Raw genomic sequence first — 70850 nt, forward strand, 5'->3', positions numbered from 1 at the left:
TCCCATCTCCTCTCTCTTAGGGTCCTGATGGTCCTCCAGGTCCCCAAGGTCTGGCTGGCCAGAGGGGTATCGTTGGTCTACCTGGGCAGCGCGGTGAGAGAGGATTCCCAGGCTTGCCTGGGCCATCAGTGAGTGACGGATGCCCCTTCCTCTGGGGAGTGGGGCCCGGTCCAGCTCCGCACACTGTCCTGCAGAAACACCACCACCCTCTGAGGCTCCCGCCCACTCCACACCCTCCAAGCTCTCCCTCTGTCAGCCCGTTCTTTGGGAAGGCCCAGCGGGTCCTGTGCCTGGATTCTTTCGAGTGCACACTCATTGTCCCTGTCACTGTCCCTCCAGGGTGAGCCTGGTAAGCAGGGAGCTCCTGGTGCATCTGGTGACCGAGGTCCCCCTGGTCCCGTGGGTCCTCCTGGCTTGACCGGTCCCGCTGGTGAACCCGGACGAGAGGTGAGCCTCGGGATGCCCAGTGGGTGGCTGTTCACAGGGAGAGAGGGCCCAGGGACGCAGAACCAGTGCCCGGGGAAGAAGGCAGAAGGAAGCTTGGGGAGCTTCTGAAGCTGCAGCTGAATGGAAGGGCACGAGCCTGGGGCTTCCGTGGGCAGGGTGGGTAAGCAGATGGGGGCCGGGCAGGGGCAGCTCTCATGGCATCTCGTCTCCCTTGCCCAGGGAAGCCCTGGTGCTGACGGCCCCCCTGGCAGAGATGGCGCGGCTGGAGTCAAGGTGAGTGTCTGGGGGTCTCTGTGCAGTGGGAAAGGGAGGTCTAACAGCTCTGCCTGGAGTGGCAGGGTAGGGTTAGAGTCCTCTTGGTTTGGAAGGACATTTTCTCCATGTCTGTTCTGGAATAATCTCTAAGCCTAAGACCTCTCTCCTGACAGGGTGATCGTGGTGAGGCCGGTGCGGTGGGTGCCCCTGGTGCTCCTGGGCCCCCTGGCTCTCCTGGCCCTGCTGGCCCAACTGGAAAGCAAGGAGACCGAGGAGAAGCTGTAAGTATCCCTACTTCAGTAAAAGCTGGAAGTGGAGGGGGGTGGCCAAGTGAGCTGGGAGCTCACCCCCATGTGCCTGATCCCCAGGCCCTGGGTCCGGGAGGTCTCTGGGCCATGGGAGCTGCAACCTCGGTGCCCAGCCACAGGAAGATGCCAGGGAGGACCCTCCCTGTCCCACCCTTGCTCTGACACTGTTTCCACACTCTCCTTCACAGGGTGCACAAGGCCCCATGGGTCCCGCAGGACCGGCTGGAGCCCGGGGAATCCCAGTGAGTATCTGTGTGTCCTCTGTTGGGTTCCCGATGAGGCCAGGTTTGGAGGGCAGTGGAGACCCTGGGGATTCCAGGACTCCTTGGCTCAGGTGAGGCCCACAGCATACTCCTGCCTGGCTGACCTGACCCGACCTGTGTCTGTCTTGTTCCCAGGGCCCTCAAGGTCCCCGAGGTGACAAAGGAGAAGCTGGAGAGGCTGGCGAGAGGGGACTGAAGGGACACCGTGGCTTCACCGGTCTGCAGGGTCTGCCTGGTCCCCCCGTGAGTGTTGTTGTCTATGCGTGGCTCCCCAGTGCCTCCCACTGATCAGAGCCCACTTGAGGGTCCCAGGCTGCTCAGTCAACTTGGGATCGCCCCAGGAAATTTCCAGGACTTGCTCCTCCCTCCAACCCCAAGAAAGTAGAAAGGGAATGGGAGTAGAATATGTCCTGGGTATGTTCAAGATAGCCTCCCACCCTGGTAGACGAGGCCCTGTCTGTGTTGACCTCTGACCTTTGCCTCTTCCTTCTGCATAGGGTCCTTCTGGAGACCAAGGTGCTTCTGGTCCTGCTGGTCCTTCTGGTCCTAGAGTAAGTGAGATGGAGTGAGCCCTTCCTTGGGAGGCTGGGGGGCAGGCACTGGCCAGGCATGCGGGCAAAAGGGAGGCCTCAGGCTCAGAGGGCCTCACTCCACAGTGGAGGTAGGACTGGCTTGGGGTGACCACAGCGAGAAAAGCCCCTGGGTCTACAGGCTGGGTGAATGTGACAACAGCTCCGGCTGTTGGATGGGCCCCCAGGAATGGGATCTGACAACGAGGAGCTTAGGCTGGTAGGAGAGCCGCGAGGCCACCCTGCTATTTCTTGGACGAGTGGAGACCCAGCTGGGCTCTGTGACAGAGAAGCGTGAAGCTGCGGGGCTTCACCGCAGGATGGCCCCCCGAGTGGCACCCCGCCCTCCCACTGTCCCTTCGTTGATTGCTCTTCTCTCCTGCTGTGCAGGGTCCTCCTGGCCCTGTTGGTCCCTCTGGCAAAGATGGTGCTAATGGAATCCCCGGCCCTATCGGGCCCCCTGGCCCCCGTGGACGGTCAGGCGAAACTGGCCCTGCCGTAAGTGTCCTGATCCCTTCCTCGCAGTCTGGGCTGTCCCCAGTGTCCAAGAAGCTTGTGTGCTCTGGGGCCAAGAGTCTCTTTGAGGGCAGCTAATGATGATAGCATCCTTTATGCTGGGTCTTCCTGGGACATTCAAAGGATCCATGCTTGGTACTGGGCCAAGAAGAGAGGGGCTGATGCAGAAGTGGGAAGGTGCTAGGATTTTCTTGGTCCTGGCCTTCCATAGTCCTCCCCCACGCATAGGACTGGAAGAAGACCCTCTAGTATATTCTAGCAGGGGGAGATGTACCCAGGAGGGGCCTGTCCCAACGATCCCCAGCTGACCGTTGTTTCCCGCTGCAGGGTCCTCCTGGAAACCCCGGGCCCCCTGGCCCTCCAGGTCCCCCCGGCCCTGGCATCGACATGTCTGCCTTTGCTGGCCTCGGCCAGAGAGAGAAGGGCCCCGACCCCCTGCAGTACATGCGGGCCGACCAGCCAGCTGGTGACCTGAGACAACACGATGCCGAGGTGGACGCCACGCTCAAGTCCCTCAACAACCAGATTGAGAGCCTGCGCAGCCCCGAGGGCTCACGCAAGAACCCTGCTCGAACCTGCCGGGACCTGAAACTCTGTCACCCTGAATGGAAGAGCGGTGAGCCTGTGAGGCAGGAGCCCTGGCCCCAGAGAGCAGGAAGTCAGCCTGCCGGGTGGGGCCCTTGCAGAACAAGGGAGGAGGCGTCCCTGAGCACAGGGCAGAGCCGGGCCTGGAAGGTTCTGGCAGATGGCTGAGCCTCCATCCCACAGCAGAGAACATGCAGCTCGGGCCCTGTCCTGCCATGGCCACATGGCAAATGGGAAATGGTGGGGGGAGCTCTGTCCGCCAGGCAGGCCTGGTGCACCTGCCCTTTGGCTTACACCCCTGTTTAACACCAGATGTTCCCACCTGGGTCTCCTTGCTCCTGGATCCCTGCATCTGTCCTCCCTTTGGCCACTCGTGGCCCTCGCCACCAGTGCCTCTGTCCCTTGTGTCCCCAGAAGCCTTTCTGTCTCTCCCAGGAAGGCCTGGCCCTCTTGGGAGGGTCTGCCTATCTGAGCCCTGAAAGGATGTCGCCTCCCCCCTCACAGGAGACTACTGGATTGACCCCAACCAGGGCTGCACCTTGGACGCCATGAAGGTTTTCTGCAACATGGAGACTGGCGAGACCTGCGTCTACCCCAACCCAGCGAACGTTCCCAAGAAGAACTGGTGGAGCAGCAAGGGCAAGGACAAGAAACACATCTGGTTTGGAGAAACCATCAATGGCGGCTTCCACGTGAGTACCTGACTTCTCTGGGCCAGAGAGGGCGCCTCCAGACTGTGTTCTTCCTGCATCCGAGTTGTTGGCACCCCACCCACACTCTCACCCATTTCCTCTGGGGCTTAGGAGGAACGGAGGGACAGTAGCTTTAATCGTGATCCCATGGGATGCTGTCCCTGGGTCTCACACCACTCTTCTCTGCCCGAACAGTTCAGCTATGGTGATGACAACCTGGCTCCCAACACTGCCAACGTCCAGATGACGTTCCTACGCCTGCTGTCCACTGAAGGCTCCCAGAACATCACCTACCACTGCAAGAACAGCATCGCTTACCTGGACGAGGCAGCCGGCAACCTCAAGAAGGCCCTGCTCATCCAGGGCTCCAATGACGTGGAGATCCGGGCTGAGGGCAACAGCCGCTTCACGTACACCGTCCTGAAGGATGGCTGCACGGTGAGTCGGGCTGGCTGGAGCCTCCAGGGAGATGGGCCGCCTGAGGCCAAGGGCGGGACACAGCTGGTGCAGGCCTAAAATGATGGGTTCCTCAGAGGTGTGAGCTTGAGGGGTTAGGCAGAGAAGATGGGCAGAGGCACAGGTAAAGGAGGGGTGCTATTCTATCTTCTTCCCTCTCTCGGCTCAGGGAAAAGAAGCCCAACCCAGCATGTCCAGTTACCCCCGTAGGACTGTGGGTCTGTGGGTCAGCCCACAGGTTGAAGCGAAGAGAGGGTCACTATAGGGGAGGAAGCCAGTACAGAAGGGGAGGATGGAGGGGGTCTTGCTGGCAGGGACAGGAGTTGAGGTGGAGAGGGCTCTGGCAAGCCAAAGAGAGGTCAGGAGAGCCTCAGAGCACGTTTTGTGTTTTGTGCTCTATGAGGCTCAAATTTGGGGTCCTGGGCAGCTGGCACTGGACAGTGTCTCCTTTCTTTCTCCTCTAGAAACACACCGGTAAGTGGGGCAAGACTCTGATCGAGTACCGGTCACAGAAGACCTCACGTCTCCCCATCATTGACATTGCGCCCATGGACATAGGAGGGCCCGAGCAGGAATTTGGTGTGGACATAGGGCCTGTCTGCTTCTTGTAAAAACTCGAACCCACAAACACCACAATCCATTGCCAACCCAAAGGACCCAAGTACTTTCCAGTCGCAGTCACTCTAGGGCTCTGCACTGAATGGCTGACCTGACCTGATGACCATTCACCCCACCCGCTCACAGTGTGGACTTTTCTCCCCTCTCTTTCTAAGAGACCTGAACTGGGCAGACTGCAAAATAAAATCTCGGTGTTCTATTTATTTATTGTCTTCCTGTAAGACCTTTGGGTCGAGGCAGAGGCAGGAAACTAACTGGTGTGAGTCTAACGCCCCCCTGAGTGACTGTCCCCAGCCCAGGCAAGAAGACCCCCCTTCAGGTGCCGGGCGCAGGAACTGAGTGTGTCCTACACAATGGTGCTATTCTGTGTCAAACACCTCTGTATTTTTTAAAACATCAATTGATATTAAAAACAAAAAAATTATTGGAAAGTACATTTTGACCTGTGATTTGTTCTTTATTTTCCCTTAGTCTTTGATTCTGTAGACGTGACCAAATGGCCATCCTAAGGCCTTCTTCTGTAGACATTTCAACCAGGAGGGAGGTCACTAGAGTCACATTGCCTGGTTTAGTAACCTCACACAAACACATACTTGCCTCCTTTTGTAACCTTCATACCTTCACACTGCCTGGAACCCAGGAAGGAACTGGGACCAGAGGCCAAGATTTGGGAAGGGGGGGCAGAAAATATAGGCATGACTTGTTCTTGAGTAAACACAAAACACACCTCTAGGGCATGTGGATGGGAAAGTATGCAGGTCACGTCTTGCTGGATAAGGGAGATCAGAGATGCTCCCAAGGGAGGGTTGGGGAAGTTGGGGAAGAGGGGCAGGGAGCAAGTCCACAGGAACCTGTGTACGCAATCAGCCAGTCTTGGTGATCTATTTGTCTGTATCTTCCTCTAAGACTCTAGGTCAAGAAGAGGTGGAAGTGTTACATGATTATCCCTACCATTTATTCCATTTTCATGCTCCCTCCTCTGGCCCTCCTGTCTCTGCTTCCTGGGCCTGCACTTAAAGCTTCCATGGACTTCCTCCCAACACCAGCCTTATGAATGGATAGCCTCCCATTTCTGCCTCCAACGACTCCTGTGTGGCACAACGAGGAAACCGCCGCCTTCCCCACTAGAGGGCGTGGTGGTGGTGATGTGTGCAGTGGGTGGGAGACACGAAACCAATCAAAATCAACAACGGTAGTAATTTATAAAATACATTTCAAAAGATACCTGGCACTGCTGATTAAACCTGAGGACCATCCCCTTCTCTGCCCCTGTCTTCATCCCTGCCTCCCACTGCCTCCAGATGAAGGTAGATGGCTTTCCTATTGAAGAAACAACAAAGTAAAAATACCTAAGACATTTTTGTTGGACTTGTTTGTGTTACTATTCAATGTACAATGTAAAATTTGTTCAGTAAAGTAGCTTAGCAGGGCTAATTCATGACAAACTAAAAGAGTAAGATGAAAACATAAGTTAAAATACCTAACTGGAAAAGCTATCGCCTAATTTAAAAGTAACCCTTCCATCTGCCAAGAGAGCTAATGTGGGCCAGGGGAGAGCGGTGGGGCATATGGCCGCTTTGAGGACTCCACAGACAAAGGTAGAGCTGAACCGGGGAGCTGCACTCTGCCCTGGAACTACCCTCCATGAACTCACACTGAAAGCCTCCCTTGGCTTCCTCTGTGGTCACAGCAAAATGTACATCCTTGGTTGCCAGTGCTGGGCTCCCTACCACTGCTCTCTTGTCCCCATTCAGCCTAGAGGGGAAGGTGAGAACAACCAGCTCTGTCACTAACTCCCGTGATCCCTGATGCCCCAGGAAAGGCAAAAGTTCTCTCTGCTGAGAATAGCCTCTCCTGATCCCAGCAGGGTTCAGTGGACAGACCTGGCTTACTAAAATAAGATCCCTCATATTCATAAAAAATGGTATGGTATTAAAAGGCTTTAACTAGGAGCTGGAGCTCAGACTTCCTCAAGTGACCTGGACCCTGAGTAAATCAAAACTTCTGAAATTGGTTTCCCTTCTAATCGTGTGAAGGGACACAGAATCTTATGAGTCAAGGGAATGAAGAATCTTACTTAAAGTTACTTCGGGAGAAGACTGCAGAGTAAGAGGACCCTAAGCTCACTATCCCACAGATGTATCCCACAGATACATCTAGAAACATCCACATCACAATAAATAACCCAGAAATGACACAAATGGTAGCAGAACAGATTCTCTGTAGCTAAATGTAGAGAAGGCCACATCAGAAATGGTAGAAAGGGCCAAGATATGGTCCAGAACTAAACAGATTTAGAGGACTGTCTGTAGGAAGGAGGGACGCAACGGGTGAGGAGAGGGGAGAGAACAGACCCTTGCATCAGAAATCCCTGGTGTGGGGAACTTGTAAAGGGAAAACAAATTCCTGTAACATTTGGCTTTGAAAACCACGGGGACAAAACTCTATAGTTTTTACAATCAGTGGGGCTTAATACCTGGAACTTTAAAAATCAGGCTCAGCTCCGGGAGGGCAAGGAGGGTAGAGGGAATGGAGTCCCTACCTTTAAAGAGACAGCATACAAACAGCCCTGCTGAGATACAGCATAGAAGCAGTAGTGTGAAAAATGCCTGGGGTATATGGGAGGGAGATTTGTTTGCTAATCTCTGAGTGTATGCTGGCAGAGCAGGGATTTTTGGGAGACTTCTCCAAGAACAAAGAAGGTAGCAGGCAGCATTTCCCTCCCTTGCCTCCCAGCCTAGACACAAGGACACCTGAGGGAACCAGTGTGACATCAACATTCTGCACCTAGCTTGCTAACAACAACCCCACCCCAGTGTTCTCCTGTGGATATGCCCTCTCCAACCTAGCTGGAATTGGCCTGAATTTTGGGCAGCTGCATGTCCTCTTCCACATTGGAAAGGTGCAGAAATTATGCCATGAGCCCTGTCTCCATCATGTCCTATGGACCTGTCCCCTCCAATATGCCCTTGACCAGAGTCTATCCAAAGTGATACCATGAGCCTGGTAGTCATGCAAACAGCCCTCAGAGGGGCCAGCATCCCTCCAAAGGGACTCCTGCCCTGGGGGAAGGGGAAGGTACCCATACACACTAGTCCAGATGTAGCCCCAGCAGTGGGCTGGAGACAGGCAGCTGATGTGATTGCTGACCTCACCCACCAATGAAAGCTTCTCATGGGACAACACAAGGAAAACACCCTGCAGTTTGGTGCTACTACATCTCTGGCAAACATCTGGACTGACTCAAGCCCAAGGTAGCCCCAGACTGGCCCACTAACAACACAGAGACCAAACCCTACCCACAATTGGCAAATAGAGCTATTGCAGACGACCAGACTGAAGGCAAGTGTAGCTCAGCCTCAACAACAGGGCTCATGCAAAACACAGAGGAGTCAGCCCTGAAGCACCAGGTTCTGATGAACAGACGACATTGCACTGCAGGACACTATAGGACTTCTTTAGAAGGCCACTCTCTCTTTCAAGAGAGAGAGATGTAGTTGACCTCCCTAACACAGAGAAACAGACACAGAGAGTTAGACAAAATGAGGAGATGACAGGATATATCCCAAATGAAAGATCAGGACAAAAATCACAGAAAGAGAGCTAAACAAAATGGAGATAAGTAGTACGACTAAGAGGAGATTTTAAGTATTGGTCATAAAGATACTTACTGTACTGAGAAAAGAGTGGAGGATCTCAGTAAAAACCTTAACAAAGAGATAGAAAACATAATAAAAGAACCAATCATTAAAAAGAGATGAAGAACTCAATAACTGAAATAAAAAAATATACTACATGGACTAAATAGTAGACTAGAGGAAGCAGAAGAATGGATCAGTGACCCGAAGGCCAGAGTAATAGAAAGCAGGAGAGCTGAATAGGAGAGGGAGGGAAGGAGAGAGGGGGGTAGAGAAAGAGAGGGAGAAACAGACTTAGGGAACTCAGTGACTCCATCAAGCACAATAACATTCACATTATAAGCATCTCAGAAGAAGAGAGAGAAAAGAGTGCAGAGAATTTGAAGAAATACTAGCTGAAAACATTCTGAATCTGAGGGAAGGAAACAGAAATCTAGATCCAGCAAAGAGAGCTCCCAACAAAATCAACCCAAGAAGGTCCACAGCAAGGGAAATAGTAATTAAACTGGCAAAAGGTAGTAATAATTTTTAAAGCAGCAGAAGAAAAGTTATAGACAAGAGAAGCTGCATAAGGCTATTCAGGGGACATTTCGGCAGAACCTTTGTATGCCAGAAGGGAGCAGCATGATATATTCAAAGTGTTGGAAGAAAAATCCCTGCAATATTCTACCCAGCAAGGCTATCATTCAGAATAGAAAGAGAGATAAAAACTTTCTCAATAAAACAAAAGTTAGGGGCACCTGGGTAGCTTGGTCAGTTGAGTGTCCAACTCTTAGTTTTGGCTCAGGTCACGATCTCAGGGTTGTGAGACTGAGTCCCATCCTGGGCCCTGTGCTCAGCAGTGAGTCTGCTTATGATTCTCTCTCTCCCTCTCCCCCTTATCCACTCTCTTTCTCCAAAACAAAAAACAAACAAACAAAAAACCAAATAAATAAATCTTAAAACAAAACAAAAAACAACAACCAAATATCCAAAAGTTAAAGGAGTTCATGACCACTAAGAGCCCTACAAGAAATATTAAAGGGAACCCTTTGAGTGGAAAAGAAAGACAATAAGTAGGAATAAGAAAAGTAGGAAGCGTAAAAACTGATATATCTGTGAAAATCAGTAAAGTGATTCACAAAATGAAAGGATATAAAATATGACACCAAAGATCTAAAACATGGGGTCAAGGGAGAGGAGTAAAGAATGGGTTCAAACTTAAGCAACCATCAACTTAATATAGACTCCTATATGCCTAATACATTACAGACAAACCTAATGGTAACCACAAATAAAAAACCACTGATAGATAAGCAAGGAATAGAAAGAAAGGAATCCAAGTATATTATTAAAGAATGAAAGCAAACTGTGAAAAAGAGTAAGAGAGGAAAGGAACAGAGAAGAACTACAAAAAACAAATATAAAACAAGTAACAAAATGGCAAAAAGTATTTGCCTATCAATAATTACTTTGATTGTAAATGAATTAAATGCTCCAATCAAAAGACACAGAGTGATGGAATAGATAAAAGAGAAGACCCATTTATTTGCTGCCTACAGGAGAAGAAGTTTGGACATAACAACACATGCAGATTGAAAGTAGAGGGTTAGAAAAGCATTTATCAGCCAAATGGATGTGAAAAGAAGGCCAGAGTAACAATACTTCTATCAGACAAAATAGACATATGAAGAGACTGTAACAAGAGACAAAGAAGGGCACTGCATACTCATAAAGGAACAATTCAACAAGAAGATATAACAATTGTAATTATTTATGCATCCAACATTAGAGCACCCAAATATATAAAGTAGCTACTAATAAATATAAAGGAAATAATAAAGAGTAATACAATAATAGTAGAGGACTTTAACAACTCACTTACATGAATGGACAGACCACTCAAATAGGATATCAACAAAGAAACAGCTCTAAATGACATATTGGATCAGATGGGTCTAACATACCATCCTGAGACAGCAGAATGCATATTCTTTTCAAGTACACATGGAACATTCTCCAGAACAGATCACACATTAGGCCACAAACCCAGCCTCAACATATTCAAGATCAAAGTCATGTCATGCATCTTTTCTGAATACAATGCTATGAAACTAGAAATCGACTACAAGAAAAATATCTGGAAAGAACACAAATATGTGGAGGTTAAATAACATGCTACTAAACAGTGAAGGGTCAACCAAGAACTCAAAAAGGAAATAAAACACAATGGTCCGTCAACCAAGAACTCAAAAAGGAAATAAAACACAATGGTCCAAAATCTTTGGGATGCAGCAAAATCTATTCTTTTACTTATTTATTTTTTAAGATTTTATTGTCAGAGAGAGAGAGAGACAGAGAATAAGCAGGAGGAGTGGCAGGAAGAGCAGGCAGAGGGAGAAGCAGGCTCCTAGTGAATAAGGAACCTGATGTGGGACTCGATCCCAGGACCCTGGGATCATGACCTGAGCCCAAGGCAGACACTTAAACAACTAAGCCACCCAGGAATCCCAGCAAAAGCTGTTTTAAGTGGGAAGTTTATAGCAATACAGGCCTACCTCAAGAAACAAGAAAAATTTAAAATAAACAACCTAACTTTGCACCTAAAGGAGCTAGAAAAAGAAGAAGAAGAAGAAGAAGAACAACAACAACAACAACAAAAACCAGCCAGCAAAAGGGAGGAAATAATAAAGATTAGAACAGAAATAAATGATATAGAAACTAAAAACAAACAAACAAAAACCCAGAACACATCACTGAATTCAGAAGCTGGTTCTTTGAAAAGATCAACAAAATTGATAAACCTTTACTTAGATTCATCAAAAAAAGAGGGAGGGAAGAAAGGAGGGAGGGAAAAAGAGAGAGAGAAGGGAGAGAAGGAAGAAGGGGGGAGAGAGACAGAGAGAGAGAGAGAGAGAGAGAGAGAGAGACAGACAGGCAACCTAAATAAAATCACTAATGAAAGAGGGGAAATAACGACCAACACCACAGAAACACAAACAATTTTAACAATATTATGAAAACTTGTATGCCAAAAATTGAACATTAAGAAATGGATAAATTCCTATATGCAATAACATCCCAAAACTGAAGCAGGAAGAAGTAGAAAATTTGAATAGGCAATTACTAGCAGTGAATTGAATCAGTAATCAAAAAACTCCCAACAAACAAAAATCCAGGACCAGACAACTTCATGGGTGAAGTCTATCAAACATTTAAAAACGAGTTAATACCTATTTTCAAACTATTCCAAAAACTACAAGAGGAAGGAAATCTTCTAAATTCATTCTACGAGGCTAGTATTACCCTGATACTAAACCCAAATACAGACACCAGAAAAAATGAGAAATACAGGCCATTATCTCTCATGAATTTAAATGCAAAAGTTCTCAACAAAATATTAACAAACCAGATTCAACAAGACATTAAAAAAATCATATACCATGATCAAGTGGGATTTATTCCCAGGGTGGGATTTATTCAAATCAATCAAGGTGATACATCACATCAATAAGAGAAAGGATAAAAACCATATGATCATTTCAATAGATGCAGAAAAAGCATATGACAAAGTATAACATTGATTCACGATAAAAATCCTCCACAAAGTAGGGCTACAGGGAACATACCTCAGCATAATAAAGGCCATATATGAAAAAATCCATAGCCAACACCATAATGGGGAAAAACTGAGAACTTTTCCCCTAAGGTCAGGAACAAGACAAGGATATCCACTCTCACCACTTTTACTCAAGATTGTACTGAAAGGGGGTGCCTGGGTGGCTCAGTGGGTTAAAGCCTCTGCCTTTTGCTCAGGTCAAGATTTCAGGGTCCTGGGATTGAGCCCCATATCAGGTTCTCTGCTCAGTAGGGAGCCTGCTTCCCCCTCTCTGCCTGCTTCTCTGCCTACTTGTGATCTCTTTCTGTCAAATAAATAAATAAAAATCTTAAAAAAAAAGAAAAAAGATAGTACTGAAAGTCCTAGCCACAGCAATCAGACAAGAAAAAGAAAAGAAGGAGGAAGCAAGATGGTGGAGGAGTAGGCGACTGAAATATCATTAGGTCCCAGGAGTTCAGCTAGACAGTTATCAAACCACTCCGAACACCTACAAACTCAACAGGAGATAGAAGAGAAGAAGAGCAGCAATTCTAGGAACAGAAAATCGACCACTTTCTGAAAGGTAGGACATGAGGAGAAGTGAATCCAAAGGGATGGAAAGATAGACTGTGGGGGGAGGGGTCAGCTCCCAGCAAGCAGTGGAGCAGCAGAGCACAAAATCAGAACTTTTAGAAGTCTGCTCCACTGAGGGATGTTGCTGCAGAGGCTAAGTGGGGGTGGAGCCCTCATGGGGACAGTGTGGTCTCAGGACCACAGGGTCCCAGAAAGACCAGGGGTATCTGAGCATGGCAGAGCTCCCAGGTGTCTGAGCAGGAAAATGGGCTACAGAGATGGAGCTCACCAGTGGGCTTTCAGCTCAGGGTTAGCTTAAGCCATGATCCAAGGCACAGTCAAGCCACTCCTCTTTAGGAAGGGACCCCACAAGTGGCAGATCCAGGGAGACACCCCCCCCATACTCCTCTGGGAGGAGTGGCGCAGGAGCATGTGGCAGGAATCTGCTGGGTTTAAAGACTCCAAATGGGGCTGTGCACCAGAAATAGAAACACTCAGTCACAGGCTGGGTGAGCACGGAGTGCAGCTGGAAACCAGGGAGATGGGACAGATTGACTGCTTTTCTCTGAGGGCACATTGAGGGGTGGGGCCCTGAGCTCTTGGATCCTCTGGGTCAGAGATTGGGAGGCCACCATTTTCATTCCAGTCCTCCAGAGCTCTATAGAAAACATTCAGGGAACAAAAGCTGAGAGCAAACACAAGCAGATTACTTAGCCTGGCCCCTGGCAAGAGTGGTACAATTCTACCTCGGGCAAAGACATTTGAGAATCACTGCAACAGGGCCCCTCCCCCAGAATATCAGCAAGAACATCCAGCCAAGACCAAGTTCACTGATCAAGGACAACAGCAGAACTCCAGAGCCAGGGGAAAGCAACACATAGAATTCATGGCTTTTGCCCATGGTCCTTTAATCTTAGAAAGTTAAATTATTTGTATTTTATTTTTTTCTAACTTTTCCTCTTTCCTCTTTTAAGGTTTTTTAAAAACTATTTTATCTTATCAATTCCTTTATAAAAAAGTCTTTTTAAATTTTATGGTTATAGCCATATTTTATCCCTTTACTGTATTTAACCTTATTTTTTTTAATATTTTTTGTTGTTGTTCTTAATTTTTTATTTATTTCACAGAGAGAGAGAGAGAGAGACAGTGAGAGAGAGAATATGCACAGGGGTAGTGGAAGAAGGAGAAGCAGGCTTCCTGCGGAGCAGGGAGCCCGAGATGGGGCTTGATCCCAGGACCCTGGGATTATGACCTGAGCCTAAGGTAGAGGCTTAACAACTAAGGCACCCAGGTGCCCCAACTTTATTTTCTGTATACATATAGGGTTTTTTTCTTTAAAATTTTGGATACAGTTTTTTCTAATAGATCAAAATATACCCTAAATCTGATGCATGGCTTTGTTCTAGTCTCCAGCCTGATCACATTTTTTTTTCTTTTTCCAACCAACTTATCAATCCTTTTTTAGAATCTTTAATTTTCATCTTTACAGTCATATTCCATACCTTCATCGTGTTTACCCTTATTTTTGTATTTATATAAGTTTTTCCATCTTTAAAATTTAGGGAGGTAGTTTCTCTTAAGAAACCAGAATACACCCAAAATCAAGTGGGTGGCTCTGTTCTATTCACCAGTCTAATATATATACTTTTTTATTTTTTTATTTTTTCCCTGTTTATTCTCCCCCCAATTTCGGGTCTCTTCTGATTTGGTTAGCATATATTTTTCTGGGGTCTTTGCTACCCTTTTAGTATTTTATTCTCTCATTCAAATATTCTTATCTGGATAAAATGACAAGGTGGAAAAACTCACCACAAAAAAAAAAAAAAAAAAAAGAAAGAAAGAAAGAACAAGAGGCAGTACTGATGGCTAGGGACCTAATCAACATGGACATCAGTAATATGTCAGAACTAGAGCTCAGAATGATGATTATCAAGGTGCTAGATGGGCTCAAAAAAAAGGCATGGGAGATATTATTATTATATTCTCCTTTCTGGAGAAATAAAATCCCTTTTTGGAGAAATAAAAGAATTAAAATCTAACCAAGTTGAAATTAAAAAAGCTATTAATGAGGTAATCAAGAATGGAGGCTCTTGGGGCACCTGGGTGGCTCAGTGGGTTAAAGCCTCTGCCTTCGGCTCAAGTCATGATCCCAGGGTCCTGGGATCGAGCCCCGCATCAGGCTCTCTGCTCAGCGGGGAGCCTGCTTCCTCCTCTCTCTCTGCCTGCCTCTCAGCCTACTTGTAATCTCTGCCTGTCAAATAAATAAATAAAATCTTTAAAAAAAAAAAAAAAAAGAATGGAGGCTCTTACTACTAGGATAAAAGAGGCAGAAGAGAAAAGTAGAGATACAGAAGACCAAATGATAGAGAATAAAGAAGCTGAGCAAAAGAGAGACAAACAACTACTGGATCATGAGAGGAGAATTCAAGAGATAAATGATACCATAAGATGAAACAATATTAGAATGATTGCAATCCCAGAAGAAGAAGAAAGAAAGGGGCAGAAGGTATATTGGAGCAAATTACAGTACAGAATTTCCCTAATATGGCAAAGGGAACAAGCATCAAAATCCAGGAGGCACAGAGACGCCCCCTCAAAAATCAATTAAAAAAAGGTCCACATCCCATCATCTAATAGTAAAACTTACAAGTCTTAGTGATAAAGAGAAAATCCTGAAAGCAGCTCAGGACAAGAAGTCTGTAACATAGAAATATTAGATTGGCAGCAGACTTATCCACAGAGACCTGGCAGCCTAGAAAGGATTGGCATGATATATTCAGAGCACTAAATGAGGAAAAATATGCAGTCAAGAATACTATATCCAGCTAGGCTGTCACTGAAAACAGAAGGACAGATAAAAAGCTTCCAGGACAAACAAAAATTTAAAAAAATTGCAAACACCAAACCAGTCCTATAGGAAATATTGAAAGGGGTCCTCTAAGCAAACAGAGAGCCTAAAAGTAATAGACCAGAAAGGAACAGAGACAATATAGAGTAACAGTCACCTTACAGGTAATACAATGGCACTAAATTCATATCTTTCCATAGTTATTCTGAATGTATATGGGCTAAATGTGCCAATCAAAAGACCCAGGGTATCAGAATGGATAAAAAAAACAAGACTCGGGGCGCCTGGGTGGCTCAGTGGGTTAAGCCGCTGCCTTTGGCTCAGGTCATGATCTCAGGGTCCTGGGATCGAGTCCCACATCGGGCTCTCTGCTCAGCAGGGAGCCTGCTTCCTTCTCTCTCTCTCTCTCTGTCTGCCTCTCAGTGTACTTGTAATTTCTCTCTGTCAAATAAATAAATAAAATCTTTAAAAAAAAAAAAAAAAAAAAACAAGACTCATTGGGGCGCCTGTGTGGCTCAGTGGGTTAAAGCCTCTGCCTTCAGCTCGGGTCATGATCTCGGGGTCCTGGGATTGAGTCCCGCATTGGGCTCTCTGCTCAACAGGGAGCCTGCTTCCCTTTCTCTCTGCCTGCCTGTCTACTTGTGATCTCTCTCTGTCAGATAAATAAATAAAATCTAAAACAAAAAACAAAAAACAAAAAACAAAAAAAACCCAACAAGACCCATTGATATGCTGTCTGCAAGAAACTCATTTTATTTTATTTTTTTCAAAGATTTTATTTATTTATTTGACAGACATAGATCACAAGTAGACAGAGAGGCAGGCAGAGAGAGAGAGAGGAGGAAGCAGGCTCCCCACTGAGCAGACAGCCTGATGCAGGGTTTGATCCCAAGACCCTGGGATCATTACCTGAACCGAAGGCAGAGGCTTTAACACACTGAGCCACCCAGGTGCCCCAAGATCTAACAATTATAAATATCCATGCCCCTTACACGGGAGCAGCCAATTATATAAACCAATTAGTAACAAAATCAAAGAAACACATTAATACAATAATAGTAGAGGACTTTAACACCCCCCTCACTGAAATGGACAGATCATCTAAGCAAAAGATCAACAAGGAAATAAGGGATTTAAATGACACACTGGACCAGATGGACATCAGAGATATATTCAGAACATTCCATCCCAAAGCAAGAGAATACACATTCTTCTCTAGTGCACATGGAACATTCTCCAGAATAGATCATAGCCTGGGTCACAAATCAGGTCTCAACTGGTACCAAAAGATTGGGATCATTCCCTGCATATTTTCAGACCACAATGCTCTGAAGCTAGAACTCAATCACAAGAGGAAAATTGGAAAGAAGTCAAATACATGGAGGCTAAAGAGCATCCTACTAAAGAATGAATGGGTCAACTAGGAAATTTTTTTTTTAAGATTTTATTTATTTATTTGAGAGAGAGACAGTGAGAGAGAGCATGAGCAAGGAGAAGGTCAGAGGGAGAAGCAGACTCCCCATGGAGCTGGGAGCCCGATGCAGGACTCGATCTTGGGACTCCAGGATCATAACCTGAGCTGAAGGCAGTCATCCAACAACTGAGCCACCCAGGTACCCCGGTCAACCAGGAAATTAAAGAAGAAGTGAAAAAATTCATGGAAACAAATGATAATGAAAACACAACTGTTCAAAATCTGTGGGACACAGCAAAGGCAGTTCTAAGAGGAAAATATATAGTGATACAAGCCTTTCTCAAAAAACAAGAAAGGTCTCAAATACGCAACCTAACCCTACACCTAAAGAGCTGGAGAAAGAACAGCAAAGAAAGCCTAAACCCACAGGGAGAAGAGAAATAATAAAGATCAGAGCAGAAATCAATGAAATAGAAACCAAAAAAACAATAGAAAAATCAACAAAACTAGGGGCTGGTTCTTTGAAAGAATTAGTAAGATTGATAAACCCCTGGCCAGGCTTATCAAAAAGAAAATAGAAAGGACCCAAATAAATAAAATCATGAATGAAAGAGGAGAGATCACAAGCAACACCAAAGAAATACAAACAATTATAAGAACATATTATGAGTAACTATATACCAGCAAATCTGACAATCTGGATGAAATTGATGCATTCATATAAACTACCAAAACTAAACCAGGAAGAAATAGAAAACCTGAACAGACCCATAACCAGTAAGGAGATTGAAGCAGCCATCAAAAATCACCCAATAAACAAGAGCCCAGGGCCAGAAGGCTTCCCAGGGGAATTCTACCAAATATTTAAAGAAGAAAGAATACCTATTCTCCTGAAATTGTTCCAAAAAATTGAAATGGAAGGAAAACTTCCAAACTCATTTTATTAGGCCAGCATGACCTTGATCCTAAAACCAGAGAAAGACTCCATCAAAAAGGAAAATTACAGACCAATATCCTTGAACATGGATGCAAAAATTCTCACCAAAATACTAGCCAATAAGATCCAACAGTACATTAAAGGATTATTTGGCACAACTGAGTAGGATTTATTCCTGGGCTGCCAGGTTGGTTCAACATCCACAAATCAATCAATGCGATAGAATACATTAATAAAAGAAAGAATAAGAACCATATGATACTCTCAATAGATGCTGAAAAAGCATTTGACAAAGTACAGCATCCTTTCTTGATCAAATCACTTCAAACTGTAGGGATAGAGGGTTGCACCTCAATATCATCAAAGCCATCTATGAAAAACCCACAGCAAATATCATTCTCAATGGGGAAAAACTGAGAGCTTTTCCCCTAAGGTGTCAGGAACACACCAGGGATGTCCACTATCACCACTGCTATTCAACATAGTCCTAGAAGTCCTAGCCTTGGCAATCAGACAACAAAAAGAAATTAAAGGTATCCGAATCAGCAAAGAAGAAACCATACTCTCACTCTTTGCAGATGATACACTTTATGTGGGAAACTCCAAAACTGCTAGAACTCATAAGGAATTCAGTAAAGTGTCAGGATATCAATACACAGAAATCAGTTGCATTTCTATACACCAACAGCAAGACAGAAGAAAGAGAAATTAAGGAGTTGATCCCATTTACAACTGCACCCAAAACCATAAGACCCCTAGGAATAAACCTAACCAAAGAAAAAAGAATCTGTACTCGAAAAACTAGAAAGTACTCATGAAAGAAATAGAGGAAGACACAAAGAAATGGAAAAATGTTCCAAGCTCATGGATTGTAAGAACAATTTATTGTGAAAATCTCTATGCTACCTAAAGCAATCTACACATTTAATGCAATCCCTATCAAAATACCATCCTTTTCTTTTTTTTAAAGAAATGGAACAAATAATCCTAAAACTTATATGGAACTAGAAAAGACCCCAAATAGCCAGAGAAATGTTGAAAAAGAACCCCCCCCCCCAAAAAAAAAAGAAACCCAAAGTTGGTGGCATCACAATTCCAAACTTCAAGCTCAATTACAAAACTGTCATCATCAAGACAGTATGGTACTGGCACAAAAACAGACACATAGATCAATGGAACAGAATAGAGAGCCCAGAAATAGACCCTCAACTCTATAGTCAACTAATCTGTGACAAAACAGGAAAGAATGTCCAATGGAAAAAAGACAGACTCTTCAACAAATGGTGCTGGAAAAATTGGACAGCCACATGCTGAAAAATGGAACTGTACCATTTCCTTACACCACATACAAAAATAGACTCCAAATGGGTGAAGGACCTCGATGTGAGAAAGGAATCCATCAAAATCCTTGAAGAGAACACAGGCAGCAACGTCTTCGACCTCAGCTGCAGCAACTTCTTCCTAGAAACATTGCCAAAGGCAAGGGAAGCAAGAGCAAAAATGAACCATTGGGACTTCATCAAGATCAAAAGCTTTTGCACAGCAAAGGAAACAGTCAACAAAACCAAGACAACTGACAGAATGGGAGAAGATATTCCCAAATGGCATATCGGATAAAGGGCTAGTCTCCAAAATCTATAAAGAACTTAGCAAACTCAACACCCAAAGAACAAATAATCCAATCAAGAAATGGGCAGAAGACATGAACAGATATTTCTGCAAAGAAGACATCCCAGATGGCCAACAGACACATGAAAAAGTGCTCCACATCACTCGGCATCAGGGAAATATAAATGAAAACCACAGAAAGACACCACCCCACACCAGTCAGAATGGCTAACATTAACAAGTCAGGAAATGACAGATGCTGGTGAGGATGTGGAGAAAGGAAAACCGTCCTACACTGTTGGTGGGAATGCAAGCTGGTGCAGCCACTCTGGAAAACAGTATGGAGGTTCCTCGAAAAGTTGAAAATAGAGCTACCCTACGACCCAGCAATTGCACTACTGTGTATTTACTCCAAAGATACAAATATAGTGATCCGAAGGGGCATGTGCATCCAAATGTTTATAGCAGCAATGTCCACAATAGCCAAACTATGGAAAGAACCTAGATGCATCAACAGAGGAATGGATAAAGAAGTGGTGTATAGGGGTGCCTGGGTGGCTTAGTGGGTTAAGCCTCTGCCTTCAGCTCAGGTCATGATCCCAGGGTCCTGGGATCGAGCCCCGCATCAGGCTCTCTGCTCAGCAGGGCGCCTGCTTCCCTTCCTCTCTCTCTCTCCACCTGCCTCTCTGCCTGCTTGTGATCTCTGTCAAATAAATAAATAAAATCTTAAAACAAAACAAAACAAAACAAAAAGAAGTGGTGTATATATATGTATATACATATATATACATACATACATACACACAATGGAATACTATGCAGCCATCAAAAGAAATGAAATCTTGCCATTTGCAACACCGTGGATGGAACTAGAGGGTATTATGCTGAACGAAATAAGTCAATCAGAGAAAGACAATTATCATATGACCTCCCTGCTATGAGGAAGTTAAGAGGCAAAGTGGGGGGGTATGCAGGGTAGGAAGGAAAAAATGAAACAAGATGGGATTGGGAGGGTGACAAACCATAAGAGATTCTTAATCTCACAAAACAAACTGAGGGTTGCTGGGGGGTGGCAGAGTAGGGATAGGGTGGTTGTGTTATGGATATTAGGGAGGGTATGTGCTATGGTGAATGCTGTGAAATGTGTAAGCCTGATGATTCACAGACCTGTACCTCTAGGGCAATAATACATTCTATGTTAGAAAAATAATTAAAAAGAAATGAGGCATCCATATTGGTAAGGAAGAAATTCAACTGTCACTATTTGCAGTTGACATGCATAAAACTAAACACCCCACCAAAAAATTACTAGAACTGATAAATGAATTCAGGTAAATCACAGGATACAAAATCAATGTATAGACATCCATTACTTTTTATTTTTTAAGATTTTATTTATTTATTTGAGGGAGAGAGTGAGCGAGTGAGAGAGCATACGCTGGGAGGGAGGCAGAGGTACAGGGAAGTGCAGACTCCCCACTGAGCAGGAAGCCTGAAGTGGGACTTGATCCCAGGACCTTGGGATCATGATCTGAGCTGAAGGCAGATACTAAATCGACTGAGCCTCACAGGCACCCTGCCATTGCATTTCTATACACTAATAATGAAGGAACAGAAAGTGAAATTAAGAAAACAATCCCATTTAAAATCACACCGAAAAAAAAAAAAATATCTAGCAATAAACTTAACCAAAGAGGTAAAAGAGCTATACTCTGAAAACTATAAAGCACTGAAAAAAGAAATTAAAGAGAACACAAAGAAATGGAAAGATATGCCATGCATAGATTGGAAGCACAGATATTGTTACAATGTCTGTACTACCCAAAGCAATCTACAGATTTAATGCAATCTCCATTAAAATACCAACAGCATTTTTCAAAGAACAAACAATCCTAAAATTTATATGGAACCACAAAAGATCCTAAATAACCAAAGTAATTCTGACAAAGCCAAGCCAAGCTGGAGGTATCACAATTCTAGACTTCAACTTATAAAACTTGTAGTAATCAAATCAGTATAGTACCGGCACAATATCAGACAAAAAGATCAATGGAACAGAATAGAAAACCCAGAAATAAACCCACAAACATATGTTCAATTAATCTTTGACAAAAGGGGAAGGAATATCTAATGGGAAAAAGTCAGTCTCTTCAACAAACAGTGTTGGTAAAGCTGGTCAGCTACGTGCAAAAGAATGAAACTGGGCCATTTTCTTACACCGTACACAAAAATAAACTCAAAGTGGATTAAAGACCTAAATGTGAGACCTGAAACCATAATCATCCTGGAAGAGAGCATAAGCAGTAATTTCTCTGACACCGGCCATAGCAACATTTCTCTAGATAGGTCTCCTAAGGCAAGACAAACAGAAGCAAAAGAAAACTATAGGGACTATATTAAAATAAAAAGCTTCTGCACAGTGAAGGAAACAATCAACAAAACTAAAAGGCAACCTACAGAATGGGAGAAGATATTTGTAAATAACGTCTCTGATAAAGGGTTAATATCCAAAATATATAAAGAACTGATACAACTCAACATCCAGAAAACAAATAATCCAATTTAAAAATGGGCAGAAGACATGAAAAGACATTTCCCCAAAGGAGACGTCCCGATGGCCAACAGACACATGAGATGCTCAACATCACACGTCATCAGGGAAATGCAATTCCAAACTACAATGAGGTATCACCTCACACCTGTCAGCATGGCTAACATCAAAAACCTAAGAAACAACATGTGTTGGCAAGGATATGGAGAAAAAGGAACCCTCTTGCACTGTTGATGGGAATGCAAACTGTGGCAGCCATGATGAAAGACAGTATGAGGGTTCCTCAAAAATTAAAAATGGAACTACCATATGATCCAGTAATCACGTGAATGGGTACTTACCCCAAAGTACAAAAATACTAATTCAAACAGATACTTGCACCCCTACATTGATTGTAGCATTATTTACAAAAGCCAAATTATGGAGGCAGCCCAAGTGTCCACTGACTGATGAATGGATAAAGAACATGTGGTCTATATACACAATGGAATACTATTCAGCCACAGAAAAGAATGAAATCCTACCATTTGCAATAACGTGGATGGAGCTAGAATAATGCAAAGTGAAGTAAGTCACAGAAAGAGAAATACCATGTGACCTCCCTCATCTGTGGATTTGAAGAAATAAAACAAATAAGCAAAGGAGAAGTGAGAAAGCAAGAAACAGAGACCTGTAGAGAACAAACTGTTGGTCGCCAGAGGAGAGATGGGTGCGGGGTGGGCAAAACAGGTGAAGCAAGTGAGGAGTATACTCCGTGTAAGCACTCAGCGAGGTACAGAAGGGTAAAGTCACTACTAATGCACACCTACAACGAATAGAACACCGTATGTTCACTATGCTGAAATTAAAACACAGAATCTTACTGATAAAGGCAAAGAATAAGAACTACTTTGCCGAGAGGAAGTATTTGGGACCCTTTAGATTCATGTAGAGCTTTTGTAAACAGGCTCTGTCTTTTATTTTCATTATTATTTTCTTAAAGTAGGCTCTACACCCCATGTGGGACTTGAATTCATGACTCTGAGATCAAGAGTCGCATGCTCTACCGACTGAGCCAGCCAGGGTCCCACCGAATGGACAGAGCTTTTAAAATAATTTGGTTCACACCCGAGGCTAGAGTTCCTAGAAGAGCTGATCCAGGGATCTCGGGGATTCTACTCTGGGTAAACTGGGGTTGCAGGATAGACAGGTAAGGTAAACTGTGACCTATACGGGGCCTGGTAAATATCAAAAGCTTGTGATAGTTAAACTTCTAGCTATGATTCTTGATAAATTGCATCAGACAAAACACCATCCTTGGCACACAGCAGGAGCTCAATAAACAGTTTTCTGGCTTAAGTGAACAAATGGAGATTTCCACCGGTGTCACAGAAGTCATTTAGAACAAGAAAGATTAGAATACAGGCCAAGCCAGAAACTACAGAGATTGCTAGTAAAGTCTTACCTCCTAAGAAACATACTCTCTCCAAATCTCAGTACACCAGAGAAACAACAGAGACAGCAATGACACCCAAGCCAACCACTCGCCCTTCCATTTTGGTGCTGCTGACAGCAAATTATATGCATTTACTCAGTAATTGACAGATAGCATAATAAAATTGGGCAGAACATCCCAAAGTGTCATTTGGGATGCCAGGGATATAAATAGGCACGAGAATTCATATAGCATTATGCAGTCAGATGTGTTTAAAAATTCTAAGTGCTCTCATTTGAATATCATAGCTGAATTCCAAACCACTATTTAGTAGACATGTTACTGAGGCACACAGCCATAAAATGTTACTCAGAACGAAGTAACCTTTTCAAAATTACACGAAAAATGGGCAGGCGGCCATCTGGGAAATGGGAAAACGAAAGAGAAGACATCTAACTGTGAACATCTTTATGCGTTCCAGGCACGCTCCGTCTGGGACAGTGCTCTCAGGACCGGCGACGCACTCCTGTTCTGCTGCACCCGACAGACATCACTATCCCGTCCAAACACACTGCTGAAGGATCCGCGAGAGTGCTGAAGCTTCACTTTCAACCCTCAGTTTTAGGTTACTCAGTTACGGTCAACATCAGCCAAAGAGTCATGAACTTTAAGCATCGTCAGAAGATTCAGAGTGCAAAAATCATGAGGCAAATATTGAGTAACAGGAATGGGAACAAAAACTAACACAGACTCCCTGCCTTCATCTGTTGCTTGTTAAGGAGCCCAGCTCAGCGAGTTCTGAAACCTAACTGCTCAAGCTACTCAACGGGATTAGCTGCCGTCATAGGGCTGCAGCCCACTTTCTGGGTGCCAAAAGGGTGGCCACCCATCAGGGAGCTTTCAGCCTCAGACCATTGGTGGGGGAAGTTATTCCTCCACAGGAAAGCAAGCTTCACCCGGCAGGCGTCTGCCCTACCTACAGAGTGAAGCATTCTGTCCTGGAAGAGCAGGGGGGCAGCCTGTCACCATGGGGGCCAGGTGGAGAGAGAAGCAAGGCTGCTGTGGCCGAGGGGAACTCACAGGGACAGGGCAGTCAGGCTCCTTTGCCTCCCTCCCATCCTGTGCTGACCCACTTAACAGGCAACTATTCTAGTCCCCCGAAGGTGGCTCCTAAGACATTCAGGTAATCAGAGGAGACGCAGATGAATCAAAAGCCAGGTTTATTTTTCTACCAAATCCTTAATCCATGTTCCAGCCAATGGATGAAGGGTAATCAAGCCTCACATAGACTCTTGGTAAAAACAATTGTAGCTTTCTACAGGAAAAAGTTGTGGGTTTTGTTTTGAAGTTCCTAGGCATTTGTGAACAGGTGCAAAAATTTCCCCTATTAAACGGTCTGTGCTTTCTTAGGTATTCAAATGTTCTCACCCTGCTGCCTCTTCTGGGCAGACGAGTGAGACCATTCTGCGGCTGCCGGAACAGTCCAACCTTCACGTCACTCCATGGTCTGCTAACCTAGAACCACCGTAGGGTTTCAGTGCGTAATGCCCCAAGAACAGCTGAAAAGACTAGAATTCAATTCTTCAAACTTGCTCTGAGTGCCTACTATTTGCTGGGCACAGGCTAGGCACTGGGCAGTGATTCTGCTGGTTCTGAGAAACACAGGTGGCGCCACAGAGAGTTCTCCCTGCAAGTGGCAGGAGCTTGTCTGCTGGGGATTAAGAGAAACAACTTCTCCTCTACTTCTACCACCTGGGGTAGGTATGAAACTCAGGCCCTGGGAACAGATGTTGTCTCTTCTGGCAGGTGCTGCCATGGAAGAACCAAGAGCAGTTTCTAAACAGCCGTGGAATTTGCTCCACAATCCACATAGTGATGTGTCTCCAAGGAGCTCTGGGTCATGTGGCCAATATATGAAATCTTCACTGAAGTTCTGGGGGGAAAAAAAAAACCAAGAAGAATAAATTCGATTTTTGAGACAAAGTAAGAAAAATTGCCTAAATAACTTCTTGCAAGCTCAGGCAACAAAATCCATGGGCCCCAGATGCATTATCTTCATGGTTATGTAACCAGGAGACCAGAATTTTGTACATTCACAGAAAGGCTATGTCACGAGGTGACTTTCTCAAGAAGCGATTCTAAACTCAGGACAATTTTACCCCACAGGAAACTTCTGGCATTGTCTGGGGTGTTACAACTGAGGGCAAGGGAAAGTGGTGACTGTTCCTGGCACTTAGCAAGCAGAGGCCCGGGATGCTATAAAATGTCTTGTTGTGCAAAGGACAGTTCCTGACAACAAAGGACTGTGAATCCTTTGCTGAGGCTGAGAAACCCTGCTCCAGACCCTCACACTTCACATGCCCACAGCAGGTGCTTCTCATCAGTAGATTCCGTGGTCAAGATTCTAGGCCAGACCTGCAGACCCATGCATGACACAGGGTAATTTGTGTGGACAAAAAGCAACCTGGCCAAATGCTCAGTCCTTACACCTTGAGAACCTTTTCAATTCTTTACTAGTCTCATTAGGATTCTAAAGGGATCACAAAACTAGACCCAACTTCATGGAGAAAACTCTCTAGCTGCCAACTACGAATTTGGTGATTTGTATCTAGGGGTATCTAGGGGATACCCAAGGGTCTACTCTATCTGTGCCTGTAAGGCACTGGGTATCCCCTCTTTGGTTAGGTGCCTCTGCCTTGTGTTTCACACAGCACCTCCTGAGCAGAGGTGGTGAGGTCACACAGCCTGATGGTCTGGACGCAAACACAAAAGGCCAAGGGAACAGGGAGAAGAGCCACGTACCGCAGGAAGATCACTATATTGTGCACCAGGATATCGGGCAATGTGCAGAAGAAGCTACCGAATACCGAACAGCAAACAGGGAGACAGTTTGGTTTTAAAAAAAAAAAAAAAAAAAAAAAAAAAAGGAAAAGAGAAAAAAGAAAAGAAAAAGTATCATCAGAAGAGTACTGAGTTACATGGTCAGCCCTACCTGGGGCCCCTGCCCTCCCCTTCCCTTCTGACCTAAGTGCTGCCAAGGCTCACTAGCTCGGAGTCCCCACAGTGTCCATGCACCCTTCCACATAATACTTTTTGTTTTTTTTCAGACCCACTAAGAAATGCTAGAGCTTGGAGATGTTTCTGGTGGCTTACTGTTCTCTTAGAAATTCCAGCACCTCAGTCGTTTATCCAACAACACATCCTCCAAATAAACCTCAAGATGGCCAAAGCTTAGGGAACCCACAGGCCAAAGCCTGGGACTTAAGGGAGGACTGGCCCCAATCAACGAGTACACTCTGAATCCCCTTCATCCAGCAGAGAACACACATACAGAGAACAAACACTGTCCTTACTATACATAAGAAAATGGTCCTCCCATCTCAGCTTTCGCAGTAAAATTCACCTGAAAATAAGACACCAGCATCAGTCTGTGGCCAGGCAGGCCTGCCTGACACAGAACAGTACTATTATCAGCAATCCACAGACCTGGGAGCATTCTCCTGTCACATATAAAATACTTCCCCAAGATGGTCCTTGATACAGACTGTGTCCCTCTAACAATGTCTGCAACCCCTTCCCTTCTGAGGGGCCAACAGACCTCAGACTATAATACCTCCTCTTCTTGATTCGTAGTGAATTGTTTGCTCTTACAAATTCTTTTGTTCCCCTAACACTTAAATGCTGATTTTTCTCCTACTTTCTCATAATTACAGGGCATGTCAGATCTTCCTCACCAAACAGTTCCTAACAATGCAAATGAAATGGAGAGCAAAGTCATGAGGCTACAGCATCCCAGAGTCCCCTACTCCTCCTCTCTGAAGCCCATGGAGCAAGGACCCTAAGAGAAGAGCATACCAGTTGCTCGCTCCGAGGTGGAATGAAGGAGACGTTAGTGGTCACATATGTGCCAACCACTGTGTTCATGTACTGAACCTGGCTGGACAGGCTGGTCACTGCCACTGAGTAGAAGTTGGAGTTCCTGATTTTCAGGGTGGCCTGCATCAGGGCAAATGAGAAAACAAGGATGAGTGTTCCGAGTCCAAAACTTGCAGGTGCATGATCTGGGAAGCAAGGCCCTCCATCTTACCGTGATGGCAAGGATGACAAGGGAGTCCTGCTTATTAAATGTGACTTTCACCACTTTGATGCCGTCATCATCCACAAGGACCGAATGTGGAAACAGGAAGAAAACCACCAAACCAGATGCCAGGAGACAGAGCAGGACAGATAGGAGGACGTACTGCTTGCTGGAATGACACAGCACATAACCAGATGGGTAGTCAGATATCAAGGTCCAGTTAGTGAAGATAAAACGCAAAACCAGGAATGAGGGGAAGGGGAAAGTACAAAGAACGAGGAACCACAAACCAGGGAGGAATGAGTGGAGTGGGGAGAAGCCTTTGAAAACCCATTTGAATGCTATCTGTCATCTGGGGAGAGAAGCTGAAGAGAGGAGCTCTGGGGACAGAAACATTTCTTCACCTCCCATAGTACCCCTCTTCTCCAAAACCTTCCAAGTTAACTCTTTCACTTGGCCCTTGGAATGTTTCTAGTAGTTTCCATAATCCCAGACTGTGATGGGACAGAGATCTCTTGCTTGAGCACAGAGTATTAAAGGAAATTGAGAATTTACAAGAACAGATAATAAAAGTTTTCAAAAAGTTAGCTGGTGCTCATAAATATATGGACTAGGGAAAAAAGGACAGAAGTTAAGTATTGATAGGTGAGAGGCATGAAACTCACGTTCTCTGAGGGCGCAGTCTCTGATCACTGTGTGGGATCAAAGCTACCAACTCGTTTACTTGTTCTAGGAAAGAACCGAACAATTATTTTGGTATAAAAATAAATCCCACGCGCTAACGCCACTCTCCTTTATGTCGCACATCAACCTGCCGCCACACATGCTTGCCTGGGATTAGACATTTCTGTGATACAGGCTTCACATTTTGGGCCTAAGGAACAAGAAACAAATCTAGAGAGTGTGCCATAAATTGCAAAACATTAATCCTACCAGGACAATGACACGGAGGTTGAGCAATCTAGGTTCCTGTTCTCGTATTACCCCATGGCCCGGAGCTGCCGAATGGCCTTGGGGAAGTAGTCGTTCCCTCCCTAGGCCACTGTCTCCTCACGTGTCACAGGGAGGCATGTCCTATAAAGTGGATAGTTTCTAGGGTTCTTACCAGCTGCAAACACCTGTGACTCTCCATCTAAAGTGTTAAGGCTTTCTGAGGTCCAACTTAGTGACAGATGATCTTATCCTTAGTGGAGGCGCCACTCCTGAGCATCTGTTTTTCTCTCCCCGCTTGAAATATTTCCAGACCTTAGGCTGTTAATGATTTACTACCTGCTTCCTTGAAAAGAAGCTTCCAAGATGGTTCCCCTACAAAGCTGTGCCAGGCCTTATGAGTGAGAGCAATAAAGAGATGGGTCTGTCAACAGATCCCACAGCATAAAGCAAACTGGATGTTCCAAAGCAAGGAAACAAAGAACAAAAGAATGGAAGTGAAGAAGGGCTTTCAGATAAAGGAGGCCAACAGAAGCTGTGGAACCTACCCAAATTTATCAAGTCAGCTCAATTGGCTCCTGTTCAGGGCACTGTCTCCGACTATGACTATGACAGTACTGCCTAGAAGCAAAGCTCTGCCTGGGAGATGGAAGAAGCCCTGTGCGTACCTTGGGAATCCTTCCCATGATTACCAAAGCCTCTCACCTGTCGGAATGTAGCCTGTCCCCTGGCACGTGAGACAGGTGATGCTATCTCGACCGGTGAACTCCACATATGGGAACTGAGCAATGGCTTCTTCCTGCTCCCTGTCGGCCAGCAGATCCTCCCTGTTCTCTTTCTTTCGCTTGCAGTAAGAGGGGCGAGCAGAGGTGGAATGCTGGGACCCCATAGCCGGGATGTGCCACTTGTGTCATGTCCTAGGGCATAGAGAGGCAAGCGAATGCAGGTTAGTGGCCCCACCGCGCCAGAAGAGAGCAAACTGCTTCTCTGTCTGAGAAAAGTGAAAACACAAAAATGACCAAACTGCCGTTCGTGATTTCAAACACCTGCGCGTTTTCTACCAGGATCTTCATTTTGTAGCAATGCTCCCCACCTCCCTCCCACCTGCTACATATATCCAGGGGAACAGCAGCCCCTCCGCCAACCTGCCCAGCTCCTCACAGCCCGGGGACTCGGCGCACCCCAGCTCCCACCAGGTCCCAGCCTCGCCCCTTCCCGTCCACTATTTGCAAACTCTGTGCTCTCTCCTCGAGAAAACCTTCCGGGACAAACAAGCCCCAAATCAACAACAGGCCTTGGAGCTCCCCATCCCCATCCACTCCCAGTCCCGGGAGGCGGGCTCAGGTCACGCCCCCTGACAGAGTGACGCTCCGGGCCCACCAGAGTCGCCAAGGCGTGAGCGAACGCCGACGTCCCCAGACCTGCAGGGCGCCGACTCCTGGCAGCTCCTCTCCGGGCCGCACCCGCAGCTACCTGCCAGCTCCGGCAGGTTTACTTGCCTCTTCAGTCCTCGCAGCAGCCCGCACTCGCTGCGCACGCGCCGGAAGACTTGCGGCGCCGGGAAGGAGGTGAAGGGGGGGCGGGGTCGGGGAAACGCCGGCTTACGCTCGCGCATGCGCTCTTCGGAATCCAGCGGGCAGAGGGCGGTGGAGAGCGGCTCCGGGAGCAGACTAGGGGAGAGAGAGCGGGCGGGGAGAGAAGGCGACGCTCCGCTTCCTCAGAAAGGCTGAAAGGTGCCTGAGTCAAGTGTCCCGAGGCGCGTTGCCTCTGCCTGGGAACGAGGAAGGAGCCTGCAGCTGCCAAAGCCGTTCTCAACTGCTGTTTGAGCACAGGGGCAGTGTGGACGCTGAGGGTGTAAAGATGCTTAGAAGACATGGAAACTGCCCTTCTGCGGCTTTTAGGCGTCGCCGTCGCTAATCGTCCACACACACGAAGGCATGCACGGAAGGGGTTAGAGAACACTTTTAAAAGGGTGGGTCCCCCCCCCCCCGCTTGTGCTCTCTTTCTCAAATAAATAAAATCTTTTAAAAAATAAAAGAGTGGGTTTCTTTGTACAGACTACCAGGTTACGCTTAACCTGCAGCAGAGGGCAGACATTAAGCAGGTGACATTGCTTAAGATGATGCTGGAGAAAGGAGAGATTCTCAATTGAGCGGCAATGGGGAGTGAAGCTGGCGACCTCCGAGGTCCGCCACCTCTGTATCTCTTTCCTCATTATGTGGGGAAGGCGGTGTGCTCCTGTTGTCTAGCCCCCTGCCCAACTGCTGGTCACAGTCGGTCCACTGAGCCTTTCAAGTAAGAAGAGCTGAAAAAGACATAGTGAATGACCCTTGTGAAAGACCATAAGGCGGACTTTACTAAAGGGGGCGATGGCAATGGGTATAAGGACAGACGCAGTTCGGACTTGCTGTGGGGGGAAGGTATCGGGCACAGCTCTGAGTACAGCATCAGCAAGTGGGAATTCAGAGCCAAGGAGCAGAGTGGGGATCAGTGCATGGAAAATTACTAAGAGGGAACTTCAAAGGTAAAAAGAATTCTGGCTAAACTGACCTGAGAGGATTCTTGCTGAAGACAGGCCAGAGTGATCAGACATCACCTTGGGGGGGCGGGGGGGGGGGCGGTGGTGGTGGAATGATCAAGTATCCAGAGTTGGGAGTTCTTGCTAAAACTGGATTCTGCAGTAAGCACACAGATGGGCCTATGAGAAGTTTTAGGAACCTGACTAAAGTTTGGTCAAGGAAAGAATGTTTATCAAAAGCAACAAGGAGCCATTGTTCCTCTTTTTCTACCTCCCAGCCTGTACCTTCTCTTTCCTGAAATCTGGTCTCCACCTCTCTCTTTGCAAGCTCTATACTAACTTATATTCTTTATTTATACAAATCTTACTGTGTTTGGGACAACGATATTCTCAGTTAAAAATACATCTCTCTGCCTTTCTTGCCATGTGACTCAGTTTGAGCCAATGAGATATAAGCAGAGGTTGTGTGGCACTCCCTGGAAAGCTCCTTAAAAGGGGCAGAGACTCAACTGGTCCTTCAACCATCCTCTTCCTGTCTGTAATTTGGACTTAATGTTGGAGAGAGGGCAGCCGTCTTGTGACCACAAGGAAAAAAAATGCATGTAGCAGGAGGCTGGGTAGGAGCATACAAGGAGCCTCGGTCCCTGTGGCATTTGGAGCCACATTCAGGCCCCTGACTACCTATCTTATGACTTCTTATTACATGAGAAAGATAACCATTCCTCACCAAAATTGTGTTTTGTGGCGTGTCTCTCACTGTGGGATTTAATCTTAAAAGATAAAGACACAGGGGCGCCTGGGTAGCTCAGTGGGTTAAAGCCTCTGCCTTCGGCTCAGGTCATGATCCTGGGGTCCTGGGATCGAGCCCCGCATCGGGCTCTTTGCCTGGCGGGGAGCCTGCTTCCTCCTCTCTGTCTGCTTCTCTGCCTACTTGTGATCTCTCTCTGTCAAATAAATAAATAAAGTATTGAAAAAAAAAAAAAAAGATACAGACACAGACCTAGCTAAGGGTAAAGCCTGTTATGGCTTTAATCACACACTACAGAGGCCATGCTTAGGTTTCTATCCTCTTCTAACATCTGCCCTTAGTAAGAGGGAAGCCTCTTTCCTGTGTAAGGCCTTTCTTCCAAGTTCAGCTTTCTTGTCTGAGGACCCACTTCTGTTAGGGAATTTACCAGGGGAATCTGGGGAATGAACCCACCCTCTTGTCACCCGGTGTTGCCTCACCTTGAGGCCTCTGTTGGAACCCTGCCAAGGACTGATGTCCACACTACAGATGGACATTACAGAAGGTCCCAACTGTCCCAGTTGCAGGGACACTGAAGAGGCAGCAGCCTGATTTACACCAGCTTAAGAGGAGAGGGAGACCAAAGGAAGATGGAGGGCTGTGGATGCTTCAAAAACAGAAGGGAATGGGCCAAGCACTTGGGCCTGTGGTGAGAGTAGAAAGGACTTTGGGTGGGTAGGGGCTGTAAAGGGGCCCTGGGGACTTAATCAGCAGAACCCCTGATACTTTCTCACAGTCAGCTTCCAAAGTGGGTCTGGTACAGATAGACTATGTTCTCCCTTGTGGCTCTCGTATCTCCTTGTCTCCCAGGCACCCAGCTCAACACCTGCACAGTAGGCCGTCAGTAAATGGTTTGCGGAATGGTTCAGCCTGAAGGCTGACCGGCACAGCCTGAGGGAGTAATCCCAGCATCAGCCCGTGCCATCCGGGAGGCGGTTTTAATTGGGCAGCACATTCCTGAGGAGACACCCATCACTTCTCACCTTTGCCTGCCTTCCAGCTTTGTCTCACCATCCTGGTTATGAGCCATGAGGTTACTGTAGACATGAGCTCACTGGGGCGCTCCGGGTGGGCCAGGGCAGAGCAGGGCCAGCTGGGGATCCCCTCATGCCCAGCCTCTTCCTTGTCTCCATGTGCTCTAGGTAGCCCTAGCTACCCATGCCGAGAGCAGGAAAGGCCCCAAGAGAGAGGTGGAGGCAGGGGACTGGCTCTGCTCTGCTCCGAACCCACCACCCCCCCGACACCCTGGGCCCGGACCGTGCAGGGGAGCGTTTGGGACTCTGGCAGCGTCCCTCTGCACTGACACAGAGGCTGAGGGTGTAGAGCTGGGAGCGCTTCATTCTTCTCCCTTTTGGTGGGTCTTCATTCTGCTCCCTTTATTCCACATAGAAGTGAGCTTGCTTGAAGTTACGTGAAAGAGCCGGCACTTGCTTCTTTGAGCCCAGGAAGCAGGCCACCACCATGTCACGCTCTCTCATCCTCGTACAGTGTGCCACAGGCCTCTGGTTTGGGGGATGTGACTGCTTTCCTGGGGCCAGGGTGTCTTTGCCTGGGCTGGCAGAGCTGGTGCCCAGGGACCAGCAGGCCTGAGGCATAGTGCAGCCATTCCCTACAGCAATGCCAGGGCCTGGGTCTCAAATCCTCACAGACTCTCCAGCAGGATCCCTTTCCCACATATCTCCCCATGGTTCCCCCTCTCCTCAGTGGCACTTCAAGAACACCCGGTGTCATCTCTCCAGTGAGCTGAGCCCTTGAATAAAGACAGTAGAGGGCATTTGTTTAAAGCAATCCTTTAAGAACGATTTCCACCCCCACAGACATCAAAGAAACCCAAAGGACCGTTATCTCTTTGGAAGGCAGGACTGTCATATAGGGAAAACCAAAATACAAGCTAAGGTCTTTTTTTTTTTTTTTTTTAAGATTTTATTTATTTATTTATAGACAGAGATCACAAGTAGGCAGAGAGGCAGGCAGAGAGAGAGGAGGGAAGCAGGCTTCCCGCTGAGCAGAAAGCCTAATGTGGGGCTTGATCCCAGGATCCTGAGATCACAACCTGAGCTGAAGGCAGAGGCTCAAAGCACTGAGCCACCCAGGCGCCCCACAAGCTAACATCTTAACACAAACACCAGAACCCGATTCTCTTGTAGGGGGACTTGCAGACTGAGGAGACAAATTCCTGGCCCCTGAACACTGGTAACAACTGTTCCCAGGGCCCACATGATGGCTGTGGGGGCCTTGGGCCTTAGTGAATGCCAAGAGCCCCTCCGCCGCTGACAACCTCTGAGAAACACGCATGGTGAGTCAAACCTGTGTGTCCGCTATACACATGTGATATACCCTGTGCGGCTTCCACCGCTACGGGACTTGTCGCCCCTGGGCACCCCCTCCTGGAAGTTCTGGACCTCCTGAATGGGAACTGTGTGGGGAGCTGACACCCGCAGGCCATGTGTGGGAGGAAGTTGCCTAGGCTGGGGAACTGGGGAAGCCAAGGGTGGGCGTGTTGGGTTTGAACTCCTCAGTGAGTGTTGGAGGGAACCTGAGCAAGAGTCAGCCAGTCTTCCTCGTTAACCTCCCCCAGCACTGCCTCTCTCCCCACCTGTGCCAGCCTCAGGGACAAACCTCATGGCCAAACAGATCCACACCTGGCTGTTGTCAGAAACTGCAGTTAAACTCTTATCTGCGTGTGCAGCTGTGCTGGGCATTGTGCCTCCGCCCCCACCCAGTAGCCTCTGTCTGAGACCCACCACACGCATGGAAGAGGGACAAGCTGTGAATGAGGGGATACCCCGTGCAAAGCAGGCAGTGAAAGCTGTGGGTGAGGAGTAAGGGAGCCACAGGGCAGAGCCTGAGGACAGACGGTAGAGGTGAGCTTCAAGAGGATTTGAGAAAAACAAAATCCACACTCGACCCCATCCCGAAAGTCAACTGTCCAAAAGAGCTTTCGGTGTCTTCTCCTCTCCATCTACAGTCGGGCCTTGTCCCATCTTTTGCCAAGGCAATACAACAGCCTTCTTAGTAGGTTTCCCGGCTTAAAAAAAAGTAATAGTTCCCTGAGTATCTGTTACGTATCAGGCACTGTAGTAGGCACTAGCTTCACGTTCAGTTCTCTCAACAACACTGCAGACTAGGTATCAACACCCCCATTTATTATTTTTTTTGTCTTTTATTTATTTATTTATTTATTTTATATTTAATTTTTTATTTTTTATAAACATATACTTTTATCCCCAGGGGTACAGGTCTGTGAATCACCAGGTTTACACACTTCACAGCACTCACCAAAGCACATACCCTCCCCAATGTCCATAATCCCACCCCCTTCTCCCAAACCCCCTCCCCCCAGCAACCCTCAGTTTGTTTTGTGAGATTAAGAGTCACTTATGGTTTGTCTCCCTCCCAATCCCATCTTGTTTCATTGATTCTTCTCCTACCCACTTAAGCCCCCATGTTGCATCACCACTTCCTCATATCAGGGAGCTCATATGATAGTTGCCTTTCTCTGCTTGACTTATTTCGCTAAGCATGATACGCTCTAGTTCCATCCATGTTGTCGCAAATGGCAAGATTTCATTTCTTTTGATGGCCGCATAGTATTCCATTGTGTATATATACCACATCTTCTTGATCCATTCATCTGTTGATGGACATCTAGGTTCTTTCCATAGTTTGGCTATTGTGGACATTGCTGCTATAAACATTCGGGTGCACGTGCCCCTTTGGATCACTACGTTTGTATCTTTAGGGTAAATACCCAATAGTGCAATTGCTGGGTCATAGGGCAGTTCTATTTTCAACATTTTGAGGAACCTCCATGCTGTTTTCCAGAGTGGCTGAACCAGCTTGCATTCCCACCAACAGTGTAGGAGGGTTCCCCTTTCTCCGCATCCTCGCCAGCATCTGTCATTTCCTGACTTGTTTATTTTAGCCATTCTGACTGGTCAACACCCCCATTTAATGGATGGGTTCCTCCGTGGCTCAGAGAGGTGAAGCATCCTGCCCAATGTCCCACAGCTGGAATACGAACACCACTCCATCTACGGCCACCTGCCCTTCGGGCTCTTCCTCCATGCTCCATTGAGGGAGTGGTCTAGTCTTGTGGTCTTTTAATAAAATGCAAATGGAAATCCTATCACTCTGCTTCTTAAAACCTTCAGAGGCTCCTCATAGGCTTCAGGAAAAGACCCAAACCCCTTCCAAAGCTTGCAAGTCCCTTTCCACTCTCGTGCTGCTTTCTTCCCACTCACCACACACTCCAACCACAGAAGACTATTTGCAACTCCCTAAACACGCTGACTGTGTATGTGCTTGCTCGTTCTGTCCTCTCTGTGTAGGACATTCTTTTCTCCCTGCCCCACCCCACTCCACGCCCCATTTCCTGCACCCAGAGAGATCCTACACAGCCATGCAAGCCTCGCCCAGATGTCACTCAGCAGTCTTCCTGCACACTGATCTCCTGCCATCCCCATCCCAGTACACAAGCACCCTCAGCATCAGTGCAGCACCGTCCCACCAGTCAGCTGTACTCGTCTCCAGCCCCTGGGCTCTCCCCACTATATGGTAACTGCCTTCTGAACCAGGGTGGATGTCCTGATAGACTGCAAACTCCCCAAGGGCAGGGATGGTGTCCCTGGAGCCTAGAAGAAAGCCTGGCAGAGAGTAGGAGCTCCCTAAATATTTTGTTGAGTGAGTTGGATGAATGAGTGGGGTGGGGAGCACCTTAGGGCAGGGACAGTGTCATAGTCACAGGACACATTCTGTGTCCCCATCTCTTGGCATGTGCTTGGTACCCAGTGGCCGTGCAGTCATGGTGAATGACTAGAGGCAGGAGGAGAGAGGACAGAGGGCAGCAGAGGCGAGGGAAGGCTGGACTTAAGTGGCAGTACAGGCTCGTGCACAGCTCTGTTCCTTCCACCAGAGGGCGGGGGAGGCCCAGCACCCAAGGCCTCCACGTGGGGAAGTTCTCTTCCCTTTGAGGCTCAGCCTTAAAACCTGCAGAGGTTTGGGGTTGTTCCCCTCCACAGAAGGATCCAGGAGGCGGTCAGCTTCTAAAGGAAGGAGCCCACACAAAGCTGGGTTACTGCAGCAGCAGGCCTGGGGACTGGCTGGCCAGCCCTTGCCTGGTGGGACAGGAAGCAGCCCGCTCCTGGGATCTGGAGGCGCCCGAGGGCAGCCCATCCTGGGACAGTTAGGGACCTGCCTCTGGTGGCTATGATCAGGGCCTAACTGGTTCAGACCTGGGAATGGGCTCAGAGGCCCTCACATCATGGGCGTGGAGGCAGCTAGTCTGCACAAATTCCTGAACACTAGCAACTTGTTAGAACTCACAGCTCTGTCTCCTGGTTCTACCCCATACCAGTCAAGGCCATCCCAATCTTTCAGGGAGTCCAGGCCCGGGAGACAGTGACAAAGAGGACATAGTCCCTGCCCTCCAAGTGCTCCCCTGTCCTCTGTGGAAGCCCTGCACCTGCCTCCTTCCAGTGGCTTCTGGAGCCAGATGGCTGCATGGGAATCCTGACTCAGCCTCTCCCTGCTTGTGACCTTGGGCACTGACCTTAACCCCTCTGTACCTCAGGCTCCTTATGAGTAACATTGTTAAAATGATGGAATAAGTTATTCCCTGACAGCCTCTTAGGAGAGTGCCTGTCAGGTAGTAAGTGTTCAATAAATCAGAGCCATCATCAAGATTATGATGCCCTACCCACTGGCCCTCAGAAGCTTACAGTTGAAGGCATACTGGAGAATAGCTAGATGGGTGTCCTGGCAGTATTGTCACCATCTTTGCCTTAGCTTTGAGCATCCCCCGAGCTGGTCATTCCAAGTCCATAGGTGTGGAGAAGAGAACCCAGTAGGACTCAGAGGACTCTCAGCTCATGGGACTTTTGAATCCGAAAGGGAGCACACCAGACAGATCCAGGGAGAGAACTGAGGCCCAGAGAAGCCAAGCGACCTGGTAAAAGTCGCAGAGACAAGTAGAGGCAGGGCAGGGAGTGAAAGACCCCTCTCCTAGATAGACCCCTCCCCTAGTAGATAGATAGGATAACTAACTGCTTGTTTGCTTTTCTGTAAACCGCTGGCTTTTAGGTATGAAATTAGGTTATCAATTGTGTGAATTGCTCTCTTACCTTTCTCTAGCCGCGTGGCTTATAGAAATAATAGAGACGCCATGATGGCACTCCTCCCTTCCCCCTTCTTGTACCCCTTCCCCACCTCTCCTTTCGCGCGCACGGGCCCTCATAACCAATCAGCTTATTCCCCCCTCCCCCCCGCCGCTCTCTTCGCGCGCGCGGGTCCCTGGAGCCAACCCGCAAACTCCAAGTATGCCTTTTTCAAAAGTTCAAACTGTCCACCAATCAGTTGCGCCCCACCCAAAACTTGTTTGTACCTTCCTATAAAAGACCCCGCTTCACTCTGGTCGGGGTGCTCGGTTAGCCGGAGCTGCCGACCACCCGCCGGTACCTGCGTGACAATAAACCTCTTGCTGTTTGCATCCAGTGGCAGTGTTGGATTCTTGGGTAAGGGGATCCGCGGGTCTTTCAGGAGTAGCATCTGGTCCAATGACCCACCTTCCTATCTCTTGGGGTCTTTGGGCCACACGGCTGTGTGGTCATTCTAGTGAGCCATCCATCCCGACCAAGATAGCTTAGTGATTTTTGTCTAAATTAAATCGCCCCAAACATTTGTATAAAAAAGAGTTTTTGAGTATTCTTGTTTTGTCTTTCAGCCCTCCTTACAGACAAGAGGACAGTACAAAGAGTGAGAGTGAGAGAACTGGGCGGGTAAGGGAGGTGTCGAGGGGAGAGGCAGGCCAGGGTGCTGGAGGGATAGACCATGAATCCGGATCACTGTCCACAATGGTGGCCTGGCATCCCTCTCCTCTCAGTACTGGGCTGCTGTGAGGACAGCCCCTTGCGTGATGGGCGCCACACTTTGGGAGCTGGGCCTCTTGGGTCCTGTCTCTGTGTCTGATCCTGCCTCTGCTTTCTCTGCTCTTAGGGTTGTGGCCCTGCCACTGAGCTTAGTCCCTCAATCCCCGTTCTCCTTCCAGAAGGAACATATGTTACTTCCTCCATGAAGCACTTCTGTCCTAACCCCCTGTCAGGGACCATCTCATGTTAATTTGTTTATACTTCTCTCCCCTTGTGTAATCCTGGAAAGGCAGCCTAGCCCTCAGTGACTGGGAGCTTGGATTCTGGAACCCCCTGGGCATAGAGCCCAACTGCTATACCAGCTGTATGGTGATGTGTGAGTTCCTTAACTTCCGCGTGCCTCTGTCTGCTCCTCCATGAAATGGAGAGAACAATAGTACCTTCCTCACAGGATTGATAAGGCTTTGAGTGAGTGGATGCGTGTGAAGTGCTTAGACCAGCACCTTCTGCATAGGAAATCCTGTCTCAGTGGAGGCTGTTGTCATTGATATGCTCCTGTCGGTGCCCTACCTTCTCCTTAAGCCTACAGCTCCTTGAGGGGAGGGTCCCCCGCTTTTACTTAAGCCAATTTGTGTCATGGGTCCTTGCAGACTGTTTGTGGAGCAACGATGGGACCCAAATGCCCTCTCCGTGGTCTGCCACCGGGTCCCCTGCAGAGGAAGGTTGTCTCCGTGGCTGGGGCCCTTCCTCTCACAGCCCCGCCCCAACTCCGGCAGCTCCCACATTCCCCACTAACTTTAGGGTTGGTTTCCAGCTGTGGTTGGATTTTTCTGTTTGAAAAAATATTTTAAGCAGCTGGTGGGGAAGGGGTGGAGAGGCGGGAAAAGAATAATAAATAAACTAGTGAAAGGAAGATTGTCTAAGTGACTTGAAGCTGCCACTGCCCACAGCTCAGTCTCCAGGTCATGCCAAAGGCTGGGGAGCTATCAGGTGACTGGGGGTAGGAGGAGACACCCTGGTGGCTCCCCAGGCTGAGGAGAGAACCTCACTGCCACTCACAAGCATCTCTTGCGTTGGCTTTCGCTTTATGGCTTACATGGACTCTGAAGATGCAAGAAGTAAACAGACAGAAAGAGTTGCTCTGCAGCAGGCAGGATTGAGGTTAGACACTGGAAAGAACTTATTATCAGCACCTATCCCTGAAACCTGCCTTTATTTCACCCAAAACCTGTTTTTCTCCAGAGCTCGACTTCCTTCTCAGCCTTGATGACACAATATCTCAGAGAGCCCCCCGTTCCCTCAGGGGCTTCTCATTCCCCCAACAACACCGTGCTCCACAACTTGCAACTCCGAGAGAAGTGCCATCGTCCTGCAACTCCAGCTTCATCAGTGGCCTCTTCCCTCTTCATTCTCCTCTGCCTTTGAGGCCTGCAGGCTCTTTTCCAAAACCTTCACCTTAGTCACCTCCCCACTGGGCGGGGGGTGGGAGGGGGCGCTCAGCCAGAGACCACCTTCCCAGCTGGCAGAGGCCCAGGCCAAGGGCCAGGAGCAGGGGCCATGGGCTGCCCCCCACACGGATGGAAGTTTCGCGCTGCCCCTGTGCTAGCTGGGGAGGATTGCTGAAACAGAGACCCACAGAAACTCAGGGATTCAGGCAGAGAGAGTAAATCATATAGTCGAACAGAAGCCAAGTCAGAAAGAGACAGGGAGCAAGTCAGATGTGGGGGTAGGGAATTGACGGCCACTAGGCAGTGGCCCTGGCCAGACCCACATGGAAATTCCTGTGGCCTCTGATGGCAGGTTGGGCTCAGCCCTGAGGGATGCCTGGTGCCATTGGGTGTGTGTATGGGGGCGGAGCATGGGGTCTCAGGCCTGGGTGGGCAGAGAGGTCCTGCCCTCCACGCCAGGTCCTCCTGAGGGCTCCCTCCACTGGAGTCACAGCCCGTAAGGACAGTGATGCCCCTGTACAGACTGGGCTCTGGAGCCTTGAGGAGCTGTTGCAGGAGGAGCAGAGTGCCTTACAGTCTTGGGAGCAAGGAGCAGGAGTAGGAGAGGCTGGGAATTGGGAGTGGGGGAGCTGACTTTTCAGGCAAGAGCAGGAAATGGCTGGGCCTGAGGACCAAGGAAGTGATTGGGCTGTTGAGGAGTAAGGGGTGGTAGGTGGGGGTGGAGAGTAGGCGGTCTGGGTTTCAAGGCGCTTTGCTCTTTGCAGAGTGAGGATTACTCTGGCCAGGAAGTCTGGGTGGGAGGATGTGCCTGCATTGCTCAGCAGTCTGCAGGGGCAAGGTCCCATGGGGAAGAGCTGGCTCAGGACTGTGAGTGGAGTGACAGCTGTCTTCGAGGCGACTCCCCTAATCATGCACACCCTAGAGGCACGTCTGCCCTCAGGTCTCCCCTGGTGAGGAAGACAACACAGGTCTAAACTTATAACTGAAATAGCTACTTATTAGGTGATCCTTACCTCTGGCTAACTTAGACCACAGTAAAATTTCAAGTCCCAGAGGCTGCTCAGGGAGAACAAATGGGAATTTGTACTTCCTAATACAATTGTACGTTTATGCAGAACACGAAACCTTGCAAAGCATTTTTTTCTTAGTAAAAAAAGTAAGATTTCTATTAAACATATATGTAGAGTTTAATAAATAATTTAAATCATACACTCATGTTTCCATGGGCCAGGTAGAGAAATAGAGAACCATCAGCACCCCGGAAGTCCTGTGTGCCTCCCTCATCAGCCCCACCCCTCCGCCCCAGAGGGAACTGTCTCCTGACTTTTGTGATCATCATTTCCTTGTTATCTTCCAAAGCATTCTCTTAGATAGTATCATCTTTGAGTTTCACAGTAACCTTATTATTCCCACTTTACAGATGAGAATACTGAGGTTCAGAAAGGTTAGATAACAAGTCAAGGGCCACCCAACCAGTAAGTGGAAAACCAGGAGGATATTTGGATTGGCTGATGCCTGGGGCAGTTTCTTAGTCAAATCAGAATCCCTGGGACAACCCTGGTGTTGGAATGTTGGAGAGCAGCTCCCCAGTGCCCAGAGAAGCCGGGGGGCCCTCTTCACAGCCAAGCCAGGTGCTTCCCTCCTGGATTTGTTGTCTTTCCTGACTCCCTAGGGCCTGGCTGTTTGGGAACCTGGCAAGAAAGGATGGAGGCCCAGGGGAGAGTAGCTGAAAGGTAGGGAAGCTACTCTCTAGCTAGAAGGAGCTAGAAGACCATCTGGGAGGGAATAGATGCCTAGAAAGGGCCCTGCTTGACACATGCCAAGGCAGCCTGGGACCAGGAGGATATGCCTGAGCCAGGTGTGTGCCCAAGTCTTTGCCAGACTTACCAGCGGGGTCCTCCTTGGTGGGCCAGATGTGGTTCGTGTGAGCATAGTTCTGTGAGTGTGTGTGTACCTGGCATGTCCGTGCGCCCGGCTCTATCTGCACACTTGGACTGCTTGCAACCATCCCCCACGTCTTTTTTTTTTTTTTTGATTATTCATTGTTGTTACAGAAATTTCTAATACAAAAGTCTCTCCTTTTTTTCTAATTCTAATCCAAATGATCCCAAACATAATTTCTTTTAACAATTCAGCATGTATCCTTTCATACTTCTTTCTAAGCACAAATAGTTATTTAGATATACATATCTAAAGACAACAGTTGCTAATTAATAGTTGTTCATTAGGGCGCCTGGGTGGCTCAGTGGGTTAAGCCGCTGCCTTCGGCTCAGGTCATGATCTCAGGGTCCTGGGAGCGAGTCCCACGTCATGCTCTCTGCTCAGCAGGGAGCCTGCTTCCCTCTCTCTCTCTCTGCCTGCCTCTCTGCCTTCTTGTGATCTCTCTGTCAAATAAATAAATAAAATCTAAAAAAAAGTTGTTTATTAATAGTTGCTCATTAAAAATAATTATTTCTAAGAAAATAGTATCAGAATCTACATACTGTTTTTCAACTTTTTTTCACTGACTATACCTTGGTCATCTTCCCTGTCAGTCTATATAGATTTCTTTCACTTTTCTTTTTAACAGCTAAAGAGTACTCCACCAAAAAGATGCACCATCATGTGTCTGGGGTTCCCTCCTCTGTAACCCAGCTCCCCCAGTCTTCCTGAGGTGGGCGGCATGGTGCAGCAGGACACAGAGATGGGCCTGACCCTGGGAGGCAGCGAGGTTCCAGCTGCCTTTTGACTTCTAGCTACCCTACAATCCCATCCACCCCAAAGTCCACACTCCCTTCTCCTATGTACTGTCTCTGTCTCCTTCCCATTCTCCCTCCTGAGTCTTGACCTCTGCCTAGTGCTGTGGGCTCAGTGGCTGCTGGCTGAGCTCCTGGCCTCTGAGGCTATCTGGTCTGAGAGAGCTGGGAGGAATTGGGGCTGGGAAGGCCCAGAGTTCAGGACATGCAGTGCAGACAGCCATGCAGGGCAGTCAGCTTGCCTCCTGGCACGGCCGCTCCAGGAGAGGGCACCGCGACTGGTGAGGCAGGCACTGCCCCGTGCCCCCATGGCAGCTTCCTGCTTCCCAGAGGGCCTGGGCCAACGCAACTGTGCCCAATAGGCCCGGTGCTCCCGCCCCTGTGCAAGTGTCATGGAAAATCCGAAGCCTTGATCTTTGTTCTTGATGGCCCCTCCCCAGTTTTTACAACTGGAAACTTGCGGTCGCTTTGTTCCCATCAGCTTGGAAGAGAGGTGTCGTGGGGTGGGGGTGGGGGGAATGGCTGAGTCAGCAGCAGATACAGATCTCGGGGCTCCCAAGGACCCCCCAGGACCCCTTCCCTCTCACTCACGTTCACAGTGTGCCCATAAACAGACCACACTTCCATGCCGGGAGGCAGAGGGGGCGGGGATAGGCACAGCCTTTGTGTCCTACCCGGGCAAGCTGCCTCCCCCTCACCTAGAATCAGCACCCCCAGTGGTCCAGGCCCATGATTCCTGCTTTCTCCAAACACTTCTACCTGTTCCGATGTCCTGGTGGCAAGAGTGCCCAGGCCTTCTCATTCCTCCCGGCGGGTCCAGGGTGTCTGTTTACCATGGGATCTAATTAGAAGTTTATGGTAAGGAAAGCACTTTGTGAGCTTGCTTCCCTCCCCCTGCACTTAGCCCTGCTCCGGCTGCCCTCTCCCTCCCTTCTCCCCCATAGCCACAGTTCATGGAAACTTCCCAGGTCAGTGATTCTCACCTTCTTTTCCTCCTCAGCAGAAAGGGCCCCAACCCCCTTCTCTGGAGCCTGGCACCTTCTTTTGCTCAAACCCCTGCTTTCCTGGGACAAGGTCTGCTGTGGAGGAGGAGACATACCTGGGAGCTGAACCCAGAGCAGAAATTCCTCATCTGGCCTCCCTCATCTGGACTGTTGGCCCATGAAATGTGATCTTAGAGGTGAACCTGGGCAGCCTTCGCCCCAAGGTGAGAGAGGACAGAGGTGCCGAAACAAAAGGGAGAAGGCCCGGATCCCATCAGCAGCCGCTGCACTCACAGACCAGCCCACCACTCACTCAGTCCACTCACAGATGCTGTGAGGCAGCTGGAGGAAGTTGGAATCTAGCCAGGGGCGGGGCAGGGAGGTATAGGGCACAGGCTGGGGACCGAGAAGACAGAGGCCTGTCTCCTGGGGGGGGTGGATGGTGAGTTGGGACTTGAGCAGCTGGGATGATTGGAGAGGGAGCGGTTGGTGGGGTTGAGGGATGGGCAGAACCAGAACCCTGAGCTCAGGCTCCTCTGCCTGGCAGGAGCTCAGGGAGGATCTGGCCAGTCCCTCTGTCTGGGTAGTATGCTTGCTGAGGGTCTGAAGCAGGCAGTGGCTCTGAGGTGGAGGGAACTGAGCTGGCTGGCCCTGGCACTGAGTGCATGCCCCTGGCTTGATGGTGCTCTGCCTACAGAGCTCCATCACTCCCCTGGGGGTAGGGGACTGGGTAGAGGAAGACTGAGAACAGGGCTTGTGCCTGGGTCCCCAAGGGGGATGCTTCGCCCTGCATCAGCTCCACCTCACCGCCCAAGCGGGACGGATTATTTCTGCTCCTCCGGCGTCTGCCAGTGCCTTTGCCCCCTTCCCAGAAGTTACTCAGTTACCAGTGTCGGTTTTCTACTTCCACGGCAAGACAGGCCCTCCCCTCCCAGTTTCCTGTACCCCAAGGCCTTGGGCCCTGGCCCTCCATCCAGCTCTGGGGAGGGACCAGGTGCCTGGGTCTGGGTCCAGGGGCAAGGTCACTCTCATCTCTGCTGGGGAAGCCAGGGGAATGTGAGGATGGGTTAACCCCTCTCTCCTTTGCATCTTTCCTCTCCAGCTTCCTGCCAGCACATTCCCATCAGCATGCGAACATGAACACGCTGTACCTCATCTTTAAAGAAATCCTCTCCAAGACCCTTGCCCTTCCAGCCACAGCTGCACAGCCTTGCTGCTGTCACAGTCACACTCCTCCCAAGAGTGGGCGACCCTGGCTGCTCCTACCTCATCCCCTGCCCTTCCCTCTTCACCCTCCCCCATGTCTGGCATCTGCCGCCACCCCACCTACTTGTAAGAAAATCGCCAAACTCAGCCTCTTGGCCTCCTTTCTCCTCTGTCTGAAGCTTGAACTCAGCCGGCCCTGGCCCGATGTGCTTGCCTCTCTGGGTTTCCTCACACAGTGCTCTCCTGGTTTTCTTCCTGCAGGTTCCTCTCCATAGTGGCTCTAATGCCCGTGACCCTGGACTCGGTCCCGAGCTCCTCTTCCCCTGGGTCCATTGTTGTGGGCCGTGTGGTGGCAAGTCCTTGATGCTGACTGGCCTGCTCCTCCTTTTTGAGCTCTGACTCCTAGAAACAGACTCGGCATTTCTACTTGAGGTCTCCCAGATGTTTCCAATGGAACCTGCCGCAAGGAGAACTCTTGGTTCTCACCCCATTACACCCCAGTCTTGCCGGCATCACCTCCTCCTTTCTGATTGTTGAAGAATGTGGTCCTTGAGTCCTCCTTACCTTTCACATGGAGTTTCCCATCAGGTCCAGCAAACCTTTCCTCCAAAGGGGGTTCCTCCACTTCTAATTCCAACAGGTCTCCCAACTGCCATCCTCTCTTTCCTGGGCTCTAGAGTGGTCTGCTGGCTTCCAACTAAGGCTCCTCTGTTTCAGTCTCAATGAAGCATTAAGAATCATTCAGGGAAAAAAAAAAAAAAAGAATCATCATTCAGACCATAAACCCTTTCCCCACAAGCCTTTCAATGTGCGTGTGTGTGTGCGTGCGTGTGTGTGTGCGTGTGTGTGCACGCGCGTGTGTGTGTGCGTGTGTGTGTGTGTGTGTGTGTGTGTGTGTTCAGAACATCCAGAGCCTATAAGGCCCTTAAGCATTGTTTTGTTTTGTTTTTCTCATTTCCCAGCTTTGTCTTGTGTCCTCCCCATGGCCCGGCACCAGGGGGTTCTTTTTTAGTCCCTGATGGCCAAAGTTCTTTTCCTGCCTCAGGGCCTAGAATCTCCCCCCACCACACACACAGCTAGCCCCATTAGCAGCCTTCGGATTAGCCTGGGTGTCCCCCCAAGAGAGATTTTCCCGTCCTGTTGCCCCATCCAGACCAGCCCTCTTCTTTTCAATGTTCTTCGCAGTTTATTTTCTGAATCCCTGGCTTACTACGCTTGTGATCATTCTAGAATATGAGCTCCATGGGGAGCAGGGACTGTGATGTTGTCACCATTGTGCCTCCAGTGCCTCACAGAGGAATGGGGGCTTGGTGGACAGACACTAACATCTGCTGAATGAGAGACTGTAGTGCCTGACTGGGGCTTCTCCCTGCTGCAGACAGTGAGGCTCGGGGTGGGGGGCAGGAAGAAAGGCACGGAGGACGGGAACCCTGTGGTCGGTAGAACGATACTCCCTACCTAGTGTTGCTAGATTAGCAAATAAAAATACGGAACACCTGGTTAAATTTAAATTTCAGTTAAATACCAAGTCCTTGGTCAATGTAAGTATGTCTGAAATTGAAGGAGCTAGGTCCTGGCTGTGGCCTGGGGACTTGGGTCCTTGACCTTTTAAGGTCACAGGCAGATCCTGTCAGACCCTTCCTTTTCCATGACCTTCTGACTTGTCCTCAATTTTTGTTCATTTCAATACACGCTTATCGAATACCCTGGGCGTGGGGCCAGGTACTGAAGGCATCAAGATGAGTAAGACTTGTCCCTGAGGACTGGACGACATGATCTGGCTCTGGGAGGAAAGCCATCACCACTACCCACAGTCTCCAGACACAGGGCTGAGTGCCTTCCCTGCTCTATCTCATTTAATCCTCCAGACTCCCCCCACCCCCAAGTTAAAGCGGTTATTGCTGCCATTTTATAAACAAGGACAAACATGTTCAGGTAATTTTGTAACTTAGTGAAGGTCACAGAGGTAATAAGTGATGGGCCTGGATGCAGACTGGGTCTTCTAGTCCCCAGGAGAAGGATTCCTCCCTCTTGGAGCATCTCAGCTGTCAGAACCAGCTCAGAGGCTAGTGGGGCAGGAGGAGGCGATCAGAGGGAGGACTCACCCAGAGAGTGCTCCCCCAGCAAACTTCCTAACAGCTTCTTTACACCAAGGCCCAGGGGAGCTGTCTGGACACACCATAAGGCCATCAGCACACAACCACTGGCATCCGGGTCTCACCAACCTCTCCCAGTGAAATTAAACATACTGTCTAGTAACCTCAGTCCTCCAGAGGTCACTCAGCCCTGAGGGGGAAGCAGTATGGGAGAAGGGGCTCGTAAAATGCTGACCCCATTCTGACTACCTTCCACTCTGAGAGTCCTGTCCCTTCTAACTTGGGCCACAGCTGAGTTCACATTCCATTCCCTGAAACCCATGTGTCATAGACTCTGGGCTCAGGTTGGGTTCCAAGAGAGTATTCTTGCCTTCCTTCTCCCTCTCAGAAGGCCAGGCCCTCCCCCAACTTTGACAAGGAGGCTCTGGGGGCATCAGAGATTCCTGGGAAGGAGAGGTGGCACAGCCCATATTGCTCACTTTCCCCGGGGCCTGCTATGCCCAAGGACTAAAAACTTCTACCTAGCTTTTTACCTCCAGTGACCTTTGAGGCAGGTTGCTGAAGCCCAGGTCTCTGAGAAGCAAGATGACCTCGGAAGCTGCTGTGCCTCTATTCTTTTTGTCTTTCCCATTTCCCATGGTTCTACCTCTTTACTTTCCTTTGTGTCTACGTCGTCCCAAGGAAACATAGCTTGGATGTGGGGAATCCCCTCCTCGAGCCCTTTATGGGACTGACGCATGGGAATTCCCAGCATTAGTTCCAACACCTAATGAATGGATCTAGATGCACTTGACACATTTTCCTAATTGCATTTGGTCTAATTCCCAGGACTGCTCCCTACCTGCGCGTTCACACACAATCACACAGGTGCACACACATCCTCTCACCCACCCTTGCATGTACATTCACACACACACACACCAGCACTTGGACTCTGTCCATCTATCTATTCTATAACAGAAGGCATTGACATGTCCAGGGAGAGTCCACAGTCACTGACAGTGGGCGGGGAGAATTCATCCCAGGTCTTCTGCTGAGCAAACATCACGAAAGGCCATCTGGGTGGTGGAGGCAGTCGTGCAATGGGATGGCTTGCACTGACTGAGATGAAGAGAGATTCAAATAAAGATTTGTGGGGGAGCATAGTTTAGCTTGGATGGATCTTGGTTGAAGAAGGAACCATAACACAGTAGGAGTCTTGAGCCCAAGTCAAAGATAATTCCTTGTGGTGGGAATGTGGAGAAAGAACATGGCTGCAAGACTTGTAGGGACAGGGGCGCCTGGGTGGCTCAGTGGGTTAAGCCGCTGCCTTCGGCTCAGGTCATGATCTCAGGGTCCTGGGATCAAGTCCTGCATCGGGCTCTCTGCTCCGCAGGGAGCCTGCTTCCCTCTCTCTCTCTGCCTGCCTCTCCATCTACTTGTGATTTCTCTCTGTCAAATAAATAAAATAAAATCTTTAAAAAAAAAAAAAAAAAGACTTGTAGGGACAAAGATTCTAGTAATCAGCATTATGAGCTAGTCTTCTGTGCAGCAAAGAACTGCCCCCTCAGTCACTTCCACGTCTATAGGGAAAGTCTATTGCATCCACTGATCTTGGTGAGTGATGTTTTGGAGAAATTGTGGAAAGTGGATTAAATTGGATGTTTGATTCAATGCAAGTAGGGAGTGGAAATGGGCAGAGGAGACAACACATAAGAGGGAAAGAAACTTTTACAGAAGCAGGAAGCGGGAGCCAGAAAGGACTGGGTGGGTAGGGCAACATAAGGCCAACCTCAGTGCTGTCCCAAACATTCCTGGCAATATGGAGAGGGACCCTGGTTTTCCTACCACCTTTGGGATGAATGTTGGTATCGATATTACTTCCTCTCAAAGAGCAGAATGACCCGAGTGGAATCACGTGTCAGTGTACATATTAAAACCAGTGTGCGTTCACACTCACATGAACATTTCTTTCCCCTCGCTGGGGCTTGTACTCAGTGATTTGGCAAGTATCAGGTTAATGTTATAAATGGAGAGAGCCAAACCAGAATATTTAGGTTTAAAAAAATCGACCACTGGCCTGAATTATCTGGTTTGGCCATCTAGACTTAGCAAATTAACCAGAAAATTGCCAGAGTCCTGCACTTGTGTTGGACAGACACAGGGTTTAGGGTGGCTGGTGTCTTGCTGATAACATAGATAACTCTTCACACATTATTATTAAGTGTTATCTCTCCACATGTTATTACATCTAATGTATATTTGTAATGCCCCAGGGATTGCCCCAGCTTCCCCAGGACCAATCCTTCATCCAAGGCTGGTTTTGTACAGCTGCCTAGCATGTGACTGAACCCTGGGGATCAAAACACTGAAAAAGTGGCACATGCCAAGCAAAGAAAACACCATCATTGCTTCGGTTCCTCTTCTTGTCTCCATTTGCTAACAGCAAGGGCTCAGGAAATGCAATGAAGTTTACCATCCGCCTAAATTGCACGTAATTGGCAAAAAAAAAAAGCCTGTCTTCGAAACAGAACCCCAAATGAAAAACACCAACTATGAACATTTTTTAAAAAGTAATAAAGAAATAGGAAGAGAGCAGGTGTCATGGAAGCCTTCGAGCCCAAAGAGAGGAGCCTTGAGTTTGTCACCTCCGTTTGCTGGGAACTTGCCTCTGCAAATCTGTCCGTGTCATCAGTTTTACCACCATGGAAGGTAGATGCAGGTGCTTTTGACAAGCTCCTTCCGGCTCAAACCTACTGAGACTGCCCAAGAGTGTGTAAATCCTGGAGATCACCCAGTGTATATGAGGAATGGTCTGCTGGGGGGAAATAGCATTGCTCACGTTTTCATGTGCATATTAAATGTGACTGTCCTGGGAAGATACCGATTCTGACTCACTACGTCTAGGTTTGAGACTCCTTGTTTCTCGCAGGCTCTGGGCTAGGCTCATGCTGCTGGTCCGTGGATCACACTCTGAGAAGCAAAGGCGCGACCGATGCGGGGCTGAGTGCAAAACCCCAGCTCCGCCCTAGTGTTTTATCTTCCGCTGAGACTCAGTTTCCTCTTTTGCAAAATAAAAACAACCTTAAATACATACTCCCAGAGGTTGTTGAGAGGCTAGAACAGATGACACATTGGAAAGCCCAGTCTCTGTTATCAAGTGCCGTACAGACAGATGGGTGTTATTACTGTTTGGGGTGGCCGGGCTTTGCCTTCACAGGCTGCTGACCCGGCAGGTAGATGAGGGAGAGATAGCTGCCTGCTGCCGCGCACTCACATGAAGCCTCTTCCCCGGAAGCTGTGATTGGCAGAGCCTGAGGTTCTGGGCAGGTCTCCATCTGCCCTCTGATGGCTGGTTTGCTTATGCTCCCGGCCCTTGACCCAGAGAAGCCACAGGGCTTCCAGCAGCACAGGGATGCGGGCATACGGAAGGCCTCTGGCTCCCAGCCTGCAGGGGCTCTCCCTTTAGCTCACCACAAGCCCAGGACTGGCCCTGGGCAGAGCTCAGAGCTAGGTGGTTTTGACGCCCTCTTTTTCCCTGAGGCAGCCTGTGTCCACATGCGCTCCTCCCCTCCTGCCCTCAGCTCGCTCCACCCAACCCGCCCCCATCAAACCTCAAGTCAGGAAAGCATCCCATCCACGAATTCAGAGTTCGCAATGGCCGATAAGGCTTCGGGTTGACCTCTCTTTAGCGGACAAGCCAAGTTGGGACTTAGAACCACAAAGGAGTGGTTCAGGCCTCAGTGCCTGAAAAGGGTGGTGTTTTGGGAAGGGGCTAGGAGGCCTCTCCACTACCTCTGAATTCCTAGACTTCCGTGTCCTGCACCCTTGCCATTTTCCATTTCTAGTCAGAAATATTCCATCCTTGCCCCGCACATTCTCCATCTTGCTCCCGTGACCCACTTTGGGTGTTTGTGTGAGCTGAGACCAACTCTTTGATTTCATAGATGGATGTGAAAATCTGGCAGATCTAGGTTTCTTGGCATAAGAGCTTGGGTACAGCCATCATTAGCAACCAGGGGTTGTCAACCTCCTTGTCCCCTTGACAGCTTGGCAGACATGTGGGACACAGTCTCCCTTGCATGAACAATGAACACCACTCCCTCCCCAACCCCAGACCCAGCCAGAGGGGACCCATCTCTCCCTCATTCGGGTCGGTCTTACCCAAGTAAGGGAGAAGACTATTACAATAAGGATGACTTTGATTTGATTTGATTATTATTGTTATTTTTAAAGTATTGCTAAACTTGGGTGCTTTATTTAACATTAGGGACAACCAGTGACCTGTGATCCTCTGTTAAGAATTCTGTCCACAGGGGTGCCTGGGTGGCTCAGTGGGTTAAAGCCTCTGCCTTCAGCTCAGGTCGTGATCCCAGGGTCCTGGGATCGAGCCCCACATCGGGCTCTCTGCTCAGAAGGGATCCTGCTTCCTCCTCTCTCTCTCTGCCTGCCTCTGCCTACTTGGGATCTGTCTGTCAAATAAATAAATAAATAAATCTTAAAAAAAAAAAAAAGAATTCTGTCCACAGACCCTTCTCCAACACCGGGGCCAGGGACTGTCTGCTCAAAAATGGGATTTGATTTTAGGCCACAGACCCACTGCATAGCTGTTATGTGCTAGGCAAGCACCTGTGAACATACAAAGAGAATTAAGACATGGAGAACACGTGGCCAGCTGGAAAGTGGGAAAGTGGGAGGGAGATGTGCTTCCCCCGTGACCACGAGAGGTCCCACAGTCTTTGTCATGACTATTCCACTGCTGATCGACCAGAAGGTCTGTTTGTGCCACCTCCTTCTTTTTTAATCCCTGGATGAATCTTGCTATTTTATTTTTCTTTTCCAGTTTGTCAGATTTAATAATCTCAGAAACCCACTTTTGCGTGTGTCTCCTGATTCCTTTGTTTTAGCTTTTATATTTCTGTTTCTACTCTCTGAATGTCCTCTTGGGTCTTTTACTGAATATGTAGTCCATTAACATTCAATCTTAAGTGATTATCAATGTATTTTAAGCTGCTTATTTTCCAATAAAGGCTATTTCACTGCATCTAAGAATTAAAAAAAAAAAAACATTTTATTTATTTATTTGACACAGAGAGAGAGATCACAAGTAGGCAGAAAAGCAGGCAGAGAGAGAGAGGGGAAGCAGGCTCCCTGCTGAGCAGAGAGCCCGATGTGGGGCTCGATCCCAGGACCCTGGGATCACGACCTGAGCTGAAGGCAGAGGCTTTAACCCACTGAGCCACCCAGGCACCCCCCCCTTTTTTTAAAAATATTTTATTTATTTAACATCCAAAAATTTTGATGTGTATTGTTTTCATTATTATTTGGTTATAACTTTCATGACTGTAATTATTTTTTTGACTTATAAATTATTTAGGAGAGTACTTGAAGTTTTCCAGATAAGATTTTATTTATCCTCTTGAGTTTGGATTTGAATTTTACTTCATGGTGGTCACAGAACATATAAAAAAATTTCCTGGTCTTTTTTGAGACTGACTTTATGGCCCATTTTTGTAAATACTTCATCATGTGTTCTTGAAAAGGATGTGGGCTCTTCAGTTTAGGGATGCAAAGATTTTATATAGATCAAGATTTAAATTCTATTTTTGTGATTTATGATTTGTGTTCTTTTTCAATTTTTAACTTCTTTCTCTTTTAAGATTTTTATTTATTTATTTATTTTGAGAGAGGGAGAGAGAGAGCATGCCTGCAAGCAGGGGGAGGAGCAGAGGAAGAGGGACAAGCAGACTCCACGCAGAGTATGGAGCCCAACCTGGGGCTCAGTCTCATGACCCTGAGATCACAACCTGAGCCAAAGCCAAGAGTCAAATGCTCAACTGACTGAGCCACCCAGGGCTCCCATCAATTTTTGACTTCTTAAGCTCTGAGTTTCTGGAAAAGATGAATGGAAATCTTCCACTCTCTCTTTGGATATTTTAATTTCCTTTCATGATTCAGTTCATCTTTACTTCATGTATCTCCAGACTATACTGCTAACTGCATGCAGGTTTAGTTATTACGTAACTTCCTGGTACAGTTTCTTTAAGTAGTGATCCTCGTGGTCCCTGTGATGCTTCTATTTTTTTCTTGCTTTAAAATCCATTGGATACTAATTTTTAATTAACAATATTATTATTGTTGATACTAATATTGCTATCCCAACTTTCTTTTTGTATAGTTTCACTTTTGACATTTTTCTTTTATTATGAATTATGTACAAAATGTAGATTGACTTTTAATGACCTGAGTCTCTGTCCTTTAGCAGATACACGGTGTCTGTTAACATTGTCCACATTTACTTTCCTAGGGTGGCCGGCTTGTAAGGCCAAGGTGTCCAGAGGAACTGGGAATGACATGGCCACTCCCAGGAAAGCCAATGTGAATGACTCTCTCACAAATTTCCTGAGCCCTGGCCCTGGAATTTACCTTATCCTCACCTTTATCTTCCGTGTAAGACGTAGTTATCCTCACTGCCAGTGGCATCTCTTGACCCTGGATCTGTCCTGTGTCCCTCTGTCCCTCACTGCTTGGCTCACACAATCGACAGGAAGGCTTTGCACTTGGGGTGTCCATTTTCTTCAGCACAAATGTGTGGACTTGTTTCCACACCTTCAAGTCTAAACCAAACCCTCTGTTCTCCCAGGGTTTGTCCACCTCCACCTGGCTCTTCCTCTGTCCTCTTGTCCTTGTGTCACTGTGGTTTCTCCTATCTGATATTTCCCTCCACAAATCCCCCATCTTGCACGCACAGGTGTCCCTCCACACACACACACAAGTTCCTATGCTGGCTCCAGCATAAACTGGTTGGGAGGAGTTTTGCTATGATGTTTTAAGAGTGGGGATAGGGAAAGGGCAGGTAGCAACACTGATCCGTTGTCCAGATGGTATCAGTGCAGGAGAGTCATGAAGCCATGCTTACTTCGTTGCAAGTCTGTGTTTCCTGCCGATAGCAGCTTTGGGCTTGAAGTGTCCAGGCCCTCTCCCCATCCAACTTGAGGTTAGACTTCAAAAGGCTGAACTGAATGAGTGGGGAGGTGGCATCATTTCTGAAAGTCCCACCCTCGTGGCTTAAGGTTTGGAAACTGGAGGCTGTGTCTGTGGTCTGGGGAAAGCCCTGACAGGTAGGAGGCAGGGGCCCCTGCTGTGCCCACACCAGATGGGGACCCTACAGACAATGCCATGTGGGCCAGTCAGAGGCCCCAGGAGACCTTGTGAGCAAAACAGCAGCTCCCCTTTCCACAGTGCCACACTACCCTCTGGCTCAACAAAGGGGAACTCTTGTAGGGTCTGATCACAGGCAAAGTAAGGTACAGAGACCCACAGAGATGGGGTGGCAGAGTCTGGGAGTGGGAGCGATAAAGGGGATATTGTGGGTATCATCAGGGCCACGGCCACCATCCAATCTGCACTGAACTTGAAAGATTAAAGACCAGCTCATCGGAGGCCCCACTGGGGTTGGGGTGGCTGCCATTGCGTGAAAAAGCCTTTCTGCTGGCCTGGGAGAAACAATCAAAGAGGTCAGGTTTTCTTGGTAAGAAAAGGGTTCTCAGAAAGTACAATCTATGCTCAGGAACCAAACAACCCCATTAAAAAATCTATGTTCACACAAATCAGTGACCTTTGGGTACATTGAAACAATTTCTAAACAATGACTTACGGCCAATAAACCAATTTTTCAGTACTCGAGTGTGGGACAAAAAGCAGTAACTGTGTGGGTGGACCCATCCATACAAGACCTTGCACTAATTAAGCCAAGAGATCAAAGCTTCCACAAGTACTAATCCCAAGTGCGCTTTTTGGCTCTCGTCTACGGTAGGAGTGGGAACATATTCTCACCTGGCAACTTCCTCCTCTACTTCTGTTCATATCCAAGCACATGCAGCTTAATCAAGCTAGTGAGCATCAATTGGTCCAGACAGACCTGGATGGACCCAGCTAGATAAGGAGAGCGTTCTTGGCCCTGGGAGCAGGGTAACAAGAACCCTAGGCTAGGTGCAGCAGCCCACAGCACAGGGTGGTATATGTCCTGGGCAGCTCAGCACAAACCCCAGTCTTTTGGTGGCCTCCATACAGAACATCACCCCTGTGTTGTCCATGGACTTGGCTGAGATTCAAGGTTTGTCTGTAGAGTCTTGGAGACAGGAAAGTGCTCTCCACCTCCCTGGACTTGCCTTGAGCCCTAACTCCTTCGGTGGGGTGTGGAGGGAAGTCCTTGGGAAAAGAGGGCACACTGAGTTCCCCAAAAGCACCCAGGTGTCAGTCCCATTTGGAGGAGGGAAAAAATCTCTGGAAGAAACTATCTCAGCAGCGAGTGTGTGGGCTGGTCCCTTCCTCCCAACCCTGGCAGTTAGAGTAATTGCCTGATTACAGGTGAGGTGTGTAAAAAGGTGGGGGGGGGGTCTGTGTGGTGGGGTGACCTGAACTTAACAAAGTGGGGTTAGGAAACTGAAAGCTGGTTTGTTGGCCAGTAGAACACCCCAACACCTGGTGCCTCCAGGAGAAAAATATTTGCTCCTTGGGAAACTTAAGGGCTGGTGTTGGGGGTTAGGGCAAGGATGGAGGTACCAAGGGTCCCCAGAGACCTCTGACTTTGTTCCCAGGGGTTTCTCCTGCTTAGAGTAAAGCTAATACATTCTAAGCCACGTCTGATCTTTAGTTTATCTTTGGACATGAAACCAGGGAAGATCTAACAATGGCAGCCATCCCTGGTCAGCCTCTGTCCCCCCACCCAGCATTTACTGAATATGGTGTCTGGCGGAGGGCTTCCTGCCAAGCCCACGGGCTCCAGAAGTCCCTGGGGAGCCATAGAGGGCCAGATGGCAGGGAAGATGACGCCTCTGTCTGTGTCTCGCCTGAGGCCTCAGGCAGGCTGCAGATACCACAAGGCTGCGTGGTCTTGGGTTCAGCTACCGCCCTCACCACTGGCCACGTTGACCCGGGCCTCCCACCCCCATCTTGGCCTGGTCTCCCTGTGTCTGGGGACCCGGGGAAGAGGGCCTGATTGTGTAAGTTTGGGGCCAGACCTCTGCTGTCAGGGCTTTCTTTGGGCTCAGGAGGGAATTGGGGCCATGGGGGTAGAGTAAACAGGCTGTGTTCCTGGGAAGAACTGCCTGGGCCAGCTGCTTGAGGTTGAGGAACAGGGCCCTGTGTCCAGACCCAGAGTCGGTGGGCCAGGCCACACAGAACCATCTGGAAGGAAGAGAGACTGTACTTAGCCAAAGGGTGAGTCCTCTCCCATGCCTAACGCCTTCCCTGACCCTTCATCTGGGGTTTTGGTCTGCTTTATCTTCACCCACAGTTGCCCACCTGGCCCTTAAAATCCCATGGGGCTAGAGAAGTTTGCCTCAGTGAGCCACGGGGGGCTGGACCAGCCATGGGGTTAGGCCAGAGGTGAGAGGTAACACTTAACCTTTCTGAGTCAAATGTTTCAAGGGAAAGGAGGTTGTCCAAAGAGGACAAGGAAGACTGGTGAAAGTATGGGTGGTAGGATTTGGGTTGCTCCAAGGCTTCCTCTGTCCTAATGGCACTGACTGTGGCTCTTCACCAGAATTAGTTTTAAAGTCTCTGGTTGGTCAGAAACTTTCCTAGCATCATTCGAAGCCCAAGGAGAATATTTTGGGAAGAGAAAGTCCTCATTTAAAGCTGAAAAAAAAATGTGATTCTTGCTGTTCTAGTAAATTTATCAATTCCCTATAATTTTCTTGACCCAAAAGATAACAAGCTGGGCCCCAAAAGAAGTACTTAACCACATCCTTCCCCTATGTGATCTCTTTGCTGCCCCTCTCCCTCGAAAACAGCCTTACAGCCCTGGCAGAAACGGTCAGTGCAGCCCGCAGCTCTATGCATGGTTTCCCACCACTCTGAGTATGTAGACCCTAAATAGTTCAGGCTGGGATCTCTGGGAAGCCCCCGATGTCCTTGGGCCCCAAGCTCCCACAGTGACATATGATACCCCTCTGTTTATTCCCGCAAACCTTCTCTTGTTGTGGGAGGTGACTGCACTCTCAGAGGGGCCCTGAACTAGATGGCCAAGAAGTGAACTTTGCTGTCATGGGATCTTTCCTCCTTTCAGAGTCTCCCAGATTCTCCCTCCTCTGGGCCCCACCAGCAAGAGGGTAGCCGTTGAGAGGATCCCGGGGTTCAAAGTGGTAATGACTGAGACGGTACATGGCCCAGGCCATGGCAAAGTCAACGTCACGACAAGACCAATGAGGTTCTTGGTCCCTGTTAGGTCCCCTCAAAAATAGGTCCCTCAATAATGGGTCCGTGATTAAAGGAGGGAGACTGATACAAAGCGAAGGTCAAGCAAAGCTTTATTTCGCGCCAAGCATCAAGAATCAGACCCACCATCAAACAGACTGGTCGGGCCGCTCCTTACAGAGGACTACAGCTCCCTGCTTTTCAGACTAACTTTTACAGAGCAAAAGCCACGTAGATGGGCCTGGCCACACACAGGTGGCTAAGTGAATTACAATTCACCCCAGAGTAGCCATGGAAACTAGCCCATCACCTTGGTAGTTAGGAGCCCCCACTGATGGGATGTCTCCACCTGGCCTGACCCACCCTTGTATTTGAGCTTTGTTACCTGAGGCTGGTTTTTCGGGACTTGTTTTTAAGTCCCCTGGGGGAAGGGGAGCAGGGACTGTTTAAGGGTTAAACAACAAAGTTATTGTTTAACCTCAATGGAAGCCTCTGGCTAACATAAAAATATAAAATAGGTCCTAACAGTCCCCTTAACAGCATTCTCTGTTCCTCACTCCTACCTGTCCCCCAGATCCATTCTCCATCTTTCTTTGTTGTGTTCTATGCCCAGGAGGCTGACTACCCCCCAACCCCCCACCCCCAACCCTCCTCACCTAATTCCCCTGGGCTCTCTTGCCTACTGGCTTCTGATTGGGTCTAGCTGGAGAGGCACTTTAAAAGGATCAGAGGGAGAAGAAAGAGGCTGGGTATTTCTCCCTGCTCCTTTCTACTTCAAAGTACTTCCATGGCTTTGTGGCTTTCAGCTCCCACCAGGTGGTCCTCATGGTACGAGCTCTCACTGGGCTCTGCTTACTATTTCTTCCCTTATGCCTTGGGCCATGGAAGTCACAGTGGTGATGACTTCCTGCCATTGCCACACTCCATTTTTGTTCCCTTCACCTTGCCCACACATCTGCCAACTGACCTTTCTTCATCATCTCTTCATTTGACCCCGTGGGGTGAATTACATTTCCTGTTAGGGCTCTGACTAATGCATCTCACCTTCCTGATTTTCTGAACAGATAGCATTTCTCTGGCTAATAGGGGGATTGAGTCAGTGCTCAGAGCCTTGCTGCCCATACCTCTTCTTTTACTGTCTAAATGAGACCCCCAGGTTCTGGTCCATGCCTTCCTTCTGTTTAGGGAAGCTGATTTAACTGCTTCTCACCAACATCCAGCCCGCTTCTTAAGGGCCTGGTGGACATTGGTGGAGTTGGGGAGGTCATCGTTGAATCTATGGTCGCATAGTTATGTCTTCTTCCTACCACAGCATCCGGCAGGAATCCCAGGCATCCTCCTACCTGAAGAGGAATAGTACTAGGAGCGACGAGCAAGTGGATATTAAGCAGAAAAGAAAGAGAGAAGCATGAAAAACTGTATGGACATCCCAAATAAGAGGAGTGTTTCCATGCTGGGCAGGAGAGGACAGAGCTGCTGCGGGGGAAGGAGAGGAAGGAAGTGGTGCTCGAGAATAAAGCCCAAACTCCTTGACATGCATGAAGTTCCATGACTTTCCTGATCTGGCTCAGACTCAACTTTGTGGACTGCCCGTGCCCTCCTGTGCACTCCTGCACCCTGAGTTTCTGACCTCTTGCTCCATCCTGCTCCTGCTCTTCCTTCCAAGTAGAAGACTCTCCTCTTCTTGATTTCTGTTGCTGGATAATAAGTATCACGTGTGGAACCACTTAAAACAACACCCACTTATCTTCTCCTTGCATGTCAGGTCACAAGTCCAGGCGGCTCTTCTGAGTTTCGATTTAGTACCTCACAAGGCCAAAGTCACCCTGACCCTGTTGGCTAGGGTGGGCTCTTACCTGGAGGTTTCAGGCAAGTATCTGCCTCCTGGCTCCTTTGAGCTTTTGGCAGAATTCATGTCCTGTGGCTACAGGACTGAGGTCCCCATTTGCTTGCTGGATGTCAGCTGGAGGTCTCGGAGCTCCACATTCTCTCACGTGGGCCCCCATCTTCAAAGCAGCAATGGTATGTCAAGTCCTGCTCAAGCTTAAGACCGTCTGGGCTTATTCTTCTGCCTCCAGCTAAATAAAAGCCTCTGCTTGGAAAGGACTTAGCGTGATTAGATGAGGTATGCATGGCTATTTTCTCTTTTTTCCATATAATCATGGGAGTAGTAACACCGGGGAATAAAGGCCATGGGGATCATCTTAAAATTCTGCTCACTGAGCCTTTCTTCTCTCCTGAGTTCAAATGTTCTTGTAGCTGTAAAGCCTTCCTGCTCTCTTCATGCAGAGCTACTTGACCAGCACTTGACCAGCATTCCACTGGACTTCTAATCACGTCGCCTTAATGAGCAATTTGAGAATAGGAACCTGTCTTAGTCGTCTTTGTATTTTCTGTTGCACCAATGCCCACCACTTAGAAGGTGCTCAATAAACATTTGTAGAAAGAAAGGAAGGGAGCTAGTGTGGGTGGAAAGTTGGATTAGGTAGAGGATGTAAGGACATAATGACAAAGACCTGAAAGGTCACCTAGTTTGAAGGATACACATTTATAAAGAGATCAAGGATACAAGAGCCGGTTCATTTTCTTTTTTTCCAAGTTTCTTCTGCTTCTTCTTCCCCCTTCTCCTCCTTTTCTTCCTCCTCCTTCTTCCTCTTCAAACTTGATTTGCAAAGTTTTCACATTCAACACTTGTTTACTACCCCAGGGGCAAGAACTAATGTTTCTATGCCTTTGTTTTCTAGCAGAATGCATGGTCCATGCATCAAAAGAACCCATTCAAGAAGCTGATCCTGAACTGTATGCCCAGTGGTCCTTCTCCCCCTTTGAGGGCAGGGACCAAGAGGACTGGCCACTAAACGCAGTCTGGGAGCTGGGAGGAATTTTTCCAGTTCAGACAGATATGAACCAGGCAAGGTCTCTGAATTTAGCACCAGGGGTCTGAGGGAAATGAGAAAAATCCTTTTCTATTCAGAGAATCATACTTCTCAACAATAGGATATAAGATTTCCTGCTTGTATTCCACTGATCAAGGAGCAGGGAAGCAATGATCCCATTAATACAGTCCTTCTCTTTTTTTAGTAATAAGGTATGGCTTGCCACACGCCTCAGATAACACCAATGGTACCCAAAACCTGGTTGGCTTAGCTCGGCCCCAAGTCCCACAGCAATTCCAAGATAGCCCTTTCTGGTTCTTTCTACGTGTTCCAGTTTCCTCTTCTTCTTACCCCAGACCTATATACCAAAATAGAGAGAGTGCACCCAATTAAGAAAATTCATCCTTCTTATGCATTGATATTAAAAAATAGTAATAAATGCAATACATGGTATGGTAAAAACCCAAGCGGAACAAAAAAGCCAGAAATTAAAAATTACCCTCCCCACATCCCTCACCCACACCAAGTTCCTCTTTCCAAAAGCTGTCACCATTGACAGTTTTTTATAATCCCGTTCAGAAACAGCGGGATACCTGCCTGGATTTTAAGTTCCATGGTAATACTTCTGCAGCTAGAACATGGTTTAATTGGGGCTGGATCTCCATAACAATCATCTTCTCTCCTCTGAACTGTTAAGCCAATTGAGAAGTGTTTATCAAAAGCCATTTTCAAGCCAATTAAAATATTGAACCTGTTTACAGTTTATTCAAGATGAAGTGAGGTGTTATTTTCAGAAAGACATTTCTTTCTTTCTTTTTTTCCCCAAGATTTTAATTATTTCTTTGACTGAGAGAGATATAGCAAGAGAGGGAACACAAGCATGGGGAGTGGGAGAGGGAGAAGCAGACTCCCCGCTGAGCAGGGAGCCTGATATGGAGCTCGATCCCAGGACCCTGGGATCATGACCTGAGCTGAAGGCAGGTGCTTAACAACTGAGCCACTGAGGCGCTTCCAGAAAGACATTTTCTTTTTTTTTTTTTTTTTTTTATTATTATATTCTTTTTTTAAAGATTTTATTTATTTATTTGATAGACAGAGATCACAAGTAGACAGAGAAACAGGCAGAGAGAGAGGGGGAAGCAGGCTCCCCGCTGAGCAGAGAGCCCGATGTGGGGCTCGATCCCAGGACCCTGAGATCATGACCCAAGCCGAAGGCAGAGGCTTAAACCACTGAGCCACCCAGGCGCCCCAGAAAGACATTTTCAAGGACATTTCAATATTGTGTCTCCAGAAAATAGAAAGTGATAAAACTATCTCCCTGGCATTTTCCCAGTTGGCCCTGATTTCAACCCTTGGTGCATGCAGCAAGAAGGTCTTGTTGGATCTTGTTGGACCTTCAGTTAAGGGACAGCCATAACTGTTGGAGAGGCAGGAATCTTTGCTAGTTAGAAAATAACATCCTTGCTAGTTACATTCTAATTCATCTGTCAGGATGTAATTTGGAGCATTTATTAAAGTTCTGTATGTTAGGTGTGTGTGACTCTGTTTTTACTGAGGGTGGTAACCTTCCTGTTTATAAACAAAGCTTCAGCAGAAGGAAGTTGAGTCCAACACTAGGTATGACTGGGCTGAGCAAGACCTTAATTCAAAGACATATCTTAAGAGAGATCTAATGATCTAGATATTGGGGTCAACCTGGGGCAAAGGTCTCTATCTACTACTTCTGGGCTCTCTTCCACCTCCACTGTCATTATCTAGACTCCTTCACTCTGTTGACAGCCTCATGAATGATGTGGACTCTTCAATCCTCTAAACTAGTGAACAGACAGAATCTAAAATCCCTTTAGGTATAAAGTCATTTATAAATGAGGCAGTGTCTCCAAAACCACAAATAATGAAAACGTTTTCTGCTAGATGCTCCAGGGAACACTCAGGTTTGGAAAACCCTACATACTATACCTTCTCTGTGAAGAGTTCCAACATGGATTCCCACATGAAAGGCCCTGAGAAGTCCTGTGTTGAAGAAATCTATCTGATATTGGTTCATTCATTCACTCATTCATTCAAATATGTGCTGAGTTTCTACAGATGTTATTTTAGGCACCAGAGTTCTGGCAATAAATAGAATACATACGTTTTCTGTTTTAATTGGGGGCAGCAGATAACATACAATGAAACTGTTAAAATTGCAGTGAAGAGTGATTAAGTGGTAGTGTGGGGAGGGATCTACTTGAAACGGCATGGTCAGGAAAGACTCTCTTTGGGGATGGGACAATTTGAACTGAGACCTGAGTGACCAGAAGAAGGCAGCTGTGTGAAGATCTGGGGAAAGCATTCCTGGCAGAGGGGTTTGGCAAATGCCAAGATGTGCTCAGGCTGGAGTGAGCCTTTGCATGTTGGGGGTCTGAAAGATGGAGGCAGGTGCACCTGCACTGGGGAGAGCCAGAAGTCCTACAAGGTAAGATCTGAGGAAGAGAGGGGCCAGATTAGTCAGGACCTCGTCATCTACAACGAGGTCCATTTACCTAGCACTTCCTATACCATATTTGATCATAGAATATTTTTTCCACTGTAAAAATAGCTATTAACTTCCCATAGGACTAGCATGCTGGGGATCATAGTTTAAAAACCCAGCCCAAAGCATTATCCCTCTGAGAATATTTGCATCGTCGTGGAGGTATTTGTGTTCTAATAGGGATTTATTCTAACAGAACACAGCTCAAAAGGAGAGCTGCAGACTTCTGCTAGCACATGGGAGAGGACATTCTTTTCTTTTCTCTTTTGATGCTTATTTTAATGATCAAACATGCCCTGGTTGCCAGAGGTTATTTTAAAAGTTTATAAAAGGTTATTTATGTAACATTTGTAATGTTACTGACATAGTGTATTTATGTATGTTATTCTAATTTTTTTAAGTTTTAAATATTTTAATGCCAAATCCTCTTGGCTTTCTTATGACATCCTAAAGAGTTCTGAAATCATTGTCATTGGATGATAGAAAAAAAGGAGTGACAAGCCAGTTATGATTCTTCTGAGTCAATGAGAGATGAGCTAGGGGTATGGAGAATTTTCAGCTAATACCAGAGAGGTAACAATTAAGGCCACTGAGGAAAGAATTAGCAAATGGGCATGAGCCCAGTAAAAGGAATTGAAGTCTGAGATCAGGAAGAATCTCAAGACTAAGCAGAAGAATGTGGCACTGTGAGAATTACTGAAAAATAGTATAGAATGTTCTGGCCACTCAAGGGCCTGTTAGGACCTGGAGAGGCTCCCCATCTCTCTGGGGAGATTTTAGGTTAACTTCCTGGAATGTCATTTTGATGCCAAGGTAGAAGGGGAAGAAATTTGGGGAGAGGACTGTTTCAGAGTCCAGAAAAGTAAACAAGAAATAGTTTTACCATGAAGAAGAATGCAACTTTCAAAACAAAACAACATTAAGATAAAAAACAAAGGAATAGTATCTGACTTTTATTGAGTGCTTGCTACATGTCAGACAACCTGCTAAATGCTTTGGGTGCATTTTAAATTTAATGCTCATGGCACGTTTTGAAGTGGGAAAAAATTATCCCTTTTAAAAAATGAAGAAGTTGGGGCGCCTGGGTGGCTCAGTGGGTTAAGCCGCTGCCTTCGGCTCAGGTCATGATCTCAGGGTCCTGGGATCGAGTCCCGCATCGGGCTCTCTGCTCAGCAGGGAGCCTGCTTCCCTCTCTCTCTCTCTCTGCCAGCCTCTCCGACTACTTGTGATTTCTCTCTGTCAAATAAATAAATAAATAAATCTTTTAAAAAAAAAATAAAATAAAATAAAATAAAAAATAAAATAAAAAATGAAGAAGCCGGACAGTTGAGTGGTTAAATAAACAGCACAAGATGGCATTGTTAAAATGGCAGGTCTGAGAGTCAAAGATAAGTTTGAGTCCAGCACCATGATACTTAATCACGACTCTATGCTGTCAAAACACAGAGGCAAAACATCGATCATTAACTTTTGAATTTAAAGGTAGGGTGGGATAAAGGAATCTTAGGTCAGGATACAGGACTCTAAACCAAAGTTGTTGTTGCCACTGTTGTTGTTTTAAGACTTATTTATGTGCAGTGAGAGGGGTGGAGGGAGAGAATCTTCAAGCAGACTCCCTGCTGAGCACAGAACCCCATGTGGGACATCTCACAACCCTGATATCCTGACCTGAGCAGAAACCAAGAGTGGGCCACTTAACAGACTGAGCCACCCAGGTGCCCCCTAAATTTTTTTTCTTGTTTTGAGAGGGAAAGAACACACACAGCAGAACCACGAGAAGAAGCCTGGGATGCTGTGAGTGGGCAAGAGTCCCACAAAAGAAGGCGACCAGAAGTCCACATGAAACATGGAACCTTCAGCCTTGGACACCAGGACAGACCTGGAAAGCAGAGCCTGAGGCCTGGGAACTTGGAGAGAGGTCCACAAACAAACACAGCCCCAATGGGAACGGAGTAGAGCAAATCTCAACGTGCAGCCTCAGGAGAAAATATGTGCTGGGGAAGGACAAGGAAGATTACACTGGAAGGACCAGATGGAAAATGAGAAGACTTTTAAATACACATTTAAAATGAGAAATTGGGTGGATCAGATAATGGAGTCAGCCCTAGTGAGAGGAAGTGGACAAGAGATTCTACCTATTGAATGCTCCCAGCTCATTCCCACCATCAGCAATATATCTACACACCTTGATCATCAGCACATTTTTCATTAAGCTAGTTAGTTTTTATTGATGAATAGGTACACATATAATACACAAAAGAACATATTATTGCATGCACAGTTAAAGACTAGTACTACTATTAGAATGAATACCTATACATCTAGATTAAGAAAGAGAACAGTATCAACACATCAGAGGCCCCCTGAACACTCCTCCCTTGATGGTTCACCATCATCCTAAACTTTGTTTTAATCATTTCCTTGTCTTTATAGTTTTGCCGGCTGTACATTTAACCCTAATGATTAGATGATCTAATATTGCACGTTTGGGACATTAAATAAATGAAACCATTCTGTATATAGCCTTATGTCACTTGTCTCTTTTGCTCAAAATAGTTTTGAAATTCACCCATGTGGATATGTGCTGTTGTATTCTCATTTTTCACTGCCGTATGGTATTACATTTTTTGGACATACCACATTTTACCTATTCATTATACCATTGATGGAAATTTGTTTGCCCCCAGGATTTTTCATGTGTTTGGTTTTTGTTATTTTAAATAATTTTTAAGCAAACGTTTTTTGTACCTATCTTGGTGCACATGAATAAGAATTTCTCTGGAAACTACCTATCTAGGAGGGCATTTGCTGGCTTGTAATGCTTGAGAATGTTAAACCTCACTAAGTAGTAATAAGCTCTTCTTTATGGTAGTTCCAATTTTCCCTGCCTTCAGCAGTGAATGAGAATTCTGATTGCCCCACATTTTTGCTACAATTTGAGTTGACTGACTTTAATTTGGGACATATGAAGTGGTATTTTATCATGGTTTTAATTTGCATTTCCCTGATTACTAATGAAGTTGGCCTTTTTCTCCCCATACAGTTATGGACCATTTGTGTTTACTGTGAAATGCTTATTCAAGTCTTCTGATGATCTTTGTATACAATTGTTTGTATTTTTCTTATTGACTCATGGTTGTTCTTTATATGTCTTTGATACTGATCCTTTATTGGTTATCTGTATGGCAAATATCTTGTTCTACTCTGGCTTGTCCTTTTATTGTTCTGATTGTGTCCTTTTTTTTTTTTTTAAGATTTTATTTATTTATTTGACAGAGATCGCAAGTAGGCAGAGAGGCAGGCAGACAGAGAGGAAGAAGCAGGCTCCTTGCTGAGCAGAGAGCCCGATGTGGGGCTTGATCCCAAAACCCTGGGATCATAACCCGAGCCATAGGCAGAGGCTTTAACCCACTGAGCCACCCAGGCACCCCGATAGTGTCTTTTAATAAATACAATTTCTCCATTCTAATATAATCAAAATTGTCAGTCTTTTTCTTTTTTTTAGTTTTTTCTTTTACTCTTTTTCTTTTTTTTTACTCCTTTTTCTTAAGAAATATCCCCTTTAAACATTCAAGAAACTTTTTATTTTTGAATAGTTTTAGATTTATAGAAAAGGTGTGAGACTATTAGAGACAGTTCCTATGTACTCCATGCCATTTCTCTTACAAACATCTTACATTACTACAGTCCATTTGTCACAACTAATAAACCAAGATTGGTACATTGTTATTATCTAAAGTCCATATTTTATTCAGGTTGCCTTAGTTTTTCTATTCCAAGGTTCCATCCAGGATATGATGTTACATTTAGTCATCAAATCTCCTTAGGCTCTTCTAAACTAGGACAGTACCTCAAACATTCCTTGTTTTTTATGACATTGACAGTTTAAAGGAATACTGGTCAAGTATTTTGTAATATGTCCTTCACTTGGTTTTGTTTAATGTTTCTTTTTCATGTTAGACAGGAGTTATGGGTTTGCAGGAAGAGGACCACAGGGGTAAAAGCCATTTTCATCATACCATATTAAGGGTAAATGCTATTAACATTACTTATCTCTGATGATGTTAACCTTGATCACCTTGTTGAGGTAACATTTGCCAGGATTCTCTACTGTAAAGTTCTCACCCCTTTCTATACTGTACTCTTTAGAAAGAAGTCATAATGTGTGTACCATACTTAATGAGTAGAGAGTTACGTTTCACCTCTTTGAGGGAGGAGTATCTATACATTACTTGGAATTTTTCAGTGTGGGAGAGCTGTTTATTCTCCCCTATTTATTTACTTATTCAATCACTAATTAATATTTACTTATTTATTGCGGATATTTGTCTCTAGAACATGGATTGTGGGAGACAAATTTCTCACTGTTGGAGAGGGAGGTTACAGATAAGCAAGTTAACAAGGTTGGAATAAACCACATGGTTCTGGATGAGAGCTGGAGATGTTAACATGAATTCATGTTTAGCTTAACATACATACTGATGGATAGAAATAGAAGTATTTATAGACGACTATATACACATATATAATATACATACATGTATTTCCTAGCTCTGTCTTCTGAGCGGGTCTATAAAACCCCAATTGCAATGGGCATACCAGGTACCCAGATCCAAGAATATTTGGAGAAATGGCTGAGTCTAGCACTGGATAGAAAATATGCAAGATGAGGGGAGCCTGGGTGGCTCAGTGGGTTAAGGCCTCTGCCTTCGGCTCAGGTCATGATCCCAGTGTCCTGGGATCGAACCCCGCATCGGGCTCTCTGCTCTGCGAGGAGCCTGCTTCCTCCTCTCTCTCTGCCTGCCTCTCTGCCTAATTGTGATCTCTGTCTGTCAAATAAATAAAATCTAAAAAAAAAGAAAAGAAAATATGCAAGATGAGCCTGGAACATTCTACAGTGCCAAAAAGTAAGGATGTGCTCAAAAGCCCCCACAATGATAAGGGTATGTCAAAGGGACACAGAAGCCTTCAGAGCTCTCCACGGACAAAGGTAGAACAATTTGAGCAACAAAATAAATGATGGAGTACTGGAGTATAAAAGAAGTCCTAGAGTATAAAATAAATCCTCTTTAATATCAAAACCTTATTGATATTCTCCTATATTATCTTCTAAGAGTTTTCTAGGTTTGTATTTTCCCATGTAAGCCTTAAATTAGTTTGCAAATCGGTTTGTGTGTACTGTTTGAAGTGGACATATAACGATCTTTTCCATATGAATAACCAGTTGTCCAGCTTCTTGTATGGAATAGTCCATCCTTCCCTCACTAATACACAATACCCACTGTCGCAACTAAGTCACATACATGTGTGGGTTTGCGTTTCAATTCTGATTTCTCGGTCTAGTTGTCTTTCTCTGCCCTTCACACATCGCTCGATTTGGTCTGCTGATTATTTTGTCTGAGAATTTTCTGTTTATATTAATGAATGAGATTAGCTTGTAATTTTCCTTTTTTATACTGTTTCTGTCTGGTTTTAGCATCAAAGTTATACTGGTCTAATAAAATGAGTTGAGAGATGAACTTTCTTAATTTATTGTCTATAAATGTGTGTATAAGATTGAAACGATGGGGTCCCTGAATGCTTGCTAGAACTTACTTTGTGCATCACCTCACATGCTTTTAAGCTCTACTGCAGTGACAACCAGCTTCAAACAGGCACAACCTGATGGCATCTGGCCTCAACTGCCCCACCTATCTGTCACTGTCTGTCCTAAAGCTTCTCCACTACCGCTGTGAGGGGAGCTTGGAGAAACCCCTAGAACTTGAGGGTTTGCAAACCCGGAAGTTCAAGAAAGTTAACACCCCACGGGGGAAACCTTGACAAATAGAGGATGAAAACTGGGGGATAAATGCTTTCCTCTTCCATCCTTTGAGCAAACAATGCTAAGATACATTTCCCCTAGCAGTGTTGAGCCTTACTTCTCCATAGTGGTGACACCATTGTGTTGGCTGTTTCTCCTTCCGTGTTTCACTTTCCTGGTTCCCCACTCCCAAAATAAAACTCTTCACTTTCCAAAATAACCATCTACATTCAAGCCCCTGACTTGGGCTCTACTTTCTGAGGGATTCTTAAGAAATATGCTTTAAAATTTCCAGTTATAAAATTTTTTCCTGAACTTTTCCTTATTAACTATTGTGTTCATTAATATTTCCAGTGATTCCCCCTTCCTGGACCTTTGGGAGGGTTATACCTCACTGACATCTGACATTAGACCCAGCCAAGAGACTTAACACTGGTCAAAGAAATGTGAGTAGAAGCATTTGAGAAAGCAGCGTGCAATTCTCTGTGCTCTCTCCCTTTCTCCATGCTCAGTTCCCCAGGGATTGGAGAAACACATATAGAGATGCAGATGTCATCAGAGAAAACAGTCTGGAACACTGAGCCCCACAACACGGGCAGCTGCCCTGGAGGGCTGTCTGCACCTTGAGCAGAAAGTAAATGTTACTGTGTCAAGCTCCTCAGGTTTTGAGGTTGTTACAACAGCATGATCTATACTATTCTATCTGATACTATTTCTATTTTAATTGAATTATGGTCAAAGAATATAATCTGTCTGAAAGCAAACTCTTAAAATTGTTGAGACAACTTTATGGCCTAATGTGGCAGATATACATAAACATTTCATGTAGGGCTTGAAAAAAAAAAGAGTATTTATTCTCTAATTGTTGCATGCAATATTCCTTTAATGAACCTAGATTAAGGTTAACTGTCTTCTTTACCTTCACTCATTTTTTTATGTCCTTAGTCTATCACTTCTTGAGCGATATGTTAAAATCTCCCATTATGATCATGGATTTATCATCTATGTATCATCCTCTTATTTTGTTCCATTTTGAGGCTACATGATTAATGCATACACATTTAGAATTATTAGCTTCTTAAATATTGTCCAGGTCCTTATCTTACTGGGCTACATTCTAGGTAATTTTGCAGTCCTAGTTTCTGCCTTACTAATTTTTTCCTCAGCCATGTCAAATCTGCTATCTAATTGATCCATTGAGTTTTAAGATTCAACACTTCTTAGTTTTTATTTTTAGAAATTCTTTTTGGTTATTTTTCAAGTCTGGTTAGTTATTTATAGTCTGTTATTTCCCAATCACTTTTTTGAGCTTCTTCTTCATTTCTCTAAACCTATTAAACTTAGCTATCTTATAGTCTGTGATTAAAAATGTTTACATCTAGGGGTGCTTGGGTAGCTCAGTTGGTTAGGGTCTGCCTTTGGCTTAGATCATGATCTCAGGGTCCTGGGATCAAACCCCATATTGGGCTCCCTGCTTAGACGGGAGTCTGCTTCTCCCTCTCCCTCTGTCCTTTCTCTCCCACCACTGTCTCTCCTTCTCTCAAATAAATAACATATACTCTTTAAAAATTTAAACATCCCGGGGCGCCTGGGTGGCTCAGTGGTTAAATCCTCTGCCTTCGGCTCGGGTCATGATCTCAGGGTCCTGGGATCGAGCCCCACATTGGGCTCTCTGCTCGGCGGGGAGCCTGCTTCCTCCCCTCTCTCTGTCTGCCTCTCTGCCTACTTGTGATCTCTGCCTGTCAAATAAATAAATAAAATCTTTAAAAAAAAAATTTAAACATCTGAAGACTTTGTGGACCTATTTCTTTTGATTCCCACACAATATGCTTTGTTTCCATGTGTATTTTATGACTTTGACCATGAGCTATGAATTTCCTCAAAATTTCACCTATGACAAGACTTTGAGCGCTGTGATGCGGAGGAGTTCCCACAGAAGATCTAGATTTGATTCAGCCAGTTACCTGAGTAGTACCAACCTAAGATCAATTTAAAATTTCTGCCTAAGGGGTATTTTTGTTTTTGTTTCTGTTCTTGTTTGGCTCACACAACATATGAATTTGGACCACAGACTCAGATTTTTGGTTATGAATTCTGAAGGGATATTTATTATTTTTCCTACCATCTGGAATGACTCAGAACAATTTCCTTACTGTTTCCTTCTATGTGAACGTTTATTTCTCATTCTCCTTACACAGAGTTTTGGGGTGTACCCTTTGAGGGCCCAACTTTGTGCAGGATAATACCTTGGCTGTATCTCTTGTTCCCACACCCTGTGAAGCCACCAGAGTAAAAGCTCAAGGTTTCTAGGGTTCTAAAGACACTCTCAGGGTAAAGACACCGTTTGGTCCTTGCTCACCAGTCTCTGCTCCTACTTTCACTTTATTTTGGGTTCTTTAGAGTTCTTTCTTTTTTTGTGCCAGTTTGGTGATACATTTAAGATTAAAAGTTGTTTAATTAAAATTGTTGCTGAAATTGTTATTTCAACTGAGATGGTCATTCAGGGCATCTAATCCATCGTACTCTTAGAAATGAAACATCTTTTTCAAGGCTGGGGTTGAGAT

At 46.7% G+C, this 70850-nt stretch overlaps 2 protein-coding genes across 6 annotated transcripts in view; one reads left to right on the forward strand and one right to left on the reverse strand.

Moving 5' to 3' along the window:
- The window catches only part of COL2A1 (collagen type II alpha 1 chain), a 22826-nt gene extending 17701 nt beyond the window's left edge, over positions 1–5125 (forward strand). Inside the window, exons 35-46 of the mRNA XM_059187500.1 lie at positions 21–128; positions 340–447; positions 667–720; positions 876–983; positions 1199–1252; positions 1409–1516; positions 1771–1824; positions 2233–2340; positions 2686–2974; positions 3448–3635; positions 3831–4073; positions 4556–5125. Of these exons, the coding sequence (XP_059043483.1) occupies positions 21–128; positions 340–447; positions 667–720; positions 876–983; positions 1199–1252; positions 1409–1516; positions 1771–1824; positions 2233–2340; positions 2686–2974; positions 3448–3635; positions 3831–4073; positions 4556–4702 (1569 nt within the window). The 3' untranslated portion in view covers positions 4703–5125. The remainder of the gene's footprint in view (positions 1–20; positions 129–339; positions 448–666; positions 721–875; positions 984–1198; positions 1253–1408; positions 1517–1770; positions 1825–2232; positions 2341–2685; positions 2975–3447; positions 3636–3830; positions 4074–4555) is intronic.
- Positions 5126–24472: 19347 nt separating this feature from the next.
- TMEM106C (transmembrane protein 106C) lies at positions 24473–29878 on the reverse strand. Of its 5 annotated transcripts, none has more exons than XM_059185539.1 (8): positions 29777–29878; positions 28983–29194; positions 28013–28076; positions 27357–27516; positions 27125–27265; positions 26623–26672; positions 26072–26125; positions 24473–25202 (listed from the first exon to the last, which is right to left on the reverse strand). In XM_059185539.1, the coding sequence occupies exons 2-8, from the start codon at positions 29164–29166 to the stop codon at positions 25106–25108; spliced, it is 750 nt and encodes a 249-aa protein (XP_059041522.1). In that variant the 5' UTR covers positions 29167–29194; positions 29777–29878; the 3' UTR covers positions 24473–25105. The 5 variants fall into 5 exon arrangements, with proteins under 5 accessions (XP_059041522.1, XP_059041518.1, XP_059041519.1 ...); XM_059185535.1 differs by having other exon boundaries at positions 29699–29856; XM_059185536.1 differs by having other exon boundaries at positions 29658–29836.
- Between the last annotated feature and the right edge of the window lie 40972 nt (positions 29879–70850).

Source organism: Mustela lutreola, chromosome 8 (assembly GCF_030435805.1).
Source record: "Mustela lutreola isolate mMusLut2 chromosome 8, mMusLut2.pri, whole genome shotgun sequence".
Taxonomy (NCBI): domain Eukaryota; kingdom Metazoa; phylum Chordata; class Mammalia; order Carnivora; family Mustelidae; genus Mustela; species Mustela lutreola.

What these genes read in the sequence shown, in the direction of transcription:
- TMEM106C (XM_059185539.1), bottom strand. Translation starts at nt 29,166, where the DNA reads ATGGGGTCCCAGCATTCCACCTCTGCTCGCCCCTCTTACTGCAAGCGA. An exon ending in GACAGGCTACATTCCGACAG is followed by an intron (nt 28,077 to 28,982) that starts GTGAGAGGCTTT and finishes GTTCTTTCCTAG; the next exon opens with AACAAGTAAACGAGTTGGTA. An exon ending in TTGTCATCCTTGCCATCACG is followed by an intron (nt 27,266 to 27,356) that starts GTAAGATGGAGG and finishes GCCCTGATGCAG; the next exon opens with GCCACCCTGAAAATCAGGAA.